This window comes from Trichechus manatus, unplaced genomic scaffold (assembly GCF_000243295.1).
Source record: "Trichechus manatus latirostris isolate Lorelei unplaced genomic scaffold, TriManLat1.0 scaffold00170, whole genome shotgun sequence".
Lineage (NCBI taxonomy): Eukaryota > Metazoa > Chordata > Mammalia > Sirenia > Trichechidae > Trichechus > Trichechus manatus.
Genome location: NW_004444106.1, coordinates 2,523,926 through 2,590,220, shown reverse-complemented (window position 1 = coordinate 2,590,220; position 66,295 = coordinate 2,523,926). Strand labels below are relative to the sequence as shown.

Below are 66,295 nucleotides of genomic sequence, written 5' to 3'. Positions count from 1 at the left end.
TGAAGCTTACATTCTAGTGAGGGGGCTAGTCAAGAACAATAGACAATATAATAAGTAAATTACATAGTATGTTGACGTCAGCAATGATATCCCTCGTTCAATGTCCTCTTCTGAACTCGGCTTGAATTTCTGGCAGTTCCCCATTGATGTATTGCTGCAATCACTTTTGAATGATCTTCAGCAAAATTTTACTTGTATGTGATATTAATGATATTGTTCAATAATTTCCGCATTCGGTCGGATCATCCTCCTTTGGAATGGGTACAAATATGGATCTCTTCCAGTCAGCTGGCCAGGTAGCGATCTTCCAAATTTCTTGGCATAGACAACTGAGCACTTGCAGCACTGCATCCGTTTGTTGAAACATCTCAATTGGTATTCCGTCAATTCCTGGAGCCTTGTTTTTCGACAATGCTTTCAGTACAGTTGGACCTCTTCCTTCAGTACCATCGGTTCTTGATCAAATGCTACTTCCTGAAATGGTTGAGCATCGACCAATTCTTTTTGGTACAGTGACTCCGTGTATTTCTTCTATCTTCTTTTGATGCTTCCTATGTCCTTTAATATTTTCCCCGTAAAATCCTTCATTATTGCAACTTGAGGCTTGAATGTTTTTCTACAGCTCTTTCAGCTTGAGAAATGCCGAGCGTATTCTTCCCTTTTGGTTTTCTATCTCCAGGTCTTTGCACAGGTCGTTACAATACTTTGTCTTCTCAAGCCGCCCTTTGAAATCTTCTATTCAGCTCTTTCATTCATCATTTCTTCCATTCGCTTTAGCTAATGGACGTTCCAAAGCAAGTTTCAGAGTCTCTTCTGACATCCATTTTAGTCTTTTCTTTCTTTCTTGTCTTTTAACAACCTCTTTCTTTCTTTACGTATGATGTCCTTGATGTCATTCCACAACTCTTCTGGTCTTCGGTCATTAGTGTTCAATGCGTCAAATGTATTCTTGAGATAAGTCTCTAAATTCCAGTGGGATATACTCAAGGTGGTACTTTGACTCTCGTGGACTTGTTCTGATTTTCTTCAACTTCATCTTGAACTCGCATATGAGAAATTGATGGTCTGTTCTGCAGTCGGCCTCAGGCCTTGTTTGGACTAATGATATTGAACTTTTCCTTTGTCTTTTTCCACAGGAATTCCTGTGTATTCCATCTGGTGAGGTCCATGTGTATAGTCACCGTTTATGTTGTTGGAAAAAGGTATTTGCAATGAAGAAGTCATTGATCTTGCAAAATTCTATCATGCGATCTCTGGTGTCGTTTCTATCACCAAGGCCATATTTTCCAACTACCAACCCTTCTCTGTTTCCACTTTTCACATTCCAATCACCAATAAGTATCAATTCATCTTGATTGAATGTTTGATCAATTTCAGGCTGCAGAAGTTGGTAAAAATATTCATTTTTTCATCTTTGGCCTTAGTGGATGGTTTGTAAATTTGAACAACAGTCATATAACTGGTCTTCCTTGTAGGTGTATGGATATTATCCTATCACTGACAGGATAGATCTTGAAAAGTTCTTTTTGACAATGAATGCGACGCCATTCCTCTTCAATTGTCATTTCTGGCAAAGTAGGCCATATGATTGTCTGATTCAAAATGGCCAATACAGGTCGATTTTAGCTCACTGATGCCTAACATTGATGTTTACGCATTCCATTTCATTTCTGATGACTTCCAATTTTCTTAGATTCAGACTTCGTACATTCCACGTTCTGATTATTCACGGGTGTTTGCAGCTGTTTCTTCTCATTTTGAGTCGTGCCACATCAGTAAATGAAGGTCCCGAAAGCTTAACTCCATCCACATCATTAAGGCTGACTCTACTTTGAGAAGGTAGCTCTTCTCTAGTCATATTTTGAGTGACTTCCAACCTGAGGGGCTCTTCTTCTGGCACTATATCAATGTTCTGCTGCTATTCATAAGGTTTTCACTGGCTAAATTTTTCAGAATTAGACTGCCAGGTCCTTCTTCTTAATCTGTCTTAGTCTGGAAGTTCTGCTGAAACCTGTCCACCGATCCTGCTAGTATTTGAAATACCGGTGGCAAAGCTTCCAGTATCACAGCAACATGCAAGCCACCACAGTACGACAAACTGACAGACATGTGGTGGCTATTATGGCAGATGGATTATGGCTGAAAGCAGAGAATACCATAAAGATGTTTATCTGTGTTTTATTGACTATGCAAAGGCATTCAACTGTGCGGATCATAACAAATTATGGACAACACTGGGAAGAATGGGAATTCCAGAATATTTAATTGTCTTCATGAGAACTTGTACTTAGACCAAGAGGCAGTAGGTCAGACAGAACAAAGGGATACTGCGTGGTTTAAAGTTAAGAAAAGTCAGGGCTGTATCCTTTCACCGTACTTACTCAATCTGTATGCTGAACAAATAATCCAAGAAGCTGGACTATATCAACAAGAACATGACATCACGATTGGAGGAACACTCATTAACAACCTGCGTTATGCAGGTGACACAACCTTGCTTGCTGAAAATGAAGAGGACTTGAAGCATTTACTGATGAAGATCAAAGACTATTGCCTTCAGTATGCATTATACCTCAATATAAAGAAAACAAAAATCCTCACAAATGGACAAATAAGCAACATCATGATAAACGGAGAAATGACTGAAGTTTCATTTTACTTGGATCCACAATCAACACCCATGGAAGCAGCAGTCAAGAAATCAAAGGACGCGTTGCACTGGGCAAATCTGCTACAAAAGACTTCTTTAAAGTGTTAAAAAGCAAAGATGTCACTTTAAAGACTAATAAGGTGCACCTAACCCAAGACTTAGTGTTTTCAATGGCCTCATATGCATGTGAAAGCTGGACAATGAATAAGGAAGACCAAAGAAGAATTGACGCTTTTGAATTACGGTGTTGGCGAAGAATACTGAATATGCCACGGACTGCCAAAAGAAAGAACAAATTTGTCTTGGAAGAAGTACAGCCAGAACGCTCATCAGAAGCAAGGATTGCGAGACTTTGTCTCACATACTTTGGACATGTTATCAGGAAGGACCAGTCCCTGGAGAAGGACATCATGCTCGGTAAATCAGAGGGGCAGTGAAAAAGAGGAAGGCCCTCAATGAGATGGACTGACATAATGGCTACAACAATGGGCTTAAGGATAACAACGATTGTGAGGATGGTGCAGGACCCGGCAGTATTTCATTCTGTAGTATATAGAGTGGCTATGAATCGGAACTGACTTGACGGTACCTCACAACAATAACAACATATAGTGTTAGAAGGTGATGGGCACTTCGGAAAAATAAAAGGCAGAACAGGGTAAGGGGGATCAGGAGTGCCAGTGGTGGAGGGAGGTGTGAGTAGCAATTTTAAGTGGGGAAGTTAGATAGACCTCATCAAGAAGGTGACTTTTTTTCACATAACTTTTATTTTTAATTGTGATGAAAATATACACAACAAACATCTGCCATTGAACAATTTCTACATATATAATTCAGTGACATTGATTACACTCTTGGACAGCCATTCTCGCTATCCTTTTCCAAATCATTCCACCACTATTAACATAAATTCAATGATCCCTAAGCAAAAACTTACCCTTTATTCTTTCCTCCCACTCGTGGGAACCACTAATAATCTTTGGTTTCTATATATTTGCTTATTTCGTGTAAGTGAAACATTACAATATCTGTCCTTTCGCGACTGACTTATTTCGCTCAGCATGATGTTTTCAAGATTCATTTATGTTATGGCATGCATCAGGACTTTATTTCTCTTTATGGCTGAGCAGTATTCCATTGGGTGTATATACCACCTTTTGTTTATTCATTCATCTATTGATGAACAAGTCAGTTGTTTCCAAGTTTTGGGTATTGTGAAAAGTGCCGCAATGAACACTGGCGTACAGATTTCTGTTTGCGTTCCTGCTTTCACTTCTGGGTATACACCTAGGATTGGGATTACTGGATCATATGGTAATTCTATGGTCAACATTTTGAAGAAGTGACAAACTGTTTTTCACAGCAGCTGTACCATTAAGGTTCCAGTTTCTCCACCACCACACCAATACTTGTTTCCTGTTTTTTTGATCATTGCCATTCTAATGGGGGTGATGTGGTATCTCATTGTGGTTTTGATTTGCATCTTCCATTCGGCTGCTATCCAAAAGGTTGGCAGTTTGAATCCACAAGCCGCTGCTTGGAAATCCAACGGGGCAGTTCTACTCTCTCCCATAGGGTCACTAGGAGTCGGAATTAACTCAATAGCAACAGATTTTTTTTTTTAATGGGTTTTTAATGTCTAATGACGTTGAGCATCTTTTCACGTGCTTATTGGCCATCTGAATATCCTCTTCGGACAAATGTCTCTTCAACTCTGAGGAGGTGATTTTTGAGAAAAGATCCTATTCTGGTGATTTTATATAATGGAATAATACAACATGTGGTCCTTTGTGTCTGGCTTCTTTCACTTGGCATAATATTTTCAAAGTTCAACTGTATTGTAGCATGTATCAGTACTTTTTTTCCTTTTCATGGCTGTATAATATTCCATTGTGTGGATATACCATATTTTGTTTAGCCATTCATCAGTTGATGGACATGTGGATTAACCCTAACCCTAACTTTTGGCTATTGTGAATAGTGCTGCTATGAACATTTGTATACAAGTTTTCATTTGAACACCTGTTTTCAATTCTTTCAGGAATATACCTGGGAGTGGAATTGCTGAATCGTAAGGTAATTTCTGTGTTTAAATTACTGAGGAGCCACCAAACTGTTTTCCACAGTAGCTGCACCATTTTCCATTCCCACTAGCAATGCATGAGGGTGTATCATAATTGTGTTTTATCCGTCTCTTTCATTAAAGCTTTTCAGGGATAGGAAATGTGGCTTCCCTCAGGGCCTAACCAGGTACCTGGCAGTTAGCAAGTGTTGAAATGTCTGTTGAATGAATGAATTGGATGACTGAATGGATAACATAGGGTAAGAACCAAGTAGTAAAGGGGGAAGGAAGAAGCAATTTTATCAGTAAGTTCTGATGTGAAACTAAACACAAAACTGAGCTCCAACTAGGGCAGAGGGAATCCTAGTAAACAGCCAGGGGTTTTTGTCCAAGGTGGGCTCCAGGAGGATTGAGGTCCCACTGATTGAAATTGCACGTAAACATTCAGGAGAACATGCAGTTTTCTAGAAGAGGGTCCATAGCCAGACTGCAGGCTCCAGAAGGACAGGGATCCTGTATAATCTGTCCACTATTGTATCCCTTGCCTGCAGATATAGAGCCTGGCACCAAGGAGATGTAAAATGAATGCTTATTGAATGAATGTCTGACTGGTTGAAAGAAAAGCTTTCATCAGATTCCCAAGGGGTCTGTAACCCCCAAAAAGTTTTAAGGCTCAATAATCTAGAAGGAGAAAATGAAATAGATCACTGGGGGAAGCTTGATCCTGGGCCAGAGCTCTGAGAGGAATTCGTCACCATGGAATGAGCAAGGGACCCCTCCCAACTGCGTGATTCCCTTCTCAGTGGACTTTCTGATTCTCACATGACAGGCTGCATCCAAGCCTGAATCCTACGCCAACTTCTGCCACCTACTATCGGTGTGACCTTGGCTATATTACTCCAGTAGTCTAGGCCCAGGTTTCCACAATAACATCCACTCTGAGGGCTACTGAGTGGACTAAGTCAGAATGTTGGTATAATACTGGAGCATTGATTATGCTGCACACCCAATTTTGTATTCACATCCATTTACCCCGATCGTGAGGCCTCGAGCAGCTCCTTGCTCTAAACTGTTTGCCTCTACTAGTCCACAGAATTGCTTGGTTTGGCTGTATAAGTAAATATCAATTACGGTCATTCACAAGAACTGCTTTGCAAATATGCCTAATTACTGTGTAGCACGAGAATAATGGGAGAAAACTCACATTTATTGAACTCCATTGTGTGCCTGCACTGTGCAGGACACTTTCATGCCTTATCTTACCCTACAAATTAGACCTGTCATTAAGTAGAGGCGTTGACAATTTTTTGTGCTATATGGATATTAACTTTGTACCTGGATCATAAAAAGAAAAAAAAACAAACTAACTGTCAAGTCAATTTTGGCTCATGGCGACCCCATGTGTACAGAACAGAATGGCACTCCATAGGGTTTTCAAGGCTGTGACCTTTTGGAAGCAGATCGCCAGGCATCTCTTCCAAGGCACCTCTGAAAGGGTGCAAACCACCAACCTTTTGATTATTAGCCAAGTGTTTAAACAAATTTGCTACCAGGGATTCCCACCTGGACAATAGCAGGCACTGAAAAAAACAAACGAACAAACAAACAAAAATGTTGACTGAATTAACTTTGCTTTAGGTTGTAACCTAAACTTCACCAATGTTCCAGCATGGACAGGCATATTTCTAACCTTAACATGAGACTAAAAGTTGATGGGTCCTCAGGAGAGCTGGCCTGTACAAAGCTGTTTTTAATCAACTGACCAACAAATCTTGATTGAGTGGTTTCTGTGTGCTCAAACTGTGAGAAGCCCTGGGGAATGGTGAGAACATACTACTCTAGGAGCTGAGGTGCTTGCTGGGGAGATCAGACCAAGACTACGGAAAGGTACCTACCTGGCTGAGGCTGGGCTGTATGTGACCCTGGAGTGAATGGGTGACTTCCCAGGAAGCAGCATCTGATGGGCAGAGACCTTTGTAGGTGGTCAGACGAGGTCTCTTGGCAGGACTGAGGATGGAGGGTTTAGTGAGGAAGGGACTGGACTCTGTCGAGAATCTTGGGCTCAAGTTCTGGCTAAGTCTTAACTGCTTAGGTGACTTTGGGCAAATCCCTTAAACATTCCAGACCTCAGTTTAGTATCTGAAAAACTAGGGGGGGCGGAATTGTTGAACTCGTTCAATTATTAAGTGCCTTCCAATTATTAGATTCCAAGATTCTCTACCAACCACGCTTTTTTCTCCCCTTTAAGAAGAAAACACTTCCTATGATTGGAATTCCAATCAAATAAATCAATGGTATTTGTACAGGACCCACTGTCCTGTGGAAGACTGTGCCAGAAACTTTTGGGGGGGGGTGAGTATAGAATGACATGGTCATTGTCTTCAAGAAGAGTTGAATATTCAGATTCCATTTCAACCAGCATTTGTCCAGTGCTGGCTGTGTGCTCAATGGGCACTGCGCCGGTGTTTTCCCACCCCTTGCCCCTTAACCATCCCATCCAGCCATCAGGTGGGTATGATGATCTCCTTTAACAGGGGGGTAAACTGAGTCTCTCGGAAAGTACGGTCATGGCTTATCCAGGGACAGGGATCAAGGCAAGATCTGAACCCGGGGCTCCTGACTCCATGTGTAATACGAACCTGGGGGTCATCTCTAAAACGCGGAAGGAAGTTAAACAAAATGGTCTGTGCTAAGCAACCTTGCAGTTCTAAGATTCTATGTATTAAACAGTCGGTGCCAACTGTGACAGTAGACTTTAAACATTACTGAGCTGCAACCTGGGCGGGCACCCGGCCTGCGGGCGGACCCCAAGTCCTTACCCGGAACCTGGGCATGGCCGGGCTGTGCTATTTGTGCGGGTGGGGGACGAACAGCAGCAAAATGCTTGCGACGAGACTTTCGCTGAAACGCCCCCTTGGATCTCTCCGGAGGGAGAGTTTATGGTTCTACAACATCTTTTAGGGTTCCCTCCCTTGGCTATCTCCCTTCTACTCACCTCCCGCGGAGTTATTTCTTCCCCTTCGCCGCTTCATTGGATTCCCTCTTGGTACGCCCCCCCCCCCGACTTGGAGAGGCCAGGAGGCCGCCGCGTGGGCACTGCGCATGCGAACCCCCACCACTGGGTGGGACGGGTGGGCGGGAGAGGGAAGCGCGGAGCACGGACCCCGCCTCTGCGCGGCTCCACGCGTGACGTCGCGGGGGGCGCCGGCCTCCGCCGGGTTCCGAGCGGTGAGAGCGAGCGGCGGGCAGGCACTGCGCTGCCAGCGTGCGAGGGCTGCGGGGCTTGAGTTCCCGCAGGAAGGGATCTTGGGAGGAGGGGGTTAGGGAGGCTCCGGTGCAGTACTAGCTACTGACCCTTAGGCTCCGGCTCTCCCCTCCTCCTTTTCCCCCTTCTGGAGGTGCCGGGAGGGGAGGCAGGGCAGGGGCTGAGCATTTGTGACTCCTGTGTTTTCCTGGTGCCCTCCTTCCCCCACCCTCTATGTTTATCACCTCGCCTTCCAGACGTTCCTTTTCTTCAGTCTGTCGCTTCTCGCGTGGGAAAATATGGTAGCGCGGAAAGAGTACTCAACTTGGAAGCAGGAGACAGGTTTCAGACCTTGGCCCTACCACTGCTATGTTAAAGTCCCCGAGCCTCAGTTTCCCCCACAGTATTTTTGCCCTGCCTAACTGGGGACAAGTATGACACAAAGGAAAGAAACAGACATTTGTTGAGTTCTTGCATAACAAAGTACCATACAAACTGCTGTGTCTGCCACATTTAATCCTCATTACGTGGTGTTCATAGAATTCCCATTTTACATAAGGTTCGCTGACTTGGTTTCACATAGCCAGTGAGTAGCACAGAGGTATTCAAGCAGAGTTTTTTTTTATCAGACAGCCTTGACTTCCGTTGTCTGGGCTCTGGCTGGAGCTTCTTCAGCCAAACCCTAGCCCCCAAACAGCTGCTTCCTATTTTTCTCACTGAGAATTCCCCTTTTCGAGATCTTTTGCCAACACAGGGTACTCTGCTCTGCTTCCACATTGATTACCTCAAAAATGAAACATTTATTGAGTGGTGCAGGGAGTGAACACGTGGAGTCAAGAGCCTTGGATCCTTGTTCTGGCTCTGCCACTAACTGGCTGTGTGGCCCTGGGCAAGCCCTTTGTCTGCTCTGCACTTTAGCTTCCTTTTGAATAAAATGGACGAGTGCAACAGGCTCTTCTCCAGTTCTCCCTCTGTGTCCCCTAGCAGGCTCTCTGTGGAGGCCCAAGACCTTCTGCTCCCCATGGGCAGCTTCCAGGCAGGGCACAACCTGCATTTCTGTCTGGCCCACCACCCACCTCTGGTCTGTGCCACTTTGATTCTGCTGCTTCTTGGCCTCTCGGGCCTGGGTCTTGGCAGATTCCTCCTCACCCACAAGACTGGCCTTCGCAGCCCTGACATTCCTCAGGTAAGTATCCTTCTGTCCATCCTCCCGACACAGGCTGACTCTTGTTACTGATTTGCTCTCACCTCCCTCTCACCCTCTTTGCACACAGGACTGGGTCTCCTTCTTGAGGTCTTTTGGCCAGCTGACCCTGTGCCCTATCAATGGGACACTCACAGGGAAGTGGCATGGGCCTCATGTCGTGGGCTTACTGACCACCTTGAACTTCGGAGATGGTCCAGACAGGAACAAGACCCAGACATTCCAAGCCAAGGTCCTGGGTAGTCAGATGGGACTGAAAGGTGAGACGGGGGAGGACTGTGGGGTCAGGCATCAGAATACTGAGGGCTGAGCCCTGCCTCTACCTTCATCAGTCTGGTGACCCTGAACACATCTCTGGGCCTTAGTCACTTCTGCTGTAAGGAGAACTAGATACTTTCAGGAAACACACTACCTTACAGTGTCAGTTCTCTATAAGCTTTCCCTTTCCAGCTCAGAGGTTCTTTGAGTCTGTACTTGGAGGTGTGATGGAGTGGGCTAGGTTTGACTTGGTGTTCTTTCTCATCCCTCTTCATCCTTACAATCTTCTCCTCTTAAAGGTGCTGCCTTTTTCCTACTAGGGATATCAGAAAAGCATGTTCTGTTCAACTATTGAATGTCCACTCTATGCTTAGTACAGTGTTACATGCTATGGAGGATACAGAAGAAATTAGACACCATCCATTTCCAAATAGTCTTCTGGGAAAATGATGAGTGAGAGTCATTGGGTGCCATTAATTAATTCCTGTGTAACATTTGGCCTCAGGTTCCTTATTTAAAAACTGGGGAGATGAAGAGGGAGGAGGGAAAGGTGGAATTCTCTCACTTTGGAGGTCCTTACGTGACACTATCATTCTATGATTCTCCTGAGTCTAGTATGTGTGTTTGTGTGTGGGAGTAGGTCTCTGCAAGTCCAGGTGTACACGTGAACAAAGCACAAGAGTAAAAGAATGTGTCTGATACATACAGACTTGGAACAATATTACTATTATTACTTTTTAAAAAATATGTTACAGTCACGTTAGAGCATTTTCATCACCTCAAAAAGAAACCCCACACCCCTTAGCAGTCATTCCCCATTTCCTCCCAAGCCCCCAGCCCTAAGCAACCCCCGATCTACTTTGTCTTTATTGATTTGCCAATTGTGGACATTTTATGTTAATGGAATCATATGTCGTTTTTTGTGTCTAACTTATTTCACTTAGGATAATGTTTTCAGGATTCATCTATGTTGTAGCATGTATCAGTACTTCGTTCCTTGTTATGGCCAAATAATATTCCATTTTATGGATATACCACATTTTGCTTATCCATCATTCATCAGTTGATAGACATGTGAGTTTCCACTTTTGGGCTATTATGAATAATGCTCATATGAGCATTTGTGTTCAAGTTTTTGTGTGGATGTGTGTTTTTATTTCTTTAGGGTATATACATAGGAGTGGAATTACTGGATCACATGGCAACTCTGTATTTAACCTTTTGAGGAATTGCCAGGTTGTTTTCCAAAGTGGCTGCACCATTTTACATTCCCACCATCAGTGTATGAGGATTCAAATTTCTCCACATCCTCAATACTTATATCTCTTTGATTCTAGTCATGCTAGTGGGTGTAAAGTATCTCATTATGCTTTTAATTTGAATTTCCCTGATGGCTAATGAGGTTAAACATTTTTCCATGTGCTTATTGGTATATCTTCTTTGGAGAATTGTATATTCAGATCCTTGGCCTATTTTTTAACTGGGTTATTTATCTTTTTATTGTTGAGCTATAAGATTTCTTTATATATTCTGGATATAAGTCTCTTATGAGAGATATGATTTGCAAATATTTTCTCCCATTCTGTGGGTTGTCTTTTCATCTTTTGGATGGTGCTCTTTGAAGCACAGAAGTTTTTAATTTTAATGAAGTCCAATTTGTCTGTTTTTTTCTTTGCTGCTTGTGCTTTTGGTGTCATATCTAAGAAAGTTTTGCCTAACCCAAGGTCATGAAGATTTACCCCTGTTTTTTTCTAACAGTTTTATAGTTTTAGCTCTTACATTTAGGTCTTTGATCCTTTTTGAGTTAACTTTTGTTTATGGTGTGAGGAATGGGGTCCAACTTCATTCTTTTGCACATGGATATCCAGTTGTCCCAGCAATATTTGTTGAAAAGACTCTTCTTTCCCCATTGAATTGCCTTGGCACCCTTGTTGAAAATCAATTGACCATAAATATGAGCATTTGTTTCTGGACTCTCAGTTCTATTCCATTGATCTGTATGTTCATCCTTATGCCAGTACCACACTGTCTTGATTGCTGTAATTTTGTAGTAAGTTTTGGAATCAGGAAATGTGAATCCTCTAACTTTGTTCTTTTGCAGGATGATTTTTGCTATTCCTGGTCCCTTGAATTTCCAGGTGAATTTTAGGAATAATTTTTCAATTTCTGCAAAGAAGCCCCATTCTTTTTATAACGGTCAGAAACAATGTAATAACATCAAAGAGTATTTTGGAGAAAATAAATTACCTATGACTGTACCATCCAAGCAATAATTATTGAGCAGCTACTACAATCCACCCTCGTTTATCTGCGGGTTCTGCATCTGCAGATTCAACCAACTGCAGATTGAAAATATTTGGAAAAAATGTTACGTTTTTGCTAACATGTACTATGTAGTTAGGCCTATGATGGTTGCATCTGTGCTGAACATGTACAGACTTTTTTTCTTGTCATTATTCCCTAAATAATACAGTATAACAACTATTTGCATAGCATTTACATTGTATTAGGTATTATAAGTAATCTAGAGATGATTTAAAGTACATGGGAGGATGTGTGTAGGTTATATCCAAATACTACACCATGTTATATGAGGGACTTGAGCATCTGCAGATTTTGGTATCCATGGGGTCCTGGAACCAATCCCCTGCAAATACTGAGGGATGACTGTATGTAGCAGGCATGGAGAATACAGAGAGCTGTAAGACATAGGCCCTCCTCTCAAGCTGCTCAAAGTCTAACAAGGATACAGGTGTGAATAGAAGTAAATACCTCTCAGTGTGTGAAGTAAAACACAAGATACAGTGGGGGGTTCCTAGAAGTCCATAAAGCAGGGATGGTGAGGACAGGCTTTACTCAGGATAGAGTGCCTGACTGAGGCCTGAAGGAGGCTTAGGGGTTTGCCATTCCAGCCAGAGGGAACAGTGTGTGCAAAGGCATGTTTAGGAACCTCCAGGGGTTCCGTTTGGCAGAAGATGGGTGTGAAGCAGCAGGCAGAAATCTGTGAGGGTCTTGTGTGCCATGCCAAGGTAGTTGCGCTTTATTCCGTATACTGGGGAGACTCAAAGATTTTAATCAGGAAAGTAATAATGGTATTTTGTTTTGTTTGGTCGTTTTAAAAGATTACTCTGTTGGCCGACTGCCCGGAAGGAATGTGTCCAGGTGCAGGAAGACCAGTTAGCCAGAGTGGTTGCAGTAAAGAGATGATGAGAACCTGAGCTAAGGCAGTGGTGTGAAAGAGGGGAACCGATTTGAGACAGACATTAGAAAAGTGGGATTGACAGGACTTGGTGACTGATTCCAGAGAACGTAGAAGAAAGGAGAGAAGTTCTCTTATAGAATTTTACATGTACGTTTTTCACAGTTGTAATAATGCTGCAAGGAGCCCTGGTGGCCCAGTGATTAAAGCGCTGGACTGCTAACCGAAAGGTGACTGGTTTGAACCTACCACTGCTCAAAAATGTGGTAGTCTGCTTCTGTAAAGGTCACAGCCTTGGAAACCCTATAGGGCAGTTCTACTCTGTCCTGTAGGTCGCTATGAGTTGGAATCCACTCGACAGGCAATGGGGAATAATGGTGCATATGCCCATTTGTATTTATCTTTTTCATTTACAATATCATAAATGTTTTTCCATATGACTACTTCCATATTATCATTTTAATGGCTGTAAATTAGTTCCTTAAGTGGCTAGGTCATCATTTGTTAATGCTTTCTCTGTTGTTAAACATCTCAATTGTTTCTCATTTTTCGGTATAAGTGGTAGAATTGGAAACCCTGGTGGCGTAATGGTTAAGAGCTATGGCTGCCAACCAAAAGGTTGGCAGTTGGAATCCACCAGGCACTCCTTGGAAACCCTGTGGGGCAGCTCAGCTGTGTCCTTTAGAGTCGCTATGAGTCGGAATCAACGCGATGGCAGCGGGTTTGGTTTTTTGTTTTTTTTAATTGGTAGAATTACAGTGAACATCTTGATACATTTTGCATTTTTCTTTTGAATTCTTTCCTTAGGAATAATTTTCACAAGTGGTATTACTGGGTAAAAGGGTGTGGGCCTTTTTTAATATACAAATTCATTTTATTGTGTATTCAGACCATACAGAAGTATACAGAGCAAATGTAAAAAGGCCTCCTTACCTCCTGTCCGGAAGTAAATGTCCACAGTTTGGTGGACATCCTCTTAATCCCTTTTGTGCCCATTTAAATTGCAATAAATACAGCCAAATTGTCTTCTAAAAGGTGTCATCGAGAGTGCCTATCTCCCCACATCTTCAGCAGCTCTTGTTATTATCTATCCTTTTAATTTTTACCAGTTTACTGGACAAAGGAATTACCACATTGTTTTAATTGACTTTCTTCTGATTGCTAATGAGGTTGCTCATCTAGTGAGCATCTTACAGGTTTGGCCATTTTCACATCTTCTGTGGATTACCTCTTCATATCCTTTACTTGAGGAGCCCTGGTGGTGCAGTGGTTAAGCGCTCGGCTGCTAACCAAAAGGTCGGCGGTTTAAATCCACCAGCCGCTCTGTGGTAGAAAGATATGGCTGTCTGCTTCCATAAAGATTTACAGCCTTGGAAATGCTGTGGGGCAGTTCTGCTCTGTCCTATAGGGTCGCTATGAGTTGGAATCGACTTGGTGGCAATGGATTTGGTTTTTGGTTTTTATCCTTTGCTCATTTTTCTTTTGTCTCTTTCTTCTTGATTTTTAGAAGGTCTTAATACATTCTAGGTAGTAAACCTTTTCTCACTTAATATATTTTCAACCAATCTATTACTTGTTCTTTTAACTTATCTTTTATTATGTAGAAACTTTTAACTTTTATGAGGTCAGATTTATCAATCTTGTCCTTTATTAAGGCTTTTAGCTTTTGTGTCTTTCTTAGGAAGGCCTTCCTCATCCTAAATTACAAAAATATTCTTCTGGGCTTTTTTGTTTATGGTGAAAATATACCTAACAGAATATAGGCCATTTCAACAATTTCTAGATGTACAATTCAGTAACATTGATTATGTTCTTTAAGTTGAGCAACCATTCTCGCTATCCTTTTCCAAATTGTGCCACCACCATTAACATAAACTTAATGCCCCCTAAGTAAAAGCTCCCCTTATCCCCCCACCCCACGTTAACCACTAATAAGCTTTGGCTTCCATATATTTGTTTATTTCATATAATTGAGACATTACAGTGTATTTGTCCTTTATGCAACTGACTTATTTCGCCCAGCATGATGTTTTCAAGGTTCATCCGTGTAGTGGCATGCATCGGGACTTTATTTCTCTTTATGGCTGAGTAGTATTCCGTTGCGTGTATATAGCACATTTTGTTTAGTCATTCATCTGTCGATGGACATTTCTGTCGTTTCCACCCAGGTACGGATTACCCAATAAGCAAGGTACGCACGGGATTGTTTTCTTACTAGTCTGTAGTGCACAATTTCACCTGGGTTTCACCACATCTAGGTATAAACCAAACCAAACCTGTTGCCTTCGAGTCAATTCCAACTCATAGCGACATTATAGGACAGAGTAGAACTGTCCCATAGGGTTGCCAAGGAGCGGGTGGTAGATTTGAACTGCCGACCTTTTGGTTAGCAGCCTGAACTCTTAACCACTGTGCCACCAGGGCTCCACATCTAGGTATACATGGGCTTCAGTGTGTTTACTTACTAACTTGTAGTGCACAATTTCACCTGGGTTTCACCATGCAAGCCCACGTGTAGCTTGCTTTTTGTAAATCAGTGTATACCGTGCTTACTGGTTAATCTAGCCCTGTTTCCCCTGTTTGGCTATTATGAAAAGGTGCTGCAATGAACATTGGTATAGAGGTTTCTGTTTGCAGTCTTGCCTTCACTTCTTCTGGGTATAAGCCTGGGCTTCAGATTGCTGGGTCATATGGAAATTCTATGTTCAGCATTTTGAGGAACTGCCAAACTTTTCCACAGCTGCTGCCCACCATTTTACATTCCCAGCAGCAGTGGCTGAGGGTTTCACTTTCCCCACAACCTCACCAACATTTGTTTTCTGTTGTTTTGATTGTTGCCTTTCCAATGGGAGTGAGATGGTATCTCATTTGGTTTCGATTTGCATCTTCCTAATGGCTAACGATGTTAAGCATCTTTTCATGTGCTTGTTGATCATCTGAATATCCTCTTTGGTGAACTGTCCAAGTCCTTTGCCCATTTTTCGATTGGGTCGTTGTTAAGTTTTAGAAGTTTTTTTTAAAATAATATTTTGGATATTAGACCCTTATCGGATATATGGTTCCCAGAAATTTTCTCCTAATCTGTAGGTTGTCTTTTTTGATAAAGTCCTTTGATGAACGAAAGTATTTAATTTTTATGAAGTCCCATTTACCTATTTTGTCTCTTGCTGCTTGTGCTTTTGTGGTCATATCTGTTCACCCACCATTAAAAACTAGGCCCTGCATCCATGCACCCATATTTTCTTCTAAGATTTGTATGGTTTTAATGTTCATGTTTAAGGGGCCCTGGTGGCACAAACAGTTAAGCGCTCAGCTGCTAACCAAAAGGTTGATGGCTCAAACTCACCTGGCTGCTTCAAGGGAGAAAGACCTGGCAATCTGCTTCTGTAAAGATTACAGCCAAGAAAACCATATGAGGTGGTTCTGTTTTGTGACATGGGGTCACTATGAGTCAGAATCGACTCGATGGCACCCAGCAGCAGTTTTCACATTTAGGTCCTTGATCCATTTTGAATTGGTTTTTGTGCATGGTGTGAGGCTTGGATCCTGATTCATTCTTCTGCATGTGGAAATCCAATTTTCCCAGCACCATTTATTGCAAAGATTCTTCCTTCCCCATTGAATAGACTTAGTGCCTTTGTCAAAAATCAGTTGACCATAGATGCATAGATTTATTTCTGGACTCTAGATTCTATTCCATTGGTGTATATGTCTGTTATTATACCAGTATCAGACTGTTTTAATTATTATGGCTTTATAGTACGTTTTGAAATAAGGAAGCGTAAGTCCTTCTACTTTATTCATCTTCTTCAAGATTGCTTTAGCCATTCAGTGTTCATTGCCCTTTCATAAAAATTTGAGGATTGGATTTTCTATTTCTGTTAAAAAAAAAAAAAAAGTATTAGAATTTTGATGGGAATTGCATTGATTGCTTTGGGTAATACTGACCTTAACTATATTAAGCCTTCCAATCCATGAACTAAAATGTCCTTCCATTTATTTAGGACTTCTTTAATTTCTTTTAGTAACATTTTAATAGTTTTCTGTGTACAAGTCTTTCACCTTCCTGGTTAAATTTATTCCTAGGTATCTTATTCTTTTAGATGCTATTGTAAATAGTAATGTTTCCTTAATTTGCTTTTCTGCTTGCTCATTGCTAATGTATAGAAACCCTACTGATTTTTTATGTTTTGATCTTATACCCTGCCACCTTGCTGTATTAATTTTTTAGTTCTAATAGCTTTATTGTGGATTCTTTGGGGTTTTCTATGTATAAGATCTTGTCATCTGCAAAAAGGATACTTTTTAAAATTTTTTCTAGCCTAGGCTGGCTAGGAGTTTAATACCGATATTGAATAGCAGTGGTACGAGCAGGCATCCATCTTGTTCCTGATCTTAATGAGAAAGCATTCAGTCTTTCTCCATTGAGTATGATGTTAGCTGTGGGTTTTTCATAAATGCCTTTGTATTTTTAATACTTGCTTAGGGTTTTTTTTTTTTTTTTAATTTATTTGTTTGTAGCTCTTTAATCCATCTGGACTTTATATCATTTCTAGTGTGAGATAAGAGTCTAAATTTATTTTTTTCCTAATGGAAATTGTCCCAAGGCCATTTACTGAACAGGCCATCCTTTACCCACTAATTTGAAATGGAGTGTGAATTTTTTAATGGATTTTGGTACCTAATGGAAAACTGCTTTCCTAAAAAGGAAAAATGTTTATGCAGACTGACGTTGGCAACATGTTTCTACCCCAGTTTCACTGCAGCCTTGCGAGTATTGGTATTATTGTTTCATTGATAGAAAGCTAGTTTAATTTTTGTTTAAATTAGTACATAGTTATTTTCATTTCTTGATGATGTAAATTATGGTATATGGAGTACTTTATTGAATAGAATCAATGCCAAAATGTCTGGTATTGCAGGAAGCCCTGGAAATGAATAGAAATCTGAAGATGGATTGCTCGCATCCCACCCCTCATTTTCTCTCCTGGGCTTCTCACAGGATCTAATGCAAGAGAGCTGGTCCTCATTACAGCGAGGGTGACCACAGGAAGGACTCCAGGAACCTGCCTGTATTTTAATGCTGCCCCAGACATCCTGCCCTCCAGCCAGCCTCCCATAGCTTGCCCAGAGGAGGAAGCAGGGAATGCCACTGTGAGCCCTAGGATGGCTGACGAATGTATCCGGATCTGGAGCCACGAAGGCCTTGTGCTCACCAAACTGCTCACCTCGGTAAGAACCTCCAATAATCGCCCAGGTTCACAGACTGCCATGCAGAATACTATGTCCTGGAGGCTCCAGGAGGCAGTGTTGCCTAATAGAAAAAGTACCAGCTTTGCAGTCTGGCCCTTGTAGGTGGTGTGGCCTTTGAGCAAACATCTTAGCTTCTCTGAGCCTCAGCTTCTTCATCTGTAAAATGGAAAACACAATACTATCTCCTAGTAGCAACAAATAATGATTAAATGAGAAGGAATGTAAAGTGCCCAGCACAATGCATGATAAATAATAGAAGTCTGATAAATGGCAGCTGTTACTATTAATTATTGTCTTTAAATACAATAAAACATGATTTCTGCCTCAAAGGAATTCAGAAACTGTAATAAGAGGCAGAATAGGCTAATTGCTGTGATAGAGATGTGAGCGAAGTGTCATATAAACACTGAGTAAAGAGCAGTTAACCTCAACTTGAACATTTATAAGGAGTCCTGCTGGTGCAGTGGTGCAGTGGTTAAAGCGCTTGGCTAACTGAAAAGTTGGCGGTTTGAACCCACCAGCTGCTCTGCGGGAGAAGGATGTGGCAGTCTGCTTCCATAAAGATTACAGCCTTGGAACTGCCCCTATGGGGCAGTTCTTCTCTGTCCTACAGGGTCGCTATGAGTCAGAATCGACTTGATGGCAGTGGGTTTGGCTTGCGTGGACATTTATGGAGAGTGCTTCACAGAGAAGGTGGCATTTAAGAAAGACAATTGTGTACAATAGTTTATAATGCACAAGTGCTTTCAGGTTCATTATTCCATTTGATCTTAAAATAACCGTTTGAGGGAGGTGTTGTTATTCCATTTTACAGATGAGGAAACAGGCTTAGAGAGAGGGAGTGAATTGCCCAAGGCCACACAACTGGTAATTGGCAGAGCCAGGACTGCAACCCACATCTTCTGACTCCTAGACCCAGGCTTGTTCTGCCCTGTCAGGCTGATTCTTGAAGAATGAGGAAGATTTTGGTAGGGAATGCAGTAGAGGGGGTTCAAGAGAGGGGAGATTCGTCCCAGGCAAAGGGAACAGCATGAGCACAGGCCTAGGATTGAAAAATGTTCGGTCTTTGGGGGGACTCCATGATGAGTGGCTTAGGAATGACTTAGGAGAAGAGGCAGGAGAGACTGCAGAGACCAGATTGTGAGGCACTGTGAATGCAAGGCTAAGATGCTACGAGTGGACGTTGTAGGCCTTGGGGCCACTGAGGGTTTCAAGGAGCAGAGAGGGGTACCCCACTGTTGGCTGGGTGGAGATTGGCTGCAGCAGAGGAGGTAGACCAGTTGGGAGGCTGCTGCATGCTCTCCTCAGAGTTGTAAAGACCCTGGTGAGGAGCATGACCTGAGAGCTTGCAATCAGAGAAGACCTGTGCCCCAGACCTGACCCTACTTGTCCACCTGTAAAATGTGGATAACAGTGAACTGTCCTATCTCATGGAGTCGTCATAGGGGCCCAAGTCAAGTCATCAGGTGGGCGAGAAAGCAGTTTGTAAACCATTGAGACAAATGTTAGTTGTGCAAAAATAACATTTTCCCTTTAGTTGTTCTCTGGATGTGTACCCTCTCTCTCTCATGGTGGCTTCTTCTATAGCCCTTGGGCTGGGGGTAGGATATCTTCCCAAGGGAAGATGCTCCATCACTCCTCACTCCCTCCTTGTACCTACTTCCAGGAGGAGCTGGCTCTGTGTGGCTCCAGGCTCCTGGTCTTGGGCTCCTTCCTGCTTCTCTTCTGTGGCCTTCTCTGCTGTGTCACTGCTGTGTGCTTCCACCCACGCCGGGAGTCCCACTGGTCTCGAACGCGGCTCTGAGGGCACTGGCCCAGTTCCCGCCTTGTTCTCAGGTGAGGTTCTTTGCCGCAGTCCTTTGGGAGTAGGGAATGGGCTAAGGGTGATGATTATAACTGGGGTAGAGCAGGTCCTTGGCATCCATTCTCAAATGTTGCTTCCTCTGTGTCCCTGGGAACCCTGTTCAACTGCAGGTATCCCTAGGCCTGTGAACAATTTACACCATCAGCATTCAACATTTTTCTTATGATTACTTTTTTTACTTTTATATTCTAAAATGTTTAACACTTATGTAGGAAAGCCCACATAACCTAAAGTACAGCTGGACAAATTATTACAAAGCGGACATTCTTATAAAGACCACTCAGGCAAAAACGTAGGATATTCCCAGCAACACAAAAACCCCCCATTGTCCCTTTCTTCCTGACAACACCCTCCCTCCCCCTAGAGGTAACTACTATCTTGCTTTATGGTTTAATACCAAGTATACATTCCTAAACAATATGGTTTAGTTTTACCTCTTTTTCAACTTGATGTAAATGCAGGCATACAAAACGTACTCTTTTGTGACTGTAGTCTACATCCAGGCTTTTTAAAAAAAATTGTGGGTCCTCAGAATCCTACAGATACATGAACTATGCACACAGACACACATTTTTTAATTGGCAACAATGGTAAATTAAAAGGGTTCAGGTTTGATGGTGTATCCTGGAGAGGAATCATGCTTGTCTTACTTTTGTCCTAAAGTCATGATACCCAGTTTTATGATGCAATTTTTGTATAATTCAACTTGAACAGCTCAAACAAATCTCATTGATGATTTTGATAATAAAAGCTACCATTTAGTGGGTACATACTATGTGCCCAAGCACTTTTACATGCACCTTGTCTTTTCCATTTAGCCATCACTGCATTTAGAAAAAGCTAGTCCTGATAACAGGATACTTCACAAAAGTAGCAGGGGGTGAGGAACACATGTCAGCTTATTAGGGAAAAAAAATATTTCTGCAAAAAATCCTCACTCTGACGGGTGGGTCTCATGGTCTGAGAGCCATATATGATGCACCAGCTCTTAAACTGTTGTCAGCTTCAGCTGGCTGTTGTGCCCCAGGAAATAACTGGGAGACATGGCAACAGCTCAGGCCCAGGGAAGGGCTCCACTAGAGGAACTGGAAGCTCAAGATCAACTTTGCTTATTTCACCATTTTGCTCAGAGCTAGGCCTGACTGCTCCAACCACCTACTTGGGACAGGAAGTGGTGGAGCCCTCTCCGTCTTTCTTAGATACGAGTCAACTGGGAAGGAAGCCTTTCTGGCCCCTGGCAGATCCTGGGGCCCTGAGGCCATTCTGACTAGGACAAGTACCCACTCCTGTCTCTAGTTGTCATTTCCTCTGCTCCTTCCTCAATTTCTGCAGTCATCCCAGAGCTCTCCCCAAGGGCTCTGTGACCTGCCCTGTGTTTTAATTTTCTTTCTCTCTTCCCCAGGTCTGAGTCAACCTCTTGGGCCTTGGTTCTGAGTTGGAAGAGATGTTACAAAAAGTGAAGAGCTGGATTGTGGGGAAAAATAAAAGGCTTTTTTGCCCAGTGTTCCTGGGGTGTTGATTGGGGATTGGGTTCAGGTGAAAATTTTAGGGTAGACAGGCTTGGGAGCTTTGGGAGATTTTTTCCTATAAGCTCATTTGGGATACAGGTTGGATTAAGGCATAGGTTACTTCATCTCTTCCCACTGTGTGACTGGGCTTTGAAAAATACCTGGTTTTGGTCCCATCTCTGCCACTTTATGTCTTGTTTTCTTCTGTGGAATAAGATTGATAATTCCAGCCAATTGGGAGGGTCACGTGGAAGTGCTTTGACATAAATGCAGTGTGACCTTGGGTAGGGTCATGCAAATCCTTCGGCCCTCAGTTTCATGAAGGGATTTGACTTAGTGAGTTTTCCCAGCACTTACGTGCCAAGATTCCTCTACTTGGGAGCCCACGTCCAGGCTGGATGGTTACCAACTTCAGAACAGTCCATTTTCCCGCCTTTTCTGCGCCCAGCAGCGGCCTTCGCTTACCCCTCCCAACCTCTCCCCTGAACGCAATCGCAGATCGCGGCTTCTCCTTTCCTGCCACCCGCGCCCCCTCAAAGCTTCCCCTAGCAACAAGCTCGAGCTCCGCGATAACGCGGAGCGAGCGCATGCGCCACAGCCTTGTCCGCGACCAGTGTCCGACCGCGCGCTGGGCTCCTCCCCCTCCAGGAGTAGTTCTTGTTCCCTCCTCCAGGGTCCGCGTGGCGGGGCGCGCGCGCACTCAGGCTCTGGCTGCCCATCTCCCAGACCGCGGTGGTGAGGAGAGAGGGGCGGGGCCGTTTCACTTTAGGGCTCCGCCCCCTTTGGCCCGGCATCCCTACGGCGCCTGCGCGCTCCCGCCCGGTCTCCATCTTGGAATTGGGAGGAAGAGGGAGAGGGAGATCGGGACGAGACCAGGGCTGTGTTGCGGAGAGAGGCTGAGACTGAGAAGAGGAGAGGGAGAGAGGGCACGGGGACGGCCGGCAGCGTCTTAGCTACAATTTTTCCGCTGTCCTCGGAAGAGAGAAGGGGAAAAGGAGGAGGCTGGGGCGGGCGTGGGGGCTGTCACCCTCGGACCCTGGCGTGAAAGGGGCTGTGCGGCCGGACGTCCTCGGGGTGGGCCCCCTGTCCGTGGCCGAAGACCCGGGCTCAGGCTCCTGGGTCCCGAATTTCCGGGCTTGGTTCCTCGCTTCTGAAATATCCGGCATCAGCCCCTCAGATTGCAGATATCTGGGACTCGGGTCCCAAACTCTAAACCTAGGGCTCTGTTTCATTGGATTTCAAATATCTGGGGTTCAGGCCCCTCGGTGCACCAGTATCCGGGGTTCATTCCCCAGGCTTTCAAATACCGGATTCAGTCCCCCGCGCTCAAATATCCGGGGTTCAGACCCCCACAGTCAGAAATCCGGGATTCAGCAACTGTCGCCCTCGAGGAGGAGGAGGACTGGACCGCGAGGTCAGATCAGGTTGTCACCCCCTCCCCTCCAGGGGAGGCTTCCCTGGTCCGCCCCTCAGGAAGGGCGAAAGCCGAGGAAGAGGTGGCGAGGGGAAGGATCTCCTTGCCCCTCTCCCTGCTTGGCAGAGCCGCTGGAGGACCCCAGGAGAAGGCGGAGGCGCTGGGGCACCATAGTGACCCCATCCAGGTGAGAAGCGGGGTGCAGGGGCGTGGGTCCCTGTGTCTAGCACTGAGAAGAAAGGGTGCTTCTTTCTGAGAAGCTGGGCCCAAGTAGGCCATCTCCTCGGGATGGGGAATCCCAGCTGGGCCAGTGGTCAGCCTCTGGCCAGCCTTGCCTTCTGTTGCCACCCTTTTTCCCTTCCTCTTACCTTAGTTGTGTCTGGTTGAAGGGGACCTCAGGTGACAGGGTCTCCTAGGTCATACCTAGGATGCTTGAGCTTATCAGATGGGTTTGCACTCCTCTGTCTGTTGCCCTGTTCAGTTTGCCCCTCACAGTCACCTCTAACATGATTATACTCCTTTTTCCTGACTGTTCTGGGGTGTTGATTCCCATGCCTCTAATCCCCATGGTGGGTCAGGATCTGCTTATCTGCTTTTGGGCCTGGTTCGGTTGGGTTTGTTGTCCTTGCAAAGAAGTGGGGGGGGGGGGCTGGCAATATTTTCTCCTAGCTGCACTTTCTAATCTTTTTGTGATGGTATGAATAATCTCGTACATTTGTTCAGTGGTCCACCATTTACACAGTGCTTTTACATCCATTTTCTCATGTGCTCCCCCACCACATTCACCCTGTGGGGGCTCTTTATTACTGTCTTCCCATTTTACAGTGAAGAACATTAAGGCCTGGAGAGGTTGCCCAAGGTCACACTAATGGCAGAATTGGGATTTGAACCCAAGTCTTGGATCAAGTCTTGCCCCTGCTCCATGTCTTTTCCCCTGAGCCTGGGTTTGGCAAGGGGTCCAGAGGAGAACAAGTTGGAGTGAGGTTTAAGAATGAGGGTTGAAATGATCTTCCTTTGCAGGAGGGTTATACTCAGGCTTTTCCTAATGGGAGGCTCTGGCTTCTGCTTTCTACCTCATGGATTTTTCTCTCTCCTGTGACCTTCATTTTTACCCTAATCCCAGATTTTGGCCCAGGTTCCTGAAAAGACTCTCTTGTGACAAATGATAGCCATAGTGGTGTCTCTTAATAGTTAAAGCCAAGCTGCTGGGGTAGGATGACCCCCAACGATTAAAGTGGTGTTGTGGCAACCGTGGAGGTGGGGAAGAAAAAATCCGTATGTTTAATATCTGTTAAGTGCTCCTAAGTATGGATCTCATTAAAATCTCAAAACAGCTGCATGTTGTAATCCATTTTACAGAAGAGAAGACTAAGTATAAGAAACTTACTCAAAGCCCTGTTGCTGTACCTTGCTGAGGGGATGTACTGACAGTGTAGCTTAGAGACCCATGGACTTGGTTTCTTCATCTGCAGAATGGAGATAACGTTGTTCAACTTAGAAGGTGGTTATGATTTAGCACAGATCTTGGTAGTCACTCAATAAATGTTCATTGATATTGTGAGGAAGAGCCACTATGTGATGTGGCACCCCTTACATGTGGCGTGGGGTCCTGGGTTGGCATTCTTGGACTGGGTGCTGAGGAAGAGGCCAGGAAGTTTCCATTAGCAAATTGTGAGCACCTGCCTTTACATGTGGGTGTGTGGTGGGGGTGAGGGGTGCTTGGCTGCTGGTAGGAGAAGGGAGAAAGGGGCTTGCTTTTAGCAGCCTGGGAGCTGCTGAGGGCTGGGCTGAGGGCAGTCAATCAATCTTTCAGGCTATTCTGAGTTCTCTGCGCCCTGGGGACCCACCACAGAGTCCCTCCAGCTTCCAACTGGGCTGAGGAGTCAGAATTAACAGCACAACAGGAAACAATGCACGATAGAATGTAATTACATGCTAAATTGTTAGATGTTTTTAAGTAGCTAGAACTCTACCCTAGGAGTCCAGCTCTGCTGAAGTCTCCTTTGTATCCTTGACTTGAGCCTAAGTTCCTACAAGTGCTTAGCCTGGCGTGGAAGCCCCTCGGAAAGCCAGTCCTGCAGGAGCTTTCTCTGGATGTTTGCCTGGCTGCTCTAGGGGCTCTTCCAAAGGCTGGAGTGGTCAGGAGAGGCTTCCTGCAGGCAGGGGGCTGAGAGTAATGAGCATGCAGGCCTGACTGGAGAGGAAAAGGTCCTGTTCTCCGACCTTGGAGAAGTCATCTTTCTTCTCTGTGCCTCAGTGACTTCATCTGTGAAATGGTGATGATGATCCCTGCCCTACTTGTGTCATAGGACTGGTCTGAAAGCATAGTGATGCAGGACCAACTTTGGGCAAGTAGCTTGACCTTTCTGAGCCAGTTTCCTCATCTGTAAAACGTGGGTTGTAATATTTACCTCATAGGGTTGGGTTTAGGATTGAATGATAGATAACACATGGAAAGTGCTTACTGTATGTGCTCAATAAATATTATTTGGACATTGAAAATGCCCTGTTCCTGTGTTATGGTGCTTATGCAATTAGACTGGACAAGTAAGGCAGCCCAGATCACAGAGAAGCCCCCAAAGCCAGGCTCCACTTACATTCCTGTCCTTCCCATTCTAGATCTCGGCCGCAGTGTCGCTACTCGCTTTTGAGAGTGAGTCTCCTGGCCCCTCTGGACCAGTACCCACTTCTAACAATGGCCGGATTTCCACTGCCTCCGGCCTGGCCATTTCCTGTCCTCTTCCAGGGTGTGAGAGGTTGAGGGAGGAGGGGGCCTCGCGCTGAGGGGAACAGGAAGGTGCCTGGAAATAGTTGGGGTATGGGACTTGCAGGACTGGACACTTGGGTCTCTGGGGCTCTGGTTGGGAAGCAGAATCCTTCATTCTTGAGGGGAGAGGCCAGAGTTGGTAGGAAAATGGGAACTTGTTGAGGGCTGAGGAAGATAGGGAAGATGCTTAGCTTCCCAGAGTCTTCCTAGCAGTTTTAGGGACTCCAGGGACCCGGCCCCCGTGCTCTGGTTGCCAGGGCAACTTCATTTTTTTGAGCTTTGATGTTTCTAATCTCCCCCTGCCCTTCCTCGTCAGTGCCTCCCCCTCATCAGGGAACTAGGGGAAGAGAAGGCAGAAACCCGAGGGCCTCTTTCCCTCTGTAAGGATCCCTTCTCTGTTCACCAGGCCAGGCCTCACTCCCAGGGCCCCCGGGGGCCACCATGCCGGCCGGGGGCCGGGCCGGGAGCCTAAAGGACCCTGATGTGGCTGAGCTCTTCTTCAAGGATGACCCTGAAAAGCTCTTCTCTGACCTCCGAGAAATTGGCCATGGGAGCTTTGGAGCTGTGTACTTCGTGAGTTGAGGCTTGGGAGGGTGGGATAAGGGTGGAAAATCTGTTCTTTCCGAGCAGCCCCTCTGCAGTGCTCTCCACACCAGCCTCTCCTGCCCTCTCCTGAGCAAGCAAGTCCTCCCGCTTCTTGATTCTCACTGGGGGCCTTCACCACCTTCTGATCTGGTCTCCTAGGCCCGAGATGTCCGAAACAGTGAGGTGGTGGCCATCAAGAAGATGTCCTACAGTGGGAAGCAGTCAAATGAGGTGGGTCAGTCTTGACAAGACTGAGTAGGAGGCAGGGGACCCCAGTCTCAAGATGCAGGCTGGGTGACCCTCTCCTCCCCTGGCCTCCCTCCAGAAGTGGCAGGACATCATCAAAGAGGTGCGGTTCCTGCAGAAACTCCGGCATCCCAATACCATTCAGTACCGGGGCTGTTACCTGAGAGAACACACAGCTTGGGTAAGCTGGCCTCCTGACTTTGGCCTGATCTTTACCCCTACTCTAGCCCATCCTCATCCTGGTCCAGGCTCTTAGGTGGGTCCTGTTCAGGATACTGCTGGGGGAAGGCTCGCCCTGACTGCTCTTGTCTTCAGACAAACCCATGAGCAGCAGTGTCAGTCCAGAAGGAGAGGCTGGCTTGAAGCGTGACATAGACTGTTAGCAGTTGGAGAAGGGCATGTGGGCTGGGGGAGGTGGAGATTGAATGGGGCTCTGAAGGGATTCTGATAGGAGTGGTGGTGAGCATTTTGGGCTCTTTGTAGGGGAGGCACTGGCTCCAAGGACTCCTCTCCCATCGCCCCTCATTTTCTCCAGTTGCCCTTCCTCCCTGTTATTACTCTGGGGGCTGTGCCTGAATGAAGAATAGGCAAGGAAGCTCTCTGCTTTGGGTCTCTGCCCAAGGGAGCTGGGCCGGGGTGGCCAGGATCTGCTGACCTCTGACCCTTGACCCTTCCTCAGCTGGTGATGGAGTATTGCTTGGGCTCAGCTTCTGACCTTCTAGAAGGTGAGTGACTCTTTGGCAGCCAAGAGGTGGGACAAGGGAGAGGAGCAGAGAAGCTATAGGAAGTGGTTAAGGGGCGCTTGCTCCGGTCCACCCTTCAGCTTCCTCAGATGATGTTTTTCTCTGACTCTCCAGTGCACAAGAAGCCCCTTCAGGAGGTGGAGATTGCGGCTGTGACCCACGGGGCCCTTCAGGGCCTGGCTTACCTGCACTCCCACAACATGATCCATAGGTACAAGTTTGCTGATGATGGCTGGCAGTGGGGTGCCCTCTACTCAGCTGGGCTACAGCCTCTTTCTGGGAAACTGGGTGCTGAAGCCCCATCCAGCCTTCCAGAGATGCATGTCTCATCCCTGCATTTTACCTCTGGCAGGGATGTGAAGGCTGGAAACATTCTGCTATCAGAGCCAGGCTTGGTGAAGCTGGGGGACTTCGGCTCTGCATCCATCATGGCACCCGCCAACTCCTTCGTGGGCACCCCGTACTGGTGAGTGGGAGTGAGTGGAGAGAGCTCCTGGGATGTTGGGAACAGGGAGTTGGCAGGGTCTGGGTGGGTGATGAACCTCTCTGTCCTGGCCATCCTTCCAGGATGGCTCCAGAGGTAATCCTGGCCATGGATGAGGGACAGTACGACGGCAAGGTGGATGTCTGGTCCTTGGGGATAACCTGCATCGAGCTGGGTAAGGACACTCTCTTCTCTGCTCCCTCATCCTCTTTCCTCCCCAAACCTTTCTCTGTTACTATCCCTGTGCCATCCCATCCTCCTAGGCTTCCAAGCTCCTGTCTAGTTTGTCTGCCCTTGACTGCCAATACAGCCAGCCATCAAGTCTTGCTAGTTCTTAGATTAAAGATTTGGTAGCATTCGTCTCTTCCTGTCCAACATCCTGGTTCTAAATCTTTGAGTGCCCACTGTGTGCCATGCACTCTGCTAGGTTCTGGGGTATAGTAGTGAATGAGGTAGACATAGTCCCTGCCCACATGGAACTTAAATTTGAGTTGGGGAAACAGTCGTGTTTTCTCTCAGTGTGACGAAAGCTGGCTGGAGAAGTTACAGGAGCCATAAAAACCTATAACAAGGGACTTGACCTAGTTTAGGGGCTGAGGAAGACCACATCGTAGCAGAGATGTTTAAATAGACCCAGAAGACAAATAGTAGTTAGCTATTTGGAGAATGTAGGGAAGAGCATTCCATATAGAGAGGACAGCATATGCAAAAGCTGAGAGGTAAGACCAGGCATGGGAAACTGAGACTAGCTTTGGTTGTTTAGAACATAGCGTGTAACACAAAGAACAGTGAGTGAGAAGGCCAGAGAGTTAGGCTAGAGTGAGTTCTTGAGACCTTGCTTCTTGTCTCTGCCATCCTACACAACTGAAACAATTATTTAGTGAGTTGGCATTTGTGAGGCCCCTAACACAGTGCCAGGCACTAAATTGTTGCCGTTAGTTATTCTTATTACCAACTTCCTACAGTGATCTTTTCTACCACCAGTCTCTTCTCCCTCCCACTTTTTTATATTACTGATGCCAGAGAAATGTACTTAAGCTCAGTTTTTATCCCCCTACTCAGACACAGTGCCATGTCCATCCTCCCTTACAATAGACTAAAGGTTCTGTTTTCCTAGGGGCTGGCTCTCACCTTCACAAGCTCCACCCTCAGTCTGTGCCTTGAACTTCCCCACTTCTCTTGCCTTGGTTTGTATCTTGTCGTCTACCAGAGGTGAAAGACTTGGACATGGCCTTTCCCTCCACCTCTACATTGCCCACGTTTATCATTTAAGGCAGGGGCCAGACGGGTGATGGAAGTATGTGAGGGAGGCCAAATATAAAAAAATATCTAGATCTGCCTGTTTTATTCCCAGTTTTTGGGAGAAACCAGGGTACAGAGAAGTATTTCTCTACCATTGAAAAAAGAATTAAACCTGATTATAAACGGCAGCTGACACTCTGGGACACAATGGGGGATGGAGGAGGCTGGGGCAAACTGGAGGTTGCCATTCCCATGTAAAGACGGTAGCTATTGTTTAGTTCCAGCCCATCAATATGCAGGAATGAAGACTCCAGTTTGTCAGGTCTGATTTTTTAAGAGAAACTGGAAATTTAGATTATGATCCTTTAATTATTATTTTTGACAACTAATAAAAAATCACTGTTTAGGCCAAAAATATAGATAAAACAAACCATGTGTCTTAGCCGCAGGGGGCTTCTGGCTTGCAACTTCAAATCTAAGGCCTAACTTTTAACACCCCTTTTCCAAAAGACCTTGCCTGAATTCCCTGCAAGCGTGCTAGCCTGAAGGCTTACCCCTCACCCTCAGCTTTGAAGCCATTTACCTGTCTCCTTCTTGTGCCAATTAATGCTTTAAACCTGGTGTTATTTATTTAGACCTATTTAGTCTTCCATTTAGACTGGAAGTCCCTTGAGGGCAGGAGCTGTCTCTTGTTCTTCTTTCTTTTGCTCATAACATTTAGCAATTTTTTTTGCTCTCATTTAGTACTTAATAAATACTAATTGAATCACTAACTGAATATGCTTTCTTCTGCCTTCTTTGTTGGTTTCCTGAATATTAATTTTTTTTTTATATAGCACTTCACAGTTTACCAAGTATTTTTGCGTATATTATTTTCTTTCATCCTTACTCCCCCCCATGTGCAATGGGGAAGATAGGTGTTCATTTTACAGAGGTAAGAATGAATTGAGACTCAACAGGATTATGAGAATTGTTCAAGGTTATGCAGCAAGGAAGTAAAGGAGCTGGGGTTTGAACCCAGGTCTTCTGATTTCCATTCTAGTCTCCTCTGCCCACCTGCCACCTCTCACCTTCTCCCCCTTGACCTCTCTCTGTAGCGGAACGGAAACCACCACTGTTTAACATGAATGCGATGAGTGCCTTATACCACATTGCACAGAACGAGTCCCCCGTGCTCCAGTCAGGACACTGGTGAGGACTGGGATTTCTGGGCACAGGGGTTAGGCCATGGGATAACGCTGCCTGGCTTATGCCCGCCCTTCCTCCCCTCAACCTGTGACTTCCAGGTCTGAGTACTTCCGGAATTTCGTTGACTCCTGTCTTCAGAAAATCCCTCAAGACAGGCCAACCTCAGAGGTTCTTCTAAAGGTGAGGGCTCACAGGCCTAACATTCTCCTAAAACTATAGCTTATTAAAGCCACAAGAAACCCCTTGATGAAATTGTTGTTGTTCATTGCTGTCTAGTCAGTTCTAACTCATGGTGACCCTGTGTGTGCGGAGTAGAACTGCTCTGTAGAGTTTTCTAAGGCCTGTCTTCCAAGTCGCCTCTGGGCGGGTTCAAACCACCACCTTTTTGGCTAGTAGTCGAGCACTTAACCGTTTGTGCTACCAGGGTCTCCTTTCAGTGAAATCAGTGGTTCTCAATACTTCCTCCACCAGGAACTTCATTTATGAATTCCCACGCCCATCCCTAGCACCCAGTGGACTCTGTGTTTTATAAGATTTGGTCTACCAGGCTGCTTTAATTTATTAATTGTTTTCCCATCTTTTGTTAATCAAAGATGTATATAAATACAAGCCAGAGCTTCTGGTCAGCGTGAGGTAACCAGGATTACCTGATGTGATTCGGGCCCAAAGCCTGTGTAGCCTTATCATGGGTAAATGTATGGTTTCCCTAAGGTGTTTTTTGAGCTATCAAAAACGGAGGGACTCCCCATTACCTTCATTGATCCATGGGACCTAAGATCCTTAGATTGCCTAGTTTGACTTATTCATTTTATAGTTGTGGGATACTTTGTGAGGCCAAGAGAGGCCACGTTGACATGTCCAAGGTCACACAGCACTTTGGTAGAGGACCTGGGCTAGAACCGACATCTCACTGTTTTTGTCTGTCAGCCATGCCTGGAGGAACAAGAAACTGTCTGGAGATAGAGACTGGGCAGAAAAGAAGGTTATTGTGGGAGGAGGTGTTGGGACAAGACCAGTATCAACCCATAGTAGGCATGGGCCCCAGGGAAGTATCTCAGGCCAGAGGGAATGCTGAGACCCCTGGGTTATTGGGGGCAGTGAGTGGCAGCAGACCTCAGTCTTCTCTCCCCACAGCACCGCTTTGTGCTCCGGGAGCGGCCACCCACAGTCATCATGGACCTAATCCAGAGGACCAAGGATGCTGTGCGGGAGCTGGACAACCTGCAGTACCGTAAGATGAAGAAGATACTGTTCCAAGAGGCACCCAATGGCCCTGGCACCGAGGCCCCAGAGGAGGAGGAGGTGACCCATCTTGCCCTACCACCCTTCTTTAACCCCATGCTGTGCCTATCTCCCAGCAGCTGCTGGCTCCTCTCCCCGCCACACACCCTCTGTCTCCTTGTGCAATCTCCATGCACACACCCCTTGTCCTTCCCCTTCCCTGCCCAACAGCCTGCGCCCTGTCCACAGGAGGCGGACCCCTACATGCACCGGGCTGGGACGCTGACCAGTCTGGAGAGTAGCCACTCGGTGCCCAGCATGTCCATCAGCGCCTCCAGCCAGAGCAGCTCTGTCAACAGCCTAGCAGATGCCTCAGACAATGAGGAGGAAGAGGAGGAGGAAGAAGAAGAAGAAGAGGAGGAGGAAGGTCCTGAAGCCCGGGAGATGGCCATGATGCAAGAAGGGGAGCACACAGTCACCTCCCACAGCTCCATCATCCACCGGCTGCCGGTATGCAGCTCAACCTGAGTGGGCCTAGCAGAGGCAGGTAGCCAAGCCTAAGCTCTCCCCTCAGGAATCCCTTGGGTTCCCTACTCTCCCTCCCTAAGCCTGACTGCTTCTTCCCCAAGTCTGACAGGTCTCCTCAAGTAGCTCCCTTTGGGCCAAGTCTCTGTGCCTTGGGTATCCGTTCCACCTTCCCTTCCTCTAGGGCTCTGACAACCTGTATGATGACCCCTACCAGCCAGAGATGACCCCAGGCCCCCTCCAGCCACCTGCAGCCCCAGCTCCCACCTCCACCACCTCCTCTGCCCGCCGCCGGGCCTACTGCCGCAACCGGGACCACTTTGCCACCATCCGCACGGCCTCCCTGGTAAGTACAGCCATCTCTGCACTGCCTGCTTGCCGTCCATTTTTCTACCACATCTGAATGCTCCAGACTGTCTTTTCTAAGTCCAGAAATTATTTTCTCCCTGTTGGCACAGGATTAAGTCCAGGTTCTTCTCTCAAACTTTCTGTTGGCTCTTGCCTTCTCCTCACCTCGACTCTTCCTCCCCTGTCCCCCTCCCCCCAAATTATTTTGGTCACATTTCCCTCTTCTTGTGGCCCAGCTTAAATAACATGTCTTGGGTGCATTCCAGGCTCCTCTGGCCAGTCGAATGCTCCACATCCCTGCACACAGGCACGTCTGGGCTTCTGCTGTGGCACTCCTGAGTAACATTATGACAGGTCTGCTAGAGTCTGTGCCCCTAGAGAGCGAGGATGGTGTTCAGGTGTCTGCTTTACCCTCATGACTGGCTCAGGCCCACACACGTGCATGTGTCTAATCTTTCCAGGTACCCTGGGAGGGGAAGGGATGCTCACATCTGAGAGAGGATAATGCAGCTGCGGCTCAGAGAGCTGCTTGCCCAAGTACCTTCAGTGCTTCTTAAGCTCTGTAAGCAGGACCTACGTCCTCCTAAAATCAAGCCATAGTAATCTTCTCAGTTCCCAGAATAACAAAGAAAAAGGTTAGAATTTTTATGTTAAAATGTGGTTTTTCATCCAAAATAAATCTTTGGGTTTGAGCATTTGTGCACCAGCTGTCCCCTTAGAGGCCACTGGATGGGTCTAGTATGTTTTTTTTGTGGCCCCTGTTTGTGGCTGGTGGTTCTGCTAGGACAGCTCTGCAGATCCTGTGATGCTTGGTGCTTTGCAGAGAGGTCTGTGACTTCCAGAGACTTAGCCACCTGGACTAGTTTGAGATCCACTGACAGAGCCAGCTGGATGAACCTTGGATGAGGACATCCAGACCCAGTGTTCTTGCTACTCTGACGTCTTGTGGCCCAGATCCCAGCTCAGCACTTGGGGTAGAGTAGGCCCTCGGTGTTGCTGAAGGGGGAGGGAAGCCAATACTTACTGGTTCATAGAGTGTTTCAGACACTTTTATGTATGTGTCAAACTTAATCTACATAGCTCTCTCTGAGGAGATATGAGTGCCTCTTTTAACAGATAAGGGAACTGAGGCTTAGAGAAGTTAACTTGCTTGAACTCACATGGTTAATAAGTAGCAGAACTGGGGTTTGAGCCTAGGCTTATCTAATTTCTTTGCTCTTTTGACCGAATCTGAATTGTTCCTACTTTTGTGCCAGGCCCAGTGCTTAGTGCCTTTATCATTTTATCACACCAACCTGTGAAGTAGATAACGTCTACATTATCCCATTGAGGAAATAGGCTCAGAGAGATTGTTTGCTTTATGATCACAGTGAGGTGAGGAAAGTACCAAATGGCATTTAAATTTTACTCTGCCTGAGTCTAAAATATATGCTCTTCCCCTTGGAGCACAAAGACAATCTGGGTTAATAAGATGGGATCCAGGGCTGAGCACCATCTCCCCCCCTGCCCCCAGGTAAGCCGTCAGATCCAGGAGCATGAGCAGGACTCAGCCCTGCGGGAGCAGCTGAGTGGCTATAAGCGAATGCGACGGCAGCACCAGAAGCAGCTGCTGGCCCTGGAGTCGCGGCTGAGGGGTGAGCGTGAGGAGCATAGCGCACGGCTGCAGCGGGAGCTCGAGGCACAGCGGGCTGGCTTTGGGGCCGAGGCAGAAAAGCTGGCACGACGGCACCAGGCTATCGGTGAGAAGGAGGCACGGGCTGCCCAGACCGAGGAGCGTAAGTTCCAACAGCACATTCTCGGGCAACAGAAGAAGGAGCTGGCAGCCCTGCTGGAGGCACAGAAGCGTACCTACAAACTTAGGAAGGAGCAACTAAAGGAGGTGGGACAGGGCTGCAGCTGTGGGTGGGACTGGTGGTGGGTGAGGCAGACCCTGACCTCCCTGCTCCCCTGCTGCCCTGGTGCAGGAGCTCCAGGAGAACCCCAGCACACCCAAGCGAGAGAAGGCAGAGTGGCTTCTGCGACAGAAGGAGCAGCTACAGCAATGCCAGGCAGAGGAGGAGGCAGGGTTGCTACGGCGGCAGCGCCAGTACTTTGAGCTGCAGTGTCGCCAGTACAAGCGCAAGATGCTGCTAGCTCGTCACAGCCTGGACCAGGACTTGCTGCGGGAGGTAGGCCTCCTCATCCTCACTCCCCTCCTGCTCTGTTCACAGATTCCAGGCACCAACCCTTTTGCATTTTTTTCACTTGCGGTCTTCTTTCCCCTCTGTCTCATTCGTGTTTTGACTCAGTTTCTCTTCAGCACCACTTTTGCTGCCCATCCCCACCAGACCCTGCTAGAGTTTCCTTAGACCTCTCTTCCCATGCTAGCCAGCTTACACCCTTCATCTCCTGCCTCCCCTCACCCCCAGCTCCATCTGCCAAGGAGTACTCGGGCTGTCACTTCCTTGACACCAACACGGCTCCCTGACTGGGCCCCCGGGCCCTCCCTCCCTTTCGCCCCAGGACTTGAACAAGAAACAGACACAGAAGGACTTGGAGTGTGCGTTGCTGCTACGGCAGCATGAGGCCACACGGGAGCTGGAGCTACGGCAGCTCCAGGCCGTGCAGCGCACACGGGCTGAGCTCACCCGCCTGCAGCACCAGACGGAGCTGGGCAACCAGCTGGAGTACAACAAGCGGCGTGAGCAGGAGTTACGGCAGAAGCATGCAGCCCAGGTTCGCCAGCAGCCCAAGAGCCTCAAAGTACGTGCAGGCCAGCGCCCCCCGGGCCTCCCGCTCCCCATTCCTGGGGCTCTGGGACCACCCAGCACAGGCACCCCTAGAGAAGAGCAGCCCTGCTCATCTGGCCAGGAGGCAGTCCTGGACCAAAGAATGCTGGGAAAGGAGGAGGAAGCGGTTCCAGAGAGAAGGATTCTGGGAAAGGAAGGGGCTACCTTGGAGCCAGAGGAGCGGAGAATTGTGGGAGAAGAATCAGGAACCCCTAGTCCCAATCCAAAAGAACACAGGAATCTAGCTGATGAGGAAGTTTGGGGTCTACCCAGGGAGGAGATAGAGGAGCTTAGAGTCCCATCCTTGGCACCCCAGGAGAGGAGCATCGTGGGCCAGGAGGAGGCTGGGGCATGGAGGTTGTGGGAGAAGGAGGATGGGGGCCTCCTGGATGAGGAGTTTGAGCTTGGCTGGGTTCAAAGCCCAGCTCTGACCCCAGTCCCTGAGGAAGAGGAAGAAGAGGAGGAAGGGGCTCCAATTGGAACCCCTAGGGATCCTGGGGATGGCTGTCCTTCCCCAGACATCCCCCCAGAACCTCCTCCAACGTATCTTAGGCCCAGCACCGCCAGCCAGCTCCCTGGCCTCTTGTCTCATGGCCTCCTGGCTGGCCTTTCCTTTGCAGTGGGGTCCTCCTCGGGCTTTTTGCCTCTCCTCCTGCTGCTGCTGCTCCCATTGCTGGCAGCCCAGGGTGGGGGTGGCCTGCAGGCAGCACTGCTGGCCCTTGAGGTGGGGCTGGTGGGCCTGGGGGCCTCCTACCTACTGCTTTGTACAGCTCTGCACCTGCCCTCCAGTCTGTTCCTACTCCTGGCCCAGGGTACTGCACTGGGGGCTGTCCTGGGCCTGAGCTGGCGCCGGGGCCTTCTGGGTGTGCCTCTGGGCCTTGGGGCCGCCTGGCTTTTAGCCTGGCCAAGCCTGGCTCTACCGCTGGCAGCTATGGCAGCTGGGGGCAAGTGGGTGCGGGAGCAGGGTCCCCGGATGCGCCGGGGCCTCTCTCGACTCTGGTTGCGGGCTCTGCTGCGCCTGTCACCCATGGCCTTCCGGGCCCTACAGGGTTGTGGGGCTGTGGGGGACCGGGGCCTGTTTGCACTCTACCCGAAGACTAACAAGGATGGCTTCCGCAGCCGTCTCCCTGTACCTGGGCCCCGGCGCGGTAGTCCCCGCACTGCCCAACACCCACTTGCCCTGTTAGCAAGGGTTTGGGCCCTGTGCAAGGGCTGGAATTGGCGCCTGGCACGGGCCAGCCAGGGCTTAGCCTCCCGCCTGCCCCCCTGGGCTATCCACACACTGGCCAGCTGGGGTCTGCTGCGGGGTGAACGGCCCAGCCGCATCCCCCGACTGCTACCACGCAGCCAGCGCCGCCTGGGGCCCCCTGCCTCCCGCCAGCTACCACCAGGAAGTCTAGCTGGGCGGAGGTCCCGAACCCGCCAATCCCGGGCCCTTCCTCCCTGGAGGTAACCAACTCCAGCCCTTCCCCAGCCCATACCTAGAGCATTGAGCACTTTATCTCCACTACTCAGTGAAGTTTCTCCAGAACCAAATCCTCCCTTCCACCCCTCCTTCTTCAGTGTACTTCCCCAGCCCTTGGACCTCTAGACAGGCTGCCTCCTCTGCCATGGAGTCTGGAAGTTACACTTTGTGTTCTCCTGATGCCCCTGCCACCCCCACCCTAAGTTATTGCTGTCCTCCCGCTGTGTGTGTGCTCATCCTCACCCTCATCGACTCAGGCCTGGGGCCAGGGGTGGTAGTGGGTGGGAAGAGTCATGTTTTTTTTTTCTTCTCTTTGATTTTGTTTTTCTGTCTCCCTTCCAACCTGTCCCCTTCCCCCTACCAAAAAAAAAAAGAAAAAGACAAACACAAATAAAATATCTGAGCGGAACTGTACCTTTGGCCCAGGCTGCCTCTGTCTGCTTTGTCCTGCCGCCTAGCCTCCCTGGTATGCCCCCAATCTAGACCCTTGACCCCCAGTTCCACGACCGCTTCACCACCATCTACGTTATCTTAACCCCTTTCACTCCTCAACCTCATCCTCTCTGGCTTCATAGTTTCATTACACTACAACCACCCCCAGCTCTGGGGTCTGGGCCCCTGTTGAGCTTCCACAGAACTTCTTGGTCCCACAGTTCCCTGTTTGTAGGTTCCTTCCAGAGAGCCCTTTGGTTCTGGGTCCTTTGTCCTCTGAGCCCTGCCTTTTATCCCAATCCATTCCCTCCATGGTTCCCTTCTGTCTGGGAGCAGAATTTCTCTCCTGGCATCGAGCATTACCGCAGAGGGTTGGGGGATGAGACTGCAAACCCTCCACAGTGGGGGAGGGTGAGCTTGGGGGGCCAGGCAGAGAGTGTTGGAAGAGTGGAAATGGGATTGGTTGTGGGCTTGGGGTGGGAGCTGAGTGTATAAGGAGTGGGGCTGGGATGTGGATCTGGTCAGGAGGGTGGCAGCTGCTGGCCCATTGAGTTCGCCAGGCCCTTTCTGGCCACTTCCTTTGCCCCTTTCCCTTACGTGGCCCAAGATGGGGCAACCCCTTCTTATCCGTCTCTTAGCTCAGTGCTTACCCTCCTTCCCTCCCTTCCTCCCTGAGGTGCCGAACCTGGGACTTCTCTGTCTTTCCTTAGTGTGTTGCTTTCTTCCATGGGTGTTTTGTGTGACTTGGTTTTCTGACTCTTATGCACATTCTTATATTTGCTCACGTGTTTCTATCTCTAGGTCATACTTTCTCCCTCTCTGCATGGTCAGAGCTTCTTGTGTGTAGTCAGTATTCCACACAGATTCTTGGTTCCCTATCTGTGAACATGCTGTCTGATGCTCTTCCTTGTCGGTTTTCCACCCAGCTCTGTGAATGTGCTCTTGGAACCTGTCTTGTTTTCTCTGCATCTCTTGCCCAAGAGCCTTCCTGATCTCTCAACACAACCCCATCTCTCCATGTCTGTCTGTATACAGCTCCCCCCGCCCCCTCTGTCTAACATGTTTTCTGTTTCTCTCCCTCTCCCTGTCTCTGCTTCTGTCTCCTCTCCTCCTCTCTCTTCTCCCCCTCTCCCCTGGTTGTTCCTCCTCCTCCTCCTTTTCCTCTTCTTCCTCCCCCCGCCCCCATCTCCCTTCAATCCATCCACTGCGTAGTCTAAGGAGCTGCAGATCAAGAAGCAGTTCCAGGAGACGTGCAAGATCCAGACTCGGCAGTACAAGGCTCTGCGGGCACACTTGCTGGAGACCACACCCAAAGCTCAGCACAAGAGCCTTCTTAAGCGGCTCAAGGAAGAACAGACCCGCAAGCTGGCAATCCTGGCCGAGCAGTACGACCAGTCCATCTCAGAGATGCTCAGCTCGCAGGCGGTGAGGCCTGGGGTCCAGGGAGGGAGCATGGTGGCAGTTGGCTTCTGTATTTACATGTAGTTATGGGTGGTGGAAGTAAGGGATGTAGACAGAGATGGGCCTTTTTTTGCCTGGGAAACTCATACTCTTCCATTGTTATTATTCTCTCCAATGGTTTTATCATCTCTCTTAGTGTTTTCTTAAGGTATTGACAAAGCCGGCTTACCTGTTGTACCAAGAACCACCAAGGAAATGAGTGGCTATAATTTTTTTACAGGGCCTGAGTTAGTTGAATGTATTTACAGGGAGCAGGTCAAAACAATTGTGGCCTTTGGGCCCATTTACCCAAAATCTGGAGGATTTTGAAGTTTGCTGTTCTAAAAGTGATCACACACAGCAGTGGGACTGGCTGCTTAAAATATACATATGTGCAAATGGGCTCCCAAAAAACGACCAAACTCACTGCCGTTGAGTCAATTCCAACTCATAGTGACCTTATAGGATAGAGTAGAACTGCCCCATAGAGTTTCCAAGTCTGTAATATTTACAGAAGCTGACTGCCACATCTTTCTCCCGCAGAGCAGCTGGTGGGTTCAAACTGCTGACCTTTTAGTTAGCAGCTGAGTGCTTTTAACACTGTGCCACCAGGGCTCCTCAAAAGGGCCCCCATTCCTTGCCAAGCTCTCTCACCCAAATCCCCCTTCTCAAAGGTAACTATTATTACTAATGACTGTGTATTCTAGGTTTTCTCCTATGCATATTTGGAAAATTATATAAAACTTCTACACAGAAATGGAATCATACTTTACATACTGTTCTCTAACTTCCTTTTTCCACTTAATATTTCTTGCACATCTTTCCATGTTTGTACACATCTCATTTTTAACAGCGTAGAGTTTTCTGTGGTATGAATGTACCATAATTTATTTAACCAAACCCTTATTGGTGGACATTTAGGTTGTTTCCAGTAGTTTGCTATTGCAACGCCTCTGTGAACACCTTCAAGCACATGTGCAAGTATACCTGGGGGATAAATTCCTGGAAGTGTAATTGCTGTGTCACAGGGTATGACGATCTTTAATTTTGGTAGATGTTGAGACTGGCTGCTGCTTGAAACCTCAGGGCCCAGGCCTACCTGGGGCAGCGGAGGATTATGGGGGTAGGGAGGAGGTCCCTAAAACTGGTTCTTTTTCTCCAGCTGCGGCTCGATGAAACTCAAGAGGCAGAGTTCCAGGCCCTTCGGCAGCAGCTTCAACAGGAGTTGGAGCTGCTCAATGCTTACCAGAGCAAGATCAAGATCCGCACAGAGAGTCAGCATGAGCGGGAGCTGCGGGAGCTGGAGCAGAGAGTAGCTCTGAGGCGGGCACTGCTGGAGCAGCGGGTAAGGGGGCTCGGCCTCCAGGCTGGGCGGGGAGGGCAGGCTCCCCACCTCTGGACTTTCTAACCTCTGTTCTGGGTGCCCCAGGTGGAAGAGGAGCTGCTGGCCCTACAGACAGGGCGCTCCGAGCGAATCCGGAGTTTGCTCGAGCGGCAGGCCCGTGAGATCGAGGCCTTCGATGCTGAGAGTATGAGGCTGGGCTTCTCCAGCATGGCTCTCGGGGGCATCCCAGCCGAGGCTGCTGCCCAGGGCTATCCTGCTCCACCTCCTGCCCCTGCTTGGCCCTCCCGTCCTGTTCCCCGCTCAGGGGCACACTGGAGCCACGGCCCTCCTCCACCAGGCATGCCCCCTCCAGCCTGGCGTCAGCCCTCTCTGCTGGCTCCCCCAGGTCCCCCAAACTGGATGGGGCCCCCAGCACAGAGTGGGACACCCCGTGGTGGAGCTCTGCTGCTGCTAAGAAACAGCCCCCAGCCCCTACGGCGGGCAGCCTCAGGGGGCAGTGGCAGTGAGAACGTGGGTCCACCTGCTGCCGCAGTGCCTGGGCCTCTAAGCCGCAGCACCAGTGTCGCTTCCCACATCCTCAACGGTTCCTCCCACTTCTACTCCTGAAGTGCAGAGCGCATGAGCAGATGAGCTGGACAGGGTGGGTGGTGCCTGATCCTGGAGGGCAGTAAGCTTGAGGCCCACCCAAGGGTCGGGGACAGGATGTCAGCTCCAGTTCCCTTCAAACCTCATCTCATGAGCTTCTCGGGGCTGGCCAGTGGCCCAGGGCCAGCTTGGGCATAGGTGCCTCAAGGCTGACCAGGAGCCCCTGCCTCCCCACCATGGTGCCGGGGCCTCCCTCCGTCACAGCCTAGGGAAAGGAGGGAGGTGTGCGTGCGTGTCAAATATTCATCTAGTCCCTTGGGGGAGGGAAAGGGTGGGTCTAGAGATATTCAGAAAACTACTATTCCCTGCAATGGGGCCGTGGACTGCAGATGCCAGAGCCCCCAGACCTGGGGCCTGGCAGAGCAGGTCTGGGGCGGGGAGAACAGGAGGAGGTGGCCTTCCTAGGAAAGAAGGATCAGGATGGGGTCTTGTAATTGAGATGCCTGGGTCTCTCCACTCCTCCGTTGCTGTCTGAAGTCCTGTGCCGTCTTGTCCTTTTTTTTTTTCTTTCTTCTTTTTTTTAATTGGGATCAGGGCTGGGACAGGGGACCAAGGGGAAGGACCTTGGAAGGGGCTTCTCCCAGGCATGGGGCAGTCATGGGGCCCCTCTCAGCTTATGGGTCTGGCACAGAACCCCAGTGCAAGCTTGTAATAAACTATTGGTTACTCTAACAGACCCCAGGACTCACCCTTTCTGTCTAAGCTGTGTAGTAAGGGCTGTTTTCAGCAGCAAGTGATAGTTTACTTGTATTTATTGGGCTGTGTAATTAAAAATTTCAGTTGTTTTTGATGGCTTCAGCCATAACTGGATCCAAGGCCTCAAAGCATGTAATCTGCCTCTTGGTCTCTTGATTTCCCTGCTTTTCTTTGCTTTAGCTTTGAGGATTCTCAGAAGGTTCACTTCACGCATAGGCTCCAAGCTTACATCTTACCAAGCAACCTCAACAGAAAGATTCCAGCAAAGTCCTGAGGTGACTTCATTGGCTTAGTCTGTAGCCAGAGGCATGGGGTCAGGTCTAGGTCCTTTTGTTGTGTGCCATGGAGTCGATTCTGACTCATAATGACCCCATAGGACAGAGTAGAACTGCCCCATAGGGTGTCCTAGGCTGTAATCTTTATGGGAGCAGATCACCAGAGAGAAATCTCCTGCAGAGCTGCTGCTGGGTTCAAACTGCCAGCCTTTCAGTTAGCAGCTGAACACTTTAACCATTGTACCACCAGGGCTTCTAAGTCCTGTACCCGCTCCTTTTAGACTGAAGTAGAGAGTAATCCCATGCACTAAGTGGCTGTTTCCAAGAAGAGGGAAAAGGAAGACACAAACCAGCTATCTCCAAGTCATTTTGTGCTTCACATTCTTCCCAAAGCCAATTATCCAGATCCTCTTAACTAGGCATTAGGTTATCAGACGTAACTAAAAGCAGGGTGATGAGAGGTGCCCACTGGGCAGGCTGGAGGGAGAATAGGCAGCTGTACCCTTCTCTGATAATAGTCTGGTGGCAGACTGGATGGCAGTGTCTGGAGGCTGGGAGTCAATTGGAGAGCCTGGGAAAAGAGGAGGAAACAGATGAGGAGCAGTGGCTCCTGCTCAGCTCCTGGCCCAAAGTACAGAGGGTAAGAGAGGACCAGTTTTGATGAGGTGACTACAAACACTCCTTTATTGAATCTTAAAAAATAAACCCCTGTAAACAACTTAAACTGAGAAAATGAAGCAGAAAAGTTGGGTCCCGACAGCTTGTGTCTCTGGAGGCTGCTTGTCTTCGGAGAAAGCTGCTTCAACTCTGTGCAGGCACAAAACAGAAGGTGCTATATATGCTTTGTACAAGTGGCAAGGGTCCCTCCTAGCGGGGCAGGGGGAGCTCAGTTACTCTCGCCATCACTGCTGATGATGCCACGCATATGTGACCAGTCTGGGGGTGGGGGATGGGGCCGCTCTTCATCTGAGTCCAGGGTCCTGCGGTACGGCTCCCCTGAGGAGGCTGCTTCTCCTGAAGGGTTCCAGGCTGTGCGTCTGCGTGGCCGGCCTAGGGGGAAGGGGAGATTATTTGTCTGCGAAAGCCCAACCCCATCTTTTCCTGGGGGAGTGAGAGGAAGCCCCTTACCTGAACTGCTGATGATGTTGGCAACGTCCAAGGAGGCCACCTCGGCTGCCTCTTCCCGCTGCTCCTTCAGGGCCCGACACTTCTCCAAGGAAGGGTTACCTGGGCCAGAAAGGGCAAGTGAGCCTCTCCTCTGCAGCAGAGGCCCCTTCATGTGGCCCCCAGGGCATTCCTAGCCTCACCTCTCATGCCCAGGGCTTCCAGCTCTGCCCGGAGAACACTGAGGCGCTCCTTGTGCGAGTGACAGGAGCCCAGCAGCTTCTTGTAGTTGCGATAGGCCCCACAGGCCCGGATATAGCGCTTTAGCCTCATCACAGCTGGGTGGTCTTCACCACGGCGACCAGAGACAGCCTGGCAAGGAAAGACAGCAACTGAAGGCCAAGACTGCTGGGCTTGAGTCAGGGTCTCCCTATTCCCTGATGGTGGCCTTCCTCCCCATCTTCACCCTCACCTTCCTGCCTTTGGGTTCTGGACTTCCATCTGAGGAGGAGGAAGAGGAGCTTCGTGTCTTGCCTTTCTTGGAGCTCTTCTTGGAAGAGCGGTTCTTCCTCTCCCCTTTGGGACTCCCTCCTGCCTCGCTGTCACTCACCTCCCTCTCCAAGTCACTGTCCTCACCGTTGATACTGTCCGCTTTGGCTGTCTTTCCAGTGCTTTTATTCCTTAGTTTCACCTTCCTCCAGCTGTCTTCCCCGTCCTCCTCGCTGCTCCCACTCTGCCTTTTCCCAACCTTACACTGGGCCCTGTCCTTGCTCTTCCTTCGCACTGGGAGCTTTTCATCTCCCCCGATGTTATCCCCACTACCTGTTGCCTCTTTTTCCTTCTCTTCCCCTCCGTCCTCCCAGTCTCCCGTTGGCCTCCCTGCCCTGCTTTTCTGCTTAAAGCTCCTCTCCTCCCAAGCTAACCTTTTCCCTCCACTGCTCGTGGCTCTGCGTTCCCATTCCTCTTCCTCGTCCCCCTCCTCTTCCTCTTCCTCCTCTTCCTTGTCCCCCTCTTCTCCCTCTGCCTCTTCCCCCTCTTCTCCCTTTTCCTCTTCTCTACTCTCTTTTTTCATGGCTGGAATCTCTTCTTTATCATTGTCACTCTCCTTTTCACTTTCCTGGTGGCTTCTAGTTCCTTTCTTTCCCTCCCCCTTCCTTCCCATACTCTGGGCAGGTTCCTCACTGTCCTCACTCTCCTCCTTGGCCTGCTTCCTGCTGACTGAGGCCTTGCCTAGTGTCTGCTTGTCCTTCTTTGTCATCATTTTCTTCCTAGTCCTGCCCTTGAACTCCTCCTTTTTTTCTTCCTCCTTTTCCTCCTCTTCCTCACTACTCTCTTCCTTCCAGACCTTACTTGTTTTGACAGAGCTTTCCTCCTCTTCCTCCTCACTGCTGTCCTTCACCACCTCCTCTAATCCCATCTTTGCAGTCGGGTCCCTCTGCTGTTCTTCCTCATCTCTGCTCTCCATTGCTTTCTTTGAGGCTCGCCTTGGACTCTTCTCAGCTGGGCTGACTTCTGCTGCTGCCATTCTGTTCTTTGCTGAGGAGCCAAAGCAGTCTGGACTGGAAGCTGCAGAGCTGAGCTCTAGAATATGGAGAGATGGGATGGGACTGGTTCTTCCTGTCCCTTCTCCCTTCACTTGGGATAGGTTGCCTCTAGTCGTGCTCTGACAGGTAGAGTGAAGAGCAGCAGAAAACAGCTACAAGTCCACCCTGATACTGGCTCCCGACTCAATAACCCCCCTTATCTACCTTGGGACATACTTCGTGCTCAATACTTTCTGAATAAACCAACAATGCAAAAGGCACTGATGGCTGGGAAGAGGCACTAACCTGACTCTGAATTTAAACGGAATCTTTTTCTCTCTGGCTCACTGGAGGAAATAGGAGGCCTCTTCACTTTCTTCGTAAGATCTAGCTTCTTCCTGGTACCCGCTTCGTCCACCTGTGTGTGCATCAAGAGATCAAGACGGCAAAGCATGTACCCAGGTTGTGTTCTGCCCCACCACCTTGGCAACAAGCCCCGCCCCCTGTGGCCCAGGCTCGTGCCCACACCTGCATCTTCAGCAGCTCCTCTTCCACCAGCCGCTTCAGCGCTTGCTTCTCCTCAGGTTCCAGATGGTCGCGGCCCACGTGAGCCAAGAACCTCTGCCGTACGATGGAGTGCGTGAGCGTACTGCGGGGACATGGTGTCAAGACGGAGTCCCCAGCCCGCCCCTGCCCTTTCCAGTCCCACCTCCAGCCCCAAGTGCACCTGAGGTCCGGGCGTCCTCGGAAGAGGCTACGGGTGAATTCCTGCATCCCGCTATCCCGCGCCATTTTGCTCCACCCGGGATTGGCGGCTCCCGCCTTTTTTCTTCACAGCCTCCGTCAGCGCGTTTGACAGGGGGTCGCGCACGCGCAGTGCCGTGGCACCGGGAGGCGAGGGACCGTTATGTCTCAGTCGCAGGCTGCTCGGGCAGAGAACTTTACCAGGCAAATCTTGCTTCCCCCCGCGGCAGTTGGAGGGTCTCGCGGTTCCTTCCCTTTCTTAGAACGAATCTTTGTAACAAAGTTCTCGTTAGAAACCGCTTCAGCGCCGGCAACCTTAGGTGTGATGTAATCAACCCGCGACGCTGCCTTCATGGCGCCTGGTCACGCGCACCAGCTATGTCGCTGTTATTTCGAAAGGCAGAAGACATTCTTGCAAGGAGACTAGGAATCCTGGGGTGGGGGAGTCTTTTTGTGCCTTCAAATCTGTAAGCACATTTACAATCAGGAACGGCGCCCTCCGGCGTCCGCCATCTTTGTGACATCATCACGTCACTGCGACGCCATCTTTAGCGTAGCCGCTCGAAGCAACATTCCTTTCCCGATATTACCCGTGAGGGCAGTAGGTGTTCTTACGCTCCTTGGGCGCGGGGAGCGGCGGGAGTTGTAGTCCCAGTGGACAGAGTCCTACAGAATCTCCGGAAGTCTAGGTCCGGTTGAGCCGGCTCGTGGTAGCAGGACTACCGACGCTGGGTCGCTGCTCCGGCGGCCGGTCATGAACGGGCCGACGGACGGCGAGGTGGACTACAAAAAGAAATATCGGAACCTGAAGCGGAAGCTCAAGTTTCTCATTTACGTGAGTGCTGCGGTGGAGAGGTTCTGGGTGGTGAGGCCTGGCGCTGAGAGGACCTCAGTTTACCCATGTGTAAGGGGGATGGAGAGAGCTGTCGCTAGCCTCTGGGGCCCTTTACGGACAGCCGTTGGCTCAGTGCCTACCTTGCCTGGATGCAGGAACACGAGTGCTTCCAGGAGGAGCTGAGGAAGGCGCAGAGGAAATTGCTGAAGGTGTCCCGGGACAAGAGGTGAGGCACACTGAGGGAGGAGGATGGTGAGGTGGCTACGGTGGATTTACTTTCGGGCCCTGCCCTGGAATAGGGCCACAAATGCCTAGCGCTTGCCTCGAAGCTGTTCCGAGGATCCAGCGGACCAGCTAGGAGGTTAGCGGGCCCAAGAGAGCATCGCTGAGATGGGAATAAACAGTCCTGTTCTCCCCTCCTCTTCCCTCAGTTTCCTTCTTGACCGACTTCTGCAGTACGAGAACGTGGATGAAGACTCTTCTGGTGAGCAACGTCATGAGAAATTGACGGAGAACATGGCTTCTGGCACTCCAGCAAGCTTTCTGGGATGCTCCTTTTAGGCTCTGGAGGCTTGTGCAGCCTCCAGCGGTTCCTTTTGCTTGCCTTCCACCCCTACCATTCTTTCACTCAAGTATTTATTGAGTACCGTGTTTCAGGCATTGTGCTTGGAACAGGGAGTATAGCAATAACCAAGATGGACAAAGCCCTTGGCCTCTTGCAATTCATATTCGCGGGTAGGGGGGAAGTAAACAGAGAAATGAGCTAGAATTTTAGATAGAGTAAGGGTTTTGAAAGGAGTAAAAGCAGTTATGTGGTAGTGATTGGCATAGAGCAAGGATTGACAAACTTTCTGTAAAACACCAGGTAGTAAATATATTAGATTTTGTGAGACTTATGGGCTCTGTCCCAGCTACTCAGCTCGCTGCTGTAGTGCAAAAACAGCCATAGACAATATGTAAAAAAATAATAATGGCTGTATTCCAATAAAACTTTTATTTATGAACACTGAAATTTGAATTCCATATAATTTTCACGTCATGAAATTTTTTTTTTTTCCCGATCATGTAAAAATGTAAAAGCCACCTTAGCTTGCAGATCATTCAAAAGCAGGTAACAGGCAGTGGCTCAATAGAGTGATCAAGAAAGGCCTTTTTTAGAAAGTAACATTTGAGCTGGGACCTAGATTATAGGAAGAAACCAGTCCTGTGAGGATATGAGTGAGAGCTTTCCAAGAAGAGGGAATAACAAATACAGATGCCCTGAGGTAAGAACAAGCCAGGCATAGAGGGTGACACATATAGAGCACTATATCTTACATCAAGATCAAGTCCCCGCATATATACTTATAAGACATAGTGAAGTAGTGTTAAGAACGCTACATTCAGTTTATCCTGATACTTTTTAGACATTTTATCTTCTCCTTTTGATGCTCGTTGCAAACCACTAAATTGATTTCATGACCCATCAATGGGTTGAGATCCATAGTTTGAGGTGGCCATTTGTGGCCTTGTTCCACTGTTTGGCCTTCATAACCTGTGTTACAATCACCTCCCTTCACGGTGCCTCTAAACATGGGTTTAGAGCAGGAATCGGCAAACTCTTGCCAGCCAGGCTGCTCAGTTTTATAAATGTTTTCTTGGAACATGCAGTGTCCATTCATTTATGTATCTCAAGAGGATAGTAGATAAGATCAGGAACCTAGGTGGTCAGGGGTTAAAGCGCTGGGCTGCTAACCAAGACAGGTTGGTGGTTCGAACCTACCAGCCACTCCTGGGAGAAAGATGTGGCAGTCTGCTTCCGTAAAGATTGATAGCCTTGGAAACCCTGTGGGGCAGTTCTGCTTTGTCATATAGGGTCACTATGAGTCAGAATCATCTCGACGCAGTGTGTTTAGTTTGGTTTGGTTCGAGTACTTGCTGACAGTGGGGAGAGATGTGATCAGGTTTACATTTCAGGTCATTCCGGGATTGGAGTGGATTAGTGGGTGGCAGCGTGAGGTGAGACTGCTTAGGAGGTGATTTTGATGTGGTAGCCTGACCTTGTGGCAGTTGGAATGGGGGACAGTGATAAAGGGAGGAGAGATTGGAGGGGAACAACAACAGGACTTAGATGTCAGCAGTGGAGCAAAGGGAGGAGCTGAAGGGAGCTTAGCGGCAAATAAAGAAAGAGTGACATAAAGTGGTCAAGGGGTCACAGACATGAGTTCAAGTTCCGGCCCCACACAGTACTTTCTGAGCCTCAGTGACCTGTCTGGAAAGTTGAGGTGATACCCTTCCCTTCCTCCTTGGATAGTTTCCAAGGCGAGAAGAGATAGTGAATATAAAGTGTCCAGTACAGAATTTGGCACATAGTAAGTGCTTGACAGACATACTGTCATGGGCAGGAAGTAGGATGTGAAGGACGTTTTAAGAAGCTGGGAGCCTGCCCAGAATAGCACATGTGTACCATTTGAGGAGTCAGATTCCTCTGGCTTTCCATAGGGCTGAGGTTACACCCCTCTGGGGTAGACTAGACCCCCTGCCCCTCAGTAAACCAGCCCTCACCTCTCACAGACTCAGATGCCACTGCGTCTTCAGATAACAGTGAGACAGAGGGGACACCCAAGTTGTCGGACACTCCAGCCCCCAAGAGGTGAGAAGAAGCCAGTGTTCCTTTCTGGGGGAGGGTAGGGGGTAGGATACCTGGCCTCCTAGCTGCCTCTGACCCCTCCTCCCTGTCCTTTCTCCAGGAAGAGAAGCCCTCCGCTGGGTGGTGCCCCCTCCCCCTCCAGTCTCTCCCTGCCTCCTTCAACAGGGTTTCCCCTTCAGGCTTCTGGGGCCCCCTCCCCATACCTGAGCTCGGTGAGTTGGGGTCAAGGGTGGGAAGTGGTGAATTAAAGTGCCTGGGAATAAGACAGGTATCATTTGGGCAGAGGGGCCAGGCTTTGGGGTGAAGCTGGCCTAGCTCTGGGGATGTCTTTCTGGGTGTGGCCAGCAAGCACCCCTTGGAGGGTGTGAGTCGGGCTGCCCGCTTCCTCTCTCTGGTGTAGGAATGGGGGACAGACATGACTGAGGAGAGCAGACCACAGGACAAAGTCCTACTGCTGTCCCCTCCGCTTCTCTCAGGAGCCAGGGGGAGCCACACTCATCAGCCATCTCTTTTGTTTTTCCATTCTCCCTTTGTTTGCATTTCTCCCCTTCACCCCCACCCCAATCCACTCCATCTCCCATGTCCATCCCGCCACAGCAGCTGGCCTCCCCCCCCTACCCCCCATTCCCTTCTGACTACCTGGCCCTGCAGCTGCCCGAGCCCAGCCCCCTGAGGGAGCCCAGCCCCCTGAGGCCCACGCGGCAGAAACGGCCCCGCCTGCCCCGGAAACTCAAGGTACCCTGATTTGGGGAGGCCAGGGAGGGGCCAGGATGGCTGGAGGACAGCCATCCAAGGGAGGCTTAGGACAGGGACTGGAGGCCTGTCCGAGAACTCTGAATAACTGATTTGGAGCTCCTGGGGCCCAGGCCAGGGCTAGGCTCTGAGGGGTGGCTCAGAGAGGTCCTGGCCCACAGCTCATTGCAGAGACAAATCAGGGGCAGAACCAGCCTTGGGAACTCAGAGTGAGGGTACCTGGGGTCCACCTCTCTCACTGCTGCAGTGTGGGTAGCAGCAAGACTTGGTTTTCACATACTGGGGATGTTCTGTGATGCCAGCATCCCAGAAGAGAGGAAAGAGTTGTAGAATCCAGTCAAGGCTTCCACCAGTTAAAAACCATATGACCTTGAGCAGGTCTCTTTGACCCTCCAGGTCGCCAGTTCTGCATCTGTAAAGTGAGTGATCAAACGAGATTTAATCAACTAGTGATTTTTGAGCATTACTAGGTGCCAGGCACTGTCCTAGGTGCTACAGATGCAGTAGTGAACAGAGCAGACAGAAGCCCCTGGCCTTTTGGAGCTCACATTTTGGCAAGACAGGCAGAAAGTAAACAAATAGGTAGCAGTGGAGAAAAATGAGCTTGAGTAAAGGGGACAGGGAGCACCCAGGATGGATGGGGGTTGACATTTAAGATTGGGTAGTTTGGAATGTTATTTGATTGGAGGGCTAAAGGAAATGAGAACAAGCCATGTAGCTCTCTGGGAAGTGTTTCAGTCAGAGGAAACGACCAGCACAAAGGCCCTGAGGAGGGCGCATGCTTGGCTTGTTCAGGTCAGAGTAGTAACTGAGGAGCAAGATTGTGGCGGGCCTTATAAAGACCTTAGCTTGTACTGTGAGTGAAACGGGGAACCATTGGAAAGGTTGAGCAGAGGAGGGGTCTGATCTCACTTGCTTACACTTCAACAAAATTAGTGAGACTGTTATGGAGACACCATGCTGGGTGAGGGGTAGGGGAAGGACTGCAGGGTGGAAGGAGGGATACCAACAAGGAGGCTACTGTAATAAACCAAGGGACTGTGGGAACACTCAAAGTGGGTTGTGGATGTTTTAAAGAATAAGCTGCAGGATTCCTAAGACCAGTTGTGGGCTGTAAGAAAGAGGAGTCAAGGATGACTCTGGGGTTTTTAGCCTGAGCGACTGAAGAAGAGTAGTTGCCTTCTCCTGAGATGGGGGGAAGATGGAAGGAGTAGGTTTTAGAGGGAAAAAGAGGAGTTTGGCTCTGGACATGCTGAGATGCTTTCTGGAAAGGTCAACTAGAAGCTGGATATGGGTGCCTGGAATTCATGGGGATATATACTTGGAAGTCATCAGCACAGAGACCGATGTGATCACTGAGGACAGAATGTGGTTGGAGAAGAGAAGAAGTCTGAGCACTGAGCCCCAGGAGAGATTAGAGGAACCACCGAAGACACAGGAGGCACAGTGCCCAGCCCTGAATCAAAGTCGAAAAGGGACTGGGCTTAAGCAGCTCTCAAGTGGGTTGTAGACTCAGGCTCTGAAGCCAGAAGTGAAATCGGAAGCCACATTTGTGATGATTAGGAGTATGGATTCTGGAGTTCGAATCCCAGCTCTGTCACTTACTCCCTGTGTGACCTTGGCCTCGTGTACTTAACCTCTTGAGCCTGAAAGATGGGGGTGAGAATAATGGCCCTTTGCTCTGCTCAGCAGGGTATTTGTTTCTGGCCTGTAGAGCAGGGTGGCAGAGAAACGGGGGGTCAGAGAGGCCTGGAGTAGGTAGTGGAGGTGTGAGGTGGCTTGGGCATGGGGGGTTTGAGGCCTTCTGGTTGGTGCTGGGTTCTGAAGTAGAGGAATGTCAGGGAGCTGGGTTCTGACATACGTGAGAGAAATGTTAGTTGGGAGAGGGGCCCACATCAATTGCTGTGCGAGGGGGAGGGGATAAATCAGGGAAGACCTCAAAGAAGTGACATTTGAGCACAGGGTAAGTGGAATTGGATATTCCAGGCTGAGGGAATAGAAGACATGAAGACAGGGACATGGCAGAAGTGTTTCTTTGGGCTGGAGCAGGAGTGAAAAGAGTGAATAGGCTTGGAAAGAAAGATAGGATGGGATCGGGTCATAGAAGGCCTCAACACCCAGAATCAAAGTTTGCATGCTATGGTAAAAGGCAGTGGGAGCCACTGAAAATTTCTGAGTGACTTGGTGTGAACAGATTGGAGGTAGCAACACAGACCAGAGGAAGGAAAGCTGTGAAAACTGAGCAGGTTGGCTCAGAGCCTGGGCCTTAGACAGACCTGAGTTTGAATCCCAGCTCCTCCACTTAGTCACTGTGTGACCTTGGGCATGTCATCTAACTTTCTGAACCTCAGCTTTCCTCTCTGTCAGATGGGGTCATTGTGAGGATAAAATGTACTAAGGAGAGAAGAACATTTAGTACAGTGCTTGGTTTCTAGTAAGCCACAGATAAGTATTAGCTGCTGTCGGTCACGCTGAAGATCCATGAGGAGGCCACTGAGTAAGTCCAGGCAAGGGTAGGGCCAGAGAGTCGGGTGGGGATGGAGAGATGGTGGCCAGAGGAGGGGGACAGTCCTCGTGCAGCTGTCCTTTTCAGTTGTGCTTGTGTGTCTGCTCCCATGTATCCATGAGTGCCTGGTACTAAGTGCAAGGGGGCTGTTCACAGGTGGGCCTCCTGAACCCTGAGGCACCACCTCTGAGGGAAAAGCCCACTCTGACCCCCATCCCACCCCAGGAATGGCAGTGAGGTGGGGAGCTTGGGAAGCAGAGAGTAGACCATGAAGGTTGAATGTGTTAAGACAACCAGAAGGACCACTGTGAAGACCACCCATAAGTGTTTCCCCTGACTGAACACAGCCCAGCGGGGACCCATTAGGCCAGTTCCTTAACACCTCCCTTTTGAAGCCTGTTTCCTCCTCTGGCAGATCATCTCCCCTCCCTCCCAGGGTGGGCATGAGGGTCAGAGATCATGACCAGAAGTCACTTGGCATATAGTAGGTGCTAAGAACAGGGTTTGTACCCACAGGCAAAGCATGAGGGCTGGATGGGGAGGCTTCAGACTGACCTGGCAGGGGAGGGGGGCAGAGGGTTGGGCAGGACAGAGGCTACTTCCCAGCCTCAGAGGACAAAGCAGGACTTTGACAAATAGAGGAGGACACTTCAGGTGGAGGGACCGGCCTGTGCTCAGGTCTGCCGCCTGCCTGTCCCGAGAGCAGTGAGGAGCGGAGGGCCCTGGAGGGGGAATGACATGCGCAGGTTTGTGTTTTAGAGAGATCACTCTGGCTGCAGTGTGGAGGAGGAGCTGGAGCTGGGAGAGGCTGAAGGCAGGGAGTCCAGTTAGGAGGCTGGTACCATAGCACAGGTGAGCTGAGAGGAGGGCCTGGCCTAGGCCAGTGGCTGCGGGGATCCCGAGGAAGGGCCCTCCAAGGTAGAAGAGGTAGAAGCCTCAGAAGGAGGGGGAGGGGGGCTTGGGCAGCCTGTGATACCCTCCACTGAGCCAGTCAGTCCTGCAGGAGGAGGACCAGGAACCAGTGGTGGCAAGCGGCATCTGAGGGTTCCAGCAGGCAGGCAGGCCGGCCCTCCAGGCTGACTCTGACTCTGCTGTTACCAGGGCAGCCGAGGGGCCTCCCTGGGGAGTGCAGGGCCAGCCTTTCCCTCCCAGTTTCCTGCAAGACCTTCTCACCCTCATCAACACCTCCATCACCACCCCTCACCTCCAGGCACTTGCTCATTGGGGACTCTGAAGGGGGTGTGGTGGGGGCAGGCCCTGAGTCCAGCAGTGGCCAGCCAGATTGTATGCACTGCCCCGTAAATGAGCCTTTGTCCCTTTTCCTGTCCCCCAGAACTGCCTTAGGGGGCAGTACCCAACCCCCTGGGAATCCCAGAGCCCCCCAGCTGACAAGCCTTCCCTGTGTTTCTTCCCCCTGCTGCAGATGTCGGTGGGACCCCCCGATTGCCCTGTGGGAGGGCCGCTGACCTTTCCAGGTCGAGGAGCTGGGGCTGGGATGGGGGCAGCCCTGGCCCCACTGCCCCCTCCCAAGATGCCTCCCCACACCATCCTGAGCACCGTCCCTCGGCAGATGTTCAGCGACGCAGGCAGCGGCGATGATGCCCTAGATGGGGATGATGACCTGGTGATCGACATCCCGGAGTGACCTGGCACCTGCGCCCTGCCCATGGCCCCCTGCCGTGCTAGCACACATGAGCCCCCAGCTTCCTCAGAGATGTTTATTGACATCCAGTTGCCATGCTTCGGCCACTGACACAATCAGAAGAGGCGTAAACATGCACAAATGCCTCCTGGGAAGGTAGGCCCTGAGCAGGGCTGGCAGGCCCCTGTCCTCACACCCCAGCCCCATCCGGGGAACAGTTATTTATTTATACGAGTGGCCTGGGAGCACCTGCCACCTCTTGAGCAAGCAGAGACCCTGTGGTGGCCACCCTGTATGAGGGCAGCTTCCAGGGCTAAGTATTTTAATGAAGACTGTATTAAAGGGGTGGCTCTTTTTCAGTTTTTTTCGTCCTTTTTTGGAAACCTCGTTTTCTTCCAAGCCCCCACTAATCTGACCTCCTCCCTGTGGGGAGGGGGACAGGCAGCCTGGAGAGGCAGGAAGGAGGATGGGCAGCGGGCCTTAGGGCAGGGGGCAGTGACAGGACTCCCCTGTACAGGTGCCAGGATGGCTGGCTTGCATATTTGCATATCATAGCGAGTCAGGCAGGCGGAAGTTTGCATATGTGAATACAGATCTCCACAGTTCCTCACCAGAAGACAGGCCCACCAGGTCACAGAGGTTCTCACAAAATAAGACAGGAAGTGCGGGGCAGGCACACCTGACCCCGTGTAAACGTGCAACACACTCGTGCAAAGGTTGGGTGCTGGATGCAGCCCCCGGGGCTGTGCCGGGCAGCCTGGTCTAGTGCTGGGAGCCGCTGTGCTGCTCAGGCTTAGGGGAGGGCTCCGGCCGCCGGGGGCAGCTCACTGGTCAGGGTGTGCCAGCGCTCCAGAACTGTGTCCGGCTGCTGCAGGCAGTTGCCCCAGTGCTTCCTGGCCTCCCCCCGGGCACCTGACCCTAGGGACACGCCACCTGGGGAGCAGGTAGAGGCAGGCAAAATCAGGGCCCAGCTTACTGCCAGTCTGCCCTCCATCATCACCACCCAGCTGGGCTCCACCCCTCACCGATGAAGTCGTTGGATTTGCCAATGTCGTAGTCCCACACTGTGACCTCCAGAGTCTTGGTGGCCAGAACAGAGAGCTCTATCTCATAGAAAAACTCCTGGGGAGAGGGCAAGCCGTACCTTCCATCAGGCCCTGACCTTCTCTTCCCCCAGCCCACCTCACTTTCTAGCCCCTGCCCCACTTACCTCATTAAACTCTGGGTTTAGGGTCTTCTTCTTCACACACGTTTTATGCTTGGATTTCTTATCCACATCTGGCCTCAGGTACCTGGGGGGAGGGGGTAGCTGTTAGGGAGGGCCCAGGTTCCAGAGGATGGGGCAGGAGTCAGGCTTCCGAGGAAGGGGAGGGTGGGCCTCAGGGCAGGGCAAGGGCTCACGTCTTGACGTAGGGGTCTGAGTAGCCATTGACGTCCATGGCAGCCAGGTGGGCACAGCGCACAATGCCCACCAGGAGCCCCCGGCGCCAGGAGCTGTAGCTGAGGCTCAGCAAGATGCGGCCACGCTCCTCCAGCAGCCCAGGGCCCTGCTCCACCTGCTCCAGCTGCAGGCGGCAGGACAGGGCTCAGCCTGGGTCCTCCGTTACCCCTCCCCCCTGCAACACACACGTGGTCTCTGAGCTGCCTCACCTCCTTCAGGTAACAGGAGATGCCTCTCAGTGCCGCCGACATGGAAGAGGGCGAGGCCAACTGAGGGCAAAGAGAAGATACTGGACACTTGGCCTTCCCAGCGTCCCCACCCCTGGCGTCTCTACAACCCCCCTCTTCCCCACAGACCGGGACCTGGCGCTCAAGACAGATATTAAAGTGCTTCTTCTGGGAAGGCTTGAGGCGGCGGAGGGGCACGCGGATCTCCCCGATGAACTCGTTGTGGCTCAGCTTGTCCTCATCACAGACGGAGATCCTGGCAGGGAACTGCAGGGTCAGGGCCCCCGGGCTACCTGAGCCCTGCTGCAGTGTGGGAGAAAGATCCTCGGACTGAACTGAGAAGCCCAGGCTGGTCCCAGCTCTGCCCTAAATACTCCACATCTCAGCTGTAAAATGCGCTTCCTCACAAGGGCTGCACCGCAAGCACCAGGCCTGGAGCTTGAGAAAGACGATTTGCCTCTGTTCCTCCATCCCTCCCTTTTGGGCCGCCCTTGGTCCATCAGGCCCTGCTCAGCTACTCCAGGAAGCTCTCATAGGTTTTAAGGACCACTTCATTCAGGGCCTGGGGGCAGGATCTGACTGAGCATGCACAGGGTGCACACTGATGGCACGGGTCACAGATTCAGGATGGAAGAGCTAGAAGGGCCTTGTCCTCTGGCACTCCTCTCCATGGAGCAGGGAGCCAGCCCAGGAGAGACCAGGAGCCCCAAGATGAAAGTATTACTTCTATCCATCCCCTTCTGCAGCCCCCTGTGCTTCCTGCTGCTGTGATGGCTCTGTTGAGTGGCCGTGTGATGGAGCAAAAAAATACTAAACCCATTGCCATTGAGTCGATTCCGACTCACAGCAATACTACAGGACAGAGTGAAACTGCCCCATAGGGTTTCCAAGGAAGAGCTGGTTGATTTGAACTCCCAACCTTTTGGTTAGCAGCTGAGCTCTTAACCACTGCACCACCAGGGTTCCATAGTGGAATGTAGGGAGGGGTCCAGACTCCAGCTCTGCTACTTAGCTATCTGTGTGACCTTAGGTAAGTCACTTAACCTCCCTAATCCTCTATGCCCACCTCCTAAAGCTGTTCGAGGAGCAAGTGAAACCAATGTAAAAGTGCTTGGCCAGGCGGGGCACCAGTGAGCACTCAGTAAAGTGTTAGTTCTTTTCAGGCCTCATTCTCTTATACCTGGAATCTGATGCCAACCTTTCTGGTTTCTGTCTCTGTTCTCCCTTCCAATCTACCTCCACACCTCATCACCACCTCCATCACCACCAACGCAATCTCTAAAACACAGCCCTGACCATGCCCCTTCCCTGCTACAAACCCTTCCATGGCTTCCTATTTCCCAGATAGGGTGAACCAAGAGTGAGGTCACGGCATATGCCTGGGTTCTACCGCCTTCGCTGGCCTGAGGAAACGCTCCCTGCAGCTCCATCTCCTCTGGTGATGGAGGAAGTTCTCTGCCCCTGAAGACTTCACTCCTGAGAGATTTCAGGGGGTTGCAGGGAGCAGAATGGGCAGCTGCGGAGGCCTGGCTTAAGTCAGGGCTCTGAGAAAGGGTCTCGGTGATCAGAGAAAGCTTTCAGGAGGAGGCCGAGTTTGGGCTGAGCCTCAAATGATGAATGGGAGTTTGGCTGGCATGGAGGGGGCGAGTGGCGCTTTCTAGGTAGAAGAGATAAAGGTCAGGAGTAAGGCAATTGGCCAGTTGGAAGGGGCAGCCCTGTGTTTGAGGAGCAGTAATGCAAGGGAAAACTTCTGGCCTTCTGCCAAAGGGGATAGGAGACATTGAATGTTCTTGAGCAATGGAGAGGTAGGGTCTGAATGAGAGACAGGGAGATGAGCCACCAAAGAAGGTTACAGTGTCAGCTGTCATGGAGCCCTCACCTGAGCACCTTGTGGGTGATGTCGTCGTCTGTGATCCCACTGTACGTCAGGTCCTCATTCCACACGGGATTCAGCGTGTTCCTCTGAGTCTTGGTTTTAAGCTTATTGGCCTGGGGTGCAGAGACGAAGGGTTCTAAATCCGTGTTCCCAGATGGCTAGAGGCTGCAGGCAGGGGCTAGAGGGGTCTAGGACAGACCCACAGGCTGGGCCAGGCTGGGGGAGGGAGGAGGCCCTTACCTTGCAGGCTCCAGGCAGTAGGTGCAGCTTGACATAGGGGTCAGCCAGGCCATTAAAATCCATGGGCTTGAGGCCCTGGGGAGGAGGGAGGAAAAGAGGACTGTGGGTGTCAGCCTTTCCCTCACTCTGCAGAGCTGGATCCTTGAGGTGTGGAGAGGCAAAAAGGGGGTGGGGAAGGAAAGGGCAGGGGCCTGGCCTGGGCAAGGGAAGGAAGGATGGAAACCCACCCTTCCTGGGGCTTGGGGAGCAGGGAGTGCCCACCCACCTTGGCCCTGAGGATACTACAGTGCAGCGTGCAGGAAGCTTGGTCGTAGAGAAGGTCAAACTCCAACATGCCTAAGGTGGCTGGAGAAGAGGGAAAAGATGTGAGTCAGTGTGTAAAGACAGGTGTGTGAGACAAACCAGATGGGCAGGTGTGATGGCTGTCAAGGTGTGTTCATGTGTCTATCAGCCTGGGAGCATGTATGCAAGAAAATGAGTTGGCATGTGTGTGTGTCTGTCTGGGTCCCTGGCTCGGCCACAACTAGGGCTGTGTGGGTGGTTGAGTGTCTCAGCAAAAATTTTTAATATTGAGCCTTGCTGAGACATTCATCTCCACACTGACTGCCGCTTTGGAAGCAGTGCCTCTGCCTTCCACCCGCACATGCACCCCACAGGGCCCAGTCCTCTCCCCACAAGCCTGGAGGCCCCCACTAGCACCCTGGGCCCTTTAAGCCCCCAAACTCACTGGTATCATCGGAGTCATAGCTGTCCACTTCAGCTCCATCCTCGGGCGTGGTGGCCCCAAGGAGGGCCACAGGGGGGGCCAGGGCCAGGGGGGCCAGAGCAGCAGGGGCCTCCCCAAAGCCTCCACAACCCCCTTCGGGTCCTGGTACCCGGCGGGGGAAGTAGTCAGAGATCTGGCGGATAGGCCGGATGGGCCCGGGGCACACGTTGATGGCCATGTGCTCCTGGATGTTGATGGTCATGCGGTCACCCCTGCGGCCCCTCATGCAGCACCCCTGCTGGGGGAGAGGGGAGAGAGCATGAACCCAGGGCTAATTCCTCACACCTGCCCTCTGCTGCTGAGGGGCCCTGCAGCAGCCCTGTCCACCTAGAGGGCCCTCACTGGCCTCCCTTACTGGGTGTCCAGGGAGAGGGTGGCCTGTGCCAGCTGGTGGGCAGACAAGAGGCCTGGGCCCTCCAGATCCCAAGCCTTGCCCCACAGGAGCTGGGCTGCCAGCCCACTCCCCCAGGATAGGCTCTGGCTCCACCTCAGTCTTGCCCACTTACTTCTAAATTGTCCCTTTGTCCATCTTCCCAGCTCCTGCCCCTCATTCTGGGCTTCTGTCTGGCCCTGGGCCCAGCCCTCCCAATAAGCGGCCCCATAGGCCCCCTCATCTGTCCTTGGAGGCTCCGTCCAGCCCTCTGCACCAGGCCCACCCCTCTAGACCTCTAGACTTTAACGGCTCATTGTCCCTCCATTCAACCCCAGGATCTGCCTCCTTGCCTGATCGCTCCCTTCAGCCAAGGTGGGGACCCCTGCCTCAGATGCTTCCCCCTGAGCTTGCCTCCCCAGGAAGCCAGAAATCGCAGCCGATGGAGAGCGGAACACCCCCGCAGGCACACACAGGCTAACACACACACTCACCCTCACCCTCAAGCCCCCGCCGGCCCAGCCCCCTGCACCTGTCTCTGTGCGTCCAACAGGTGCCCGAGCACTGGGGGACGGCGGGTGCAGGCTGGGCGGTGGCGGCCGGCGCTTCCCAGGGCGGCCAGCGAGAAGAGCGCGGAGTCCGGCTGTGTGAGCCGAGAGGAAGGGAGAACAGAAGAAAGTGCGAGGAGGAGGGGGTGAGCGAGGTGGAGGGAGGCTGCAGCCGGCGCAGGCGGCGGGGGGCGGGGAGGGGCGGCCAACGGCTGGGGAGGGGGTGGGCCTCTCCGCTCCGTCTGGGCAGCCCGCCTGGGCACACTGAGAAGCGCACACGAGTGCACACACACTTACAGGCACGCAGGCTGGCACACGTGCACATGGGCCAGCACACACATCTTGCATGGACACTCCCGCGCGCGCACGCCTGTGCCCACGTGCGCACGCTCACACACATGCACATACCCAGACACGCACTGGCACACTCACCCGGAGAACTTCCCAGACACACTCGCAAACACACGGGCTCCCTGTGCCACCAGGAACCAACAGAGAGAATTGCCTGGTATTTCCCAACTCCACCCGGGAGACCCGGACCCGCGCGCGAAGCCCATCGTACCTTCCTTCCGCACTTCTTCCTTCTCTCCGGGGTCTCCAGGGCCAGACCACCGGCCTAGTTGCCTTGGCGACGCCGGCTCCTCCCCGCCAACCCTGGGCATCCTCACGCCCCTCCCCCGCAGAGAGCGCGAGGAGGAGGGAAGAGGGCGTCTGGCCCTCCCCCTCCCTATCCGTAGAGGCGGGGCTGTGGGCGGGGCTTGAAGATCCGCAGTGACTTGGGGTGGGTGGAGGAAGGGGTTCCAATCCACCTGTGGTTGCTGGCCTAGAACCTTTGCTCACACAGGCTTCTCTCCCCGGGAATACCGTTCCTTCTTTCGGGGGTCACTCCGGGTCACCTCTTCCGAGGAGCCTTGCCGGCGTATCTGTCCGCTGCTCCTCAGCTTCCAGTGCTATCTCAGACTCTGCTGACACTGTTTTGTCGATCCTGTTTACATCTCTGCCTCCCCCACCAGCCAGAGAGCTCCACAGCGGGCAGAGGCTGATTCATCTGAGTCCCCAGTGCCCCAAACGGCCAGGCACAGTCAGTATCACTAACTCTTTGTGATTTAAAAGTTAGAGAAAAATCAAACTACACTGAGATACCACTTGGCGTCTATCAAATGGGCAAAAATTAAGGTGTCAGTTAACACACGGTGTTGGCAAGGCTGAGGGTAAATGGGCATTCTGGTCCACTGCCACTGTAAAAGTCATAGGCACCCTCTGAGGAGGTCTAGCTGGCAGTGGATACCAAGATGACAAATATACATACTCTTTGACCCAAAAATTCCATTTCTAGGATTTTATCCTAGCTATGTTAGTCCATGAGCAAAATAATAGAAGTTCAAGGTTATTAGCTGTAGCATGCTTGCAATGGCAGCAGTTTGGAAACAACCTAAATGCCCATTGGTAGGGGACTGTTATATCATTATGATACATTCATATCATGGAATAGTATGCAGCCATGTAAAAGCAGGAGGCTGTTAATATACTTGTATCATCTTCATGATCTCATGTTAAATTAAAAAAAGCAAGGTGCAGCACAGCATACATAGAAGGCTGCCATTTGGTGGAAAAAGACTTAGATATGTTTATTTGTGCATATATTATTTCTGGAAGACTGCACAAAAAGTGGTAACTCTGGTGGCCTCTGATGAGGATGCTGTGGGGCACGGTGGAGCAGGAATAGCAAGGAGACTTATCTTTCAATGTATATCCTTTTGTACTTTTTAATTTTGTACCATGTACATATATTACCTATTCAAAAGAATCTATTAAAATAATATATTTTTTAAGTAAAGGCAATCATTAGGTTCCCTTCAGAGCACTCCAGGGTAAGCAAGGAGGCAAGATGAAGAAAGGCTCTGTCCAGTACTACAGCTGGTGGGTTTGGCAGGAGGGCACCCTTTACTCAGATGCCATAGGTAAGGGGAGGAGGGCAATCTGGTCAACGCGCGCTGTTTTCTCGCAGTGTTCAGCTCTGGGCCCAGGCCAGCAGCCTCGTTGAAGGATGGTGAGGATGAGACTGGAGATCAAACCTGTTGCAGAGGAAAATGGCAGACCATGCTGAGTCCTGGCTTGTCCAGAGGTAGGAAGGCTTTTCATTCATTCAGCCAGTCGTCCACCCATACATTCAGTAAATATTTATTGAATACCTACTGTATATGTGATGAGACAACTATGAACAAGATCCCTGCTTCAGTAGCCTCATGGGGGAGATAGACAAAAATTCCAATTCAGTGTGATGGATACTGTGACGGGTTGGTCAGAAGGCTGTGAGAGCTCAGGGGGTACTTTCCAGAGAAGATGTTGTCTCAGCTGAGGCCTGAAAGAGGAGGAGAAGGTAACCAAGTCAAGTGTGGGAGCAAGAGTATCCTAGGCAGTGGGGATTATACATATGAGCAAAGGCTGGAAGGCTGGCAAGAACTTAGCATATTCAAAGAATGGGCAAAAGGTCAGCGTTGATGGAGTGTGCTAAGTCAGGGAACGCATAGGAGAGCTGAGGTGAGTGGGTGGATAGGCAATGGTCATCAAGGGTCCTACAGACCAGGGTAAGAAGTTCAGAATTCATACTATGAGTGGGAAGCCATTGTAGGAGTTTAGGAAGTGGATCTACATGTTCTGATCTGTTCTGGCTGGTGGCTGGAGAATGGAGGGATCTTAAAGGGTGTCTTAGTTATCTAGTGCTGCTATAACAGAAATACCATAAGTGGATGGTTTTAACAAACAGAAACTTATTTTCTCATGATTTAGGAGGCTAGAAGTCTGCATTCAGAGCACTAGCACTAGGGGAAGGCTTTCTGTCTCTGTTGGCTCTAGAGGAAGGTCTTTGTCTCTTCAGCTTTTGTTTCCTGGTTCCTTGGAGATCTCCATGTGTCTTGGCATCTATGTTGTTACCCCATCTCACCTCTGCTCACTTAATCTCTTTTATATCTCAAAAGAGATTTACTCAAGATACACCCAACACTAATCCTGCCTCATTAGCATAACAAAGACAACCCATTCCCAGGCATAGAGGTTAGGATTTACAATACATATTTTTGGGGGACATAATTCAATCCATGACAGAAGGTAAGAGTGAGCATAGAAAGATCAACCAGGTGAGACATGGAGTCGGTTTAAATGAGGGGGGCGGCGGTGGTGCGGGAGTAGGAAGGAGTGGAGGGAGTCAAGATTTATGTTGGGAATTGAGCCACAAAGTCTTGATTATGGGTGTGTCCGGTGAGAGAGAGAGAGAGATCTGGGATGATTCCTAGTAGTGGGATAATTCTGTAGCAGTGGTGAGACCATTTGCTGAAATGAAAAGACTAGAGAAGTAGCAGGTTTAGGGTAGGTGAATCAAGAGCTCCATTTGGGATATATTGGGCTTGAGATGTTTTTGGAAATACAAATAGATATCAAGCAGGAAGTTGGATACAGGACTCTGGAGCTCAGGGGAGAGGTCTGGGCTGGAAATATACATTTGTGAGTCACCAGCATATAGATGGTATTTAAAGCCATGAGACTGGATGAGATCACCTAGGGAGAGAGATTATAGATAGAAAGAGAAGGTCCAAGGCTGAGCTGGGGAGAGTAGGAGGAGCTCTGAAGACTGGTGAGTGTGGCCCCCGCGCTTGGAGTCAGGGACGGTGCACTCTGCTGAGACATGGAAGGAAAAGAGTTGACAAGTTAAGAGGTCATTGGTGGACTTGACAAAGGTGGATTCTGGTAGATCAGGAGGGGCTGAAGACTAAATTAAAGGTGAGGGAGTGAAGACTGTTAAGTATAGACAACTCCTTAGGAGTTGTCCTAGACTGTCAAAATGTGCATCCTTGTGTGGTCCCCCCCTGTAGTCCCCCGACAGCAGAGACCATGCCCTGATGATTTCTACCTAAGCCATAAATGGAGCTCAGCCCAACACTTAGCGGGAGCTCCTACAGTTATCTAATGGTTGGATGAATGAATGATTGGATAATTCGCTGCTTGAGTCTAAAGGGCCTTTTCTGGTAGAGAGAGCAGCTGGATTCTTTTGAGGCAACTGAAGAAACTAAAAAATCCACCCCAAAGGCTGAAATGATCCATTTGCTGAGATAAAAAGATTAGGGAAGCAGCAGGTTTGGGGTAGGTGAATCAAGAGCTCCATTTGGGATATATTGCATTTGAGATGTTTTTGGAAATACAAACAGATATCAAGGGGGGGCTCTGGACCCCCTCCTCCCAGCTAAACCTGAGGAGCAGCTGCAGGCCTGGGCTGGGAGCCCTGGTGCTAAGTCAGGAGCCAGGTTCTGGTGTTCGAGTCCCTGCTTCCCCTCACTGGCTCTGTGACTTGGGGCAAGTCGCTTCCACTCTCTCAGAGGTGCAGGGGAAGCTGCTCGCGGGAGCCAGTCCCAGTGGAGGTCACATAGATGTTAGCGCCCCTCCTCTCTTTCCTATTTTCTTTCCTCTCTGGCTTGTTTTCTTGTTAGGAACTAGGAGCTGACGATGGCAGGGGTTGCTGTGAGAATGGATGGGCTAGTACTTTGGGGTCCCTGAGGGGAGGGCAGATGAGATACCAGTGGGGAAGGAGCCTCCATCTGTAGGGCAGAGGATCTCACACACCCCACAGACACACGTCTGGCTTTGAGGGAGTCATGGAAATGGGCCTGTCGGGCTGTTGGACAGGTCCCGGCCAGCTGAGCCATCTGTATGTAGAAAGACCAAGGAGCCCCTGAAGCAACCTTGGGCTTGGGTGGGGCGGAGCATATCTGTGATAGGCAGGACTACCTGCCAATCAGACGGGAGCTAACTCTTAAAAGCAGAGATGAGCTCCCAGGTGTGGAAGGAGCTGTTGGAAAGTGGCAAATAGAAAAAAACAGGAAATAGAGAGGAAAAATGGATATGGCCCTTGGGGGAGTCTATGGGCCACAGAAAAGGAAACTGGGACCTAGAGAGGGAAGCCTGTGAAGGCTCTCTAGATGGCCATGGGTTCTGCCTCAGGATGGGCCAGGGGGCTTCATGCTAACAATCCCCCTGCCTGTTGTCCCCTACAGTGATCTCTTCCTGTAGCACCAGACGCCACCCGTGGGGAGAGGCCGGAGGAGGGGTCTGGAGACAGGGAGCTGAGGCTTCCTTGGTTCAGAGGTGAAACGGGCAGACAGGAGTGGATACTGCTGCCACCTAGTGGTGAAAGCCTGCTATTTCACTTGGTTCCGAACTCCGGGGTTGTCCTCAGCTGAGCACGAAAGAGACAGGGTCTGGGGAATGGGGGAGACTGCTGTATCCCTGAATTTGCTAACACAGTGCAAGAGAGAGACTCAGGGAGGAAAATACACATCCCGGAAACGTATTACCCACATTACTTTGCCCCTCTGTGCCTTGGTTTCCTCTTCTGTAAAATGGGGGCAACAACAGTACCTACTTCATAGGATTGTTGGGATAGTGAAATAAGTCGATCTATGTACTTAGCATAGTAATAAATGCTAAATGCTACCTGTGGTAACTGGAGGTGTTTAGCCCTGCCCTTACCCCCATGTGCCACTGTACAAATGCAGCATCCCTTAGTCCTGCTTTCAGATTGCCCACCTCCTAGTTATCAGTTCTGGGGTTGCCATGTTACTGTTTCAACAGCAGCAGCAGCAGCAGCCCAAAGGTCCCAGCCTCTCCTCTCCGGCCCAAGGGCTTATGGGGAGGGTCCCAGTTCCTAGTACTTTCTCCCCTCCCCGTACAGTTTGTCATCACAATGGGTCTGGGCTGTGACATCAGAGAGCCCCATCCCTGGGGTGGGAGCTGAGGGGTCATGAGGCCAAGGCTGTGGCCACTGGTGTGGCTGTGGCTGGCTGGGCCAGGGGCGATAGAAACAGGTGGGAATCTGGGGGAGCAGTGGGGAAGGAAGAAGGCTTGAGGAGAAAGAATCAATGCCCCTTAGGGACAGGGAGGCCAATCCTGGGTTGTTCTCTTTTCTCTCACCCGAGCGTGGGCCTTTTCTCAGCTCAGCTGACCCTAGAGTCCCTGGGGACAAAATCAAGCCCCCCATAGCCACACTAAGACTGTGTGGCCTACCAGGGCCTGAGTCACAGTGGGGACAAGGTCCTGCTGGCCTGTTGTTACAGACATTGCTGTGGGCCCTCAGCCCCCAGCCTGGAGAGGGCCAAGGCCTTGGCCCCAGAAGCAGAGTCTCTGCCCTTCTTAGACAGACCTGACTTCTTTGATTACCCCGACTCGGACCAAGCCAGGCTTCTGGCCCTATCCCAGTTTATTGGAGAGAAACCTGTCATTTTTGCTACCTCAGGTATGAACCGGCTTGCACAGGGGCCTCCCTCCTTGCTGGGGCCTGGAGCAGAGCTGCCCTTGGGCCCTTCAACTGGAGCTGAATTAAGGGTTCCCTTATCCCCTCCCTGTCTAGCAGGCTCCAGCTCCGACTTCTTCCACCACATCCTGGTGGCCGCCCTGATGCTGGCCTTCTTCTTCCTCCTTTTCCAGTTCTGCAGCCACATGTAAGCCCTCCCAGGCCCCACCCAGCTCTGTCTTCCTCAGGCAGCCCAGGGAGGTAGCAGGGGACCTCCCACCTTTGATCTCCATCCCACAGGAGCTGCCAGAAAGGGGCCTGAAGAGTGGATGAGTGCCCTGGATCCCATCCTGAGTGGCCAAATCCACCTCCTCTCCTGCTGATAAATAAAGTCCTGGTTTTCTTCTTCCCTGTCAGTGAGCAGCCAGCAGGCCCTTTCCTTGCTTGTGTGAATCTGTTTCTTCTCCCCAGGCGACCAGCCCTCATTTCCCGGGCCCCGGTCCCACTCCCAGCCCCAAAGAACTGAGTGCGGAAAGGGCCTGGCGGCGTCACACAAGTCGTCTTTATTAGCGGTCTGGAAAGCACCTCCCAGGGCCCCCGAACCCAGACTGGAGGAAGCCTTGAGAGGTCTGTAGCACCAGGGACATGCCAGGGCCCGAGGGCAAGATGTGCAGCCTACAGGTGGGGAGGCACGGGGCAGCCATCTCCCCCCAACCCTCAGCAAACTAGTTTGGATTTGGGTGAATAAATAAAATAAATAAGATTCCTCTAGACTGGCCTCCCCTGGAGAGCTGTGGGGGCAGCCAGCTCCGTGAGACCCACGGGGGTTGGCTGGGGTGTCCTCTGCCACCCAAATGACAGGGAGCTGAGAGGTGGAACAGCAGAGGTGGGGATGTCCTTGGTGGGGGTCTTCCATGTTCTTTGACCCCTTGCCCCCTTGTATCCCTGTCGGACTCGCCACAAGCCCTCAAACCCGAAGTGGCTGAGAAGTGGGGCTCCTTTCTGCTTTTCCTTCACTTCTCCAGGGCCCCCAGGGTGATTGATTGGAGAAGGGGCCGCACAGGAAGGGGCTCACTAGCCCTCAGTTCAGGTGCTGTGGGGAGAAGAGGTCCCCCCTCTCCCTACTTTCCCCTTCACCTGGTCCCGGACCCTCAGCCCCCTGAGGGAAGGTGTTCCCTTGCCCTTCTGAGTACACCTGTCAGTCCTGGGGCTGTCAGGGCAAGAGGCCCCTGGCTCCCAACCCCCACCCATCAGTCCCAGAGCCCGGTCCCCACCGGAGGGTCCCCTGACCCCATCCTCAGTCCTGGGTCTGACAGGGGGAGGGCGGTGGGGAGCCCCGTGGCCGGAAGAGGCGGCAGGCCCCACGGCAGATGAGGAAGAACCAATACAGCTGAGGGGCAAGCAGCAGCGCGGCGCCCAGGTTGACATGGGCCGGGAGGGCGAGGGGCACAGAAAGCAGGGGCAGGCCGGCGTGCCGCCCGTAGGCCCAGTACAGGTAGGGGAAGAGCAGCACCCGGCAGCACAGGAAGCTGAGCAGCATCAGGGCCCCGTTCACTTTGTGCAGCAGAGTGTGCTGCTGCTTGTACTGTGGACGGAGAGCCTGGCTGAGGCAGGCAGAGGGTGTGCCTCTCCCCATGCCCCAGTGCCCCACCTACCCCTCTGCCTCCTGCCCCTGCCCACGCCCCACTGCCCCATCTACCATCTGCCTCCTGCCCCTGCCCACACCCCACTGCCCCACCT

At 50.3% G+C, this 66,295-nt stretch overlaps 8 protein-coding genes across 12 annotated transcripts in view; 5 read left to right on the top strand and 3 right to left on the bottom strand.

Moving 5' to 3' along the window:
- The first annotated feature begins 7,836 nt into the window (after positions 1 to 7,836).
- On the top strand, positions 7,837 to 21,238 carry TMEM219 (transmembrane protein 219). Of its 2 annotated transcripts, XM_012558509.2 has the most exons (6): positions 7,837 to 7,940; positions 8,944 to 9,142; positions 9,231 to 9,420; positions 17,620 to 17,849; positions 19,537 to 19,706; positions 21,137 to 21,238. In XM_012558509.2, exons 2-5 carry the CDS (start codon positions 8,978 to 8,980, stop codon positions 19,672 to 19,674), a joined length of 723 nt encoding a protein of 240 aa, XP_012413963.1. In that variant the 5' UTR covers positions 7,837 to 7,940; positions 8,944 to 8,977; the 3' UTR covers positions 19,675 to 19,706; positions 21,137 to 21,238. The 2 variants fall into 2 exon arrangements, with proteins under 2 accessions (XP_012413963.1, XP_023596799.1); XM_023741031.1 differs by lacking the exon at positions 7,837 to 7,940 and having other exon boundaries at positions 8,846 to 9,142.
- Positions 21,239 to 21,829: 591 nt separating this feature from the next.
- LOC111822389 (uncharacterized) lies at positions 21,830 to 22,838 on the top strand. Its single transcript, XM_023740973.1, is given in 7 exon segments — positions 21,830 to 21,977; positions 22,225 to 22,341; positions 22,344 to 22,446; positions 22,448 to 22,490; positions 22,493 to 22,563; positions 22,565 to 22,589; positions 22,591 to 22,838. Coding segments are annotated over 7 exon segments (747 nt in total). The 3' UTR covers positions 22,831 to 22,838.
- Positions 22,066 to 40,776, top strand: TAOK2 (TAO kinase 2). Of its 2 annotated transcripts, XM_004386640.1 has the most exons (19): positions 22,066 to 22,843; positions 25,830 to 25,996; positions 26,168 to 26,239; positions 26,334 to 26,435; positions 26,934 to 26,979; positions 27,112 to 27,208; positions 27,350 to 27,463; positions 27,565 to 27,656; positions 29,821 to 29,914; positions 30,010 to 30,091; positions 31,046 to 31,213; positions 31,382 to 31,642; positions 31,842 to 32,003; positions 33,519 to 33,884; positions 33,970 to 34,173; positions 34,508 to 34,747; positions 37,883 to 38,095; positions 39,273 to 39,455; positions 39,540 to 40,776. In XM_004386640.1, exons 2-19 carry the CDS (start codon positions 25,865 to 25,867, stop codon positions 40,059 to 40,061), a joined length of 3,150 nt encoding a protein of 1,049 aa, XP_004386697.1. In that variant the 5' UTR covers positions 22,066 to 22,843; positions 25,830 to 25,864; the 3' UTR covers positions 40,062 to 40,776. The 2 variants fall into 2 exon arrangements, with proteins under 2 accessions (XP_004386697.1, XP_004386695.1); XM_004386638.1 differs by lacking the exons at positions 37,883 to 38,095; positions 39,273 to 39,455; positions 39,540 to 40,776 and having other exon boundaries at positions 34,508 to 36,659.
- Positions 40,777 to 41,268: 492 nt separating this feature from the next.
- On the bottom strand, positions 41,269 to 44,490 carry HIRIP3 (HIRA interacting protein 3). The gene is made up of 8 exons (XM_004386637.2): positions 44,426 to 44,490; positions 44,227 to 44,347; positions 44,005 to 44,116; positions 43,578 to 43,756; positions 42,648 to 43,481; positions 42,379 to 42,547; positions 42,200 to 42,298; positions 41,269 to 42,121 (listed from the first exon to the last, which is right to left on the bottom strand). The coding sequence occupies exons 1-8, from the start codon at positions 44,488 to 44,490 to the stop codon at positions 41,958 to 41,960; spliced, it is 1,743 nt and encodes a 580-aa protein (XP_004386694.1). The 3' UTR covers positions 41,269 to 41,957.
- A 408-nt stretch (positions 44,491 to 44,898) lies between these two features.
- On the top strand, positions 44,899 to 52,860 carry INO80E (INO80 complex subunit E). 3 transcript variants are annotated; one of them, XM_004386636.2, is made up of 7 exons: positions 44,899 to 45,277; positions 45,433 to 45,503; positions 45,709 to 45,761; positions 47,831 to 47,909; positions 48,007 to 48,118; positions 48,507 to 48,641; positions 52,589 to 52,860. In XM_004386636.2, the coding sequence occupies exons 1-7, from the start codon at positions 45,197 to 45,199 to the stop codon at positions 52,808 to 52,810; spliced, it is 753 nt and encodes a 250-aa protein (XP_004386693.1). In that variant the 5' UTR covers positions 44,899 to 45,196; the 3' UTR covers positions 52,811 to 52,860. The 3 variants fall into 3 exon arrangements, with proteins under 3 accessions (XP_004386693.1, XP_012413972.1, XP_012413971.1); XM_012558518.2 differs by lacking the exon at positions 52,589 to 52,860 and adding an exon at positions 51,925 to 52,079; XM_012558517.2 differs by lacking the exon at positions 48,507 to 48,641.
- Positions 52,861 to 53,600: 740 nt separating this feature from the next.
- On the bottom strand, positions 53,601 to 58,456 carry DOC2A (double C2 domain alpha). Its single transcript, XM_004386635.1, has 11 exons — positions 58,260 to 58,456; positions 57,319 to 57,592; positions 56,857 to 56,936; positions 56,592 to 56,666; positions 56,355 to 56,464; positions 54,605 to 54,731; positions 54,458 to 54,517; positions 54,209 to 54,372; positions 54,018 to 54,099; positions 53,833 to 53,929; positions 53,601 to 53,740 (listed from the first exon to the last, which is right to left on the bottom strand). The coding sequence occupies exons 2-11, from the start codon at positions 57,581 to 57,583 to the stop codon at positions 53,601 to 53,603; spliced, it is 1,200 nt and encodes a 399-aa protein (XP_004386692.1). The 5' UTR covers positions 57,584 to 57,592; positions 58,260 to 58,456.
- A 5,610-nt stretch (positions 58,457 to 64,066) lies between these two features.
- On the top strand, positions 64,067 to 64,767 carry CUNH16orf92 (chromosome unknown C16orf92 homolog). The gene is made up of 3 exons (XM_004386763.1): positions 64,067 to 64,130; positions 64,400 to 64,558; positions 64,676 to 64,767. The coding sequence occupies exons 1-3, from the start codon at positions 64,067 to 64,069 to the stop codon at positions 64,765 to 64,767; spliced, it is 315 nt and encodes a 104-aa protein (XP_004386820.1).
- A 1,085-nt stretch (positions 64,768 to 65,852) lies between these two features.
- The window catches only part of TLCD3B (TLC domain containing 3B), a 5,140-nt gene continuing 4,697 nt past the window's right edge, over positions 65,853 to 66,295 (bottom strand). The window contains exon 5 of the mRNA XM_004386634.1: positions 65,853 to 66,140. Coding sequence (XP_004386691.1) covers positions 65,853 to 66,140 — 288 coding nt within the window. The remainder of the gene's footprint in view (positions 66,141 to 66,295) is intronic.

Coding starts and splice junctions, on each gene's coding strand:
- CUNH16orf92 (XM_004386763.1), top strand. CDS start 64,067: ATGAGGCCAAGGCTGTGGCCACTGGTGTGGCTGTGGCTGGCTGGGCCA. Junction 64,131..64,399: donor GCCAGGGGCGATAGAAACAG/GTGGGAATCTGG, acceptor GTGGGCCCTCAG/CCCCCAGCCTGGAGAGGGCC. Junction 64,559..64,675: donor TGTCATTTTTGCTACCTCAG/GTATGAACCGGC, acceptor CCTGTCTAGCAG/GCTCCAGCTCCGACTTCTTC.
- INO80E (XM_004386636.2), top strand. CDS start 45,197: ATGAACGGGCCGACGGACGGCGAGGTGGACTACAAAAAGAAATATCGG. Junction 45,278..45,432: donor AGCTCAAGTTTCTCATTTAC/GTGAGTGCTGCG, acceptor GCCTGGATGCAG/GAACACGAGTGCTTCCAGGA. Junction 45,504..45,708: donor AAGGTGTCCCGGGACAAGAG/GTGAGGCACACT, acceptor CTCTTCCCTCAG/TTTCCTTCTTGACCGACTTC.
- HIRIP3 (XM_004386637.2), bottom strand. CDS start 44,490: ATGGCGCGGGATAGCGGGATGCAGGAATTCACCCGTAGCCTCTTCCGA. Junction 44,348..44,425: donor CGAGGACGCCCGGACCTCAG/GTGCACTTGGGG, acceptor ATGTCCCCGCAG/TACGCTCACGCACTCCATCG. Junction 43,757..44,004: donor CCGTTTAAATTCAGAGTCAG/GTTAGTGCCTCT, acceptor TCCATATTCTAG/AGCTCAGCTCTGCAGCTTCC.
- DOC2A (XM_004386635.1), bottom strand. CDS start 57,583: ATGAGGGGCCGCAGGGGTGACCGCATGACCATCAACATCCAGGAGCAC. Junction 54,732..56,354: donor ATCACCCACAAGGTGCTCAG/GTGAGGGCTCCA, acceptor GTTCCCTGCCAG/GATCTCCGTCTGTGATGAGG. Junction 54,518..54,604: donor GTCTTGAGCGCCAGGTCCCG/GTCTGTGGGGAA, acceptor CTTTGCCCTCAG/TTGGCCTCGCCCTCTTCCAT.
- TMEM219 (XM_023741031.1), top strand. CDS start 8,891: ATGGACGAGTGCAACAGGCTCTTCTCCAGTTCTCCCTCTGTGTCCCCT. Junction 9,143..9,230: donor GCAGCCCTGACATTCCTCAG/GTAAGTATCCTT, acceptor CTTTGCACACAG/GACTGGGTCTCCTTCTTGAG. Junction 9,421..17,619: donor TAGTCAGATGGGACTGAAAG/GTGAGACGGGGG, acceptor GGCTTCTCACAG/GATCTAATGCAAGAGAGCTG.
- TAOK2 (XM_004386638.1), top strand. CDS start 25,865: ATGCCGGCCGGGGGCCGGGCCGGGAGCCTAAAGGACCCTGATGTGGCT. Junction 25,997..26,167: donor GCTTTGGAGCTGTGTACTTC/GTGAGTTGAGGC, acceptor CTGGTCTCCTAG/GCCCGAGATGTCCGAAACAG. Junction 30,092..31,045: donor CCTCAGAGGTTCTTCTAAAG/GTGAGGGCTCAC, acceptor CTCTCCCCACAG/CACCGCTTTGTGCTCCGGGA.